The sequence below is a fragment of the Sapajus apella genome, unplaced genomic scaffold (assembly GCF_009761245.1).
Source record: "Sapajus apella isolate SASKATOON/1434 unplaced genomic scaffold, GSC_monkey_1.0 scaffold11, whole genome shotgun sequence".
NCBI classification, from domain to species: domain Eukaryota; kingdom Metazoa; phylum Chordata; class Mammalia; order Primates; family Cebidae; genus Sapajus; species Sapajus apella.
The window spans coordinates 15,150,978-15,223,066 of NW_022436951.1; the positions used below are offsets into that span (position 1 = coordinate 15,150,978).

Genomic DNA, 72,089 nt, shown 5'->3' on the forward strand with positions numbered 1-72,089 from the left:
AATGGAATGGAATTTTATTGTATTCTTTTTTTGGCTGAATAGTATTCCATGGCACATATATATAATTTATAAACACACACACACACACACACACACACTATATATATATATGTATATATGTATATATATACATATATATATATAATGTGAGTGTATATAGAAGACAATATATATATATAGTGTGTATGTGTGTGTGTATATATATATATATTCCATATATAGTGTGTGTATATATATATATATATGTGTGTGTGTGTGTGTGTGTGTCATAGAATACTATTCAGCCAAAAAATGAACACAATAATGGTATTCACAGCAACCTGGATGGAATTGGAGACCATTATTCTCAGTTAAGTGACCTAGGAATATAAAACCAAATATCATAGATTCTCACTCATAAGTTGGAGCTAAGCTCTTAGGATGCAAAAACATAAGGATTAGACAATGGACTTTGGGGAGTTGGAGAAAATGGCGGGAGGGAGGTGGAAGATGAAAGACTACAATTGGGTACAGGGTAAACTGCTTGGATGTTGGGTGAACCAAAATCTCACAAATCACTAAAGAACTTAACTCATGTAACCAAGCATCACCTGTTCCCCAAAATCCTATGGACTTTTTAAATTTCTTTTTTCAAAAAGATAAACATTTCAGTCTCAGGTCACGGAATCAGTGTTAGAATGAAAGAATAGTATTAAAGAAGTGAATTAAAAAGGTGGTGGAGAGAATTATTATTGATACTCTTTTCAACGGGAGAAAAAAAGAAGAGCAAAGGCAATGAAATATGACTTGTAAATCACATGTAAAAAATTATGTCAATTGTTAGATTTTGAAATATGAATCTGAAATGTGTTAAGAAAACAACATTATCTTGAAAAATAAAATTACCACTTTGCATAAAAGATATTATTTTTTTCCAGAGGGTGGGGGGAAAGGATCCTGTAAAACAGAAAAAAACAAGAAAATTTAAATTTAAAGCCTCTGATAATTTTACTAAGAACAGTTTAATATTTCAAGAAAACCTTATCATTCTAACATAGGGAACATTTTTTAGTTTTTTATTATGTATTTTAATATCAAATATTAATCTTAAGAAAGATTAATTTAGTAAAATAATTGTTAGCTATAGCCTAGTTGATCAAACGATTTTTTAAAATTTGCCCTTTACTAACCTTATCGTGATGTACTCAGACCTCTGACAACATACTTAGACTTTCTGATTTGTCCTGTATTTCCTCTTTACTAAATTACCTACAATTTTAGTATAATACAAAAATTTACCACTCAAGATTATTTTTCTGAGAAAATTACCTTTTTCCTAAACTTCCTTACCAAAAGAATCTTTATATTCAAAACTTTTTTCACATCTGTCTGTCCTATTTACTTTCTTTTTATTTTGTTTCTATTTCCTTCCTATATGCATGTTTCTAAACAACTTTTTAATAACCTCTGAGTTAGAAAAAAATATTATTTTTTAAATGAAGAATACATTTAAAATGCTTTTCTTATATTTTTTCTCATCAAAACCACATTTCACCTTTTAGTTACACTTTATATACACACATATATTAATTTTTAGAGAAACCTAGGAAGCGAGCAATTTTCTTATAATTTTAAAAATGCTTTGCTTATTTTTTTTCTCAATAAAAATACATTTCACCTTTTTGGTACAATTTATATACACACATATATTAATTTTTAGTGAAATCTAGGAAGCAAGCAATTTTTAAATCTCTGTCACATATCAGTATTATAGAAGTGAGAACTATTTTATAATTTTTAGAAAGTTTTTCCCATAACATAATTATTTTTATATGTTTTCATAGGCCCAAATAAACTTAATCTTTCTATACAATTTAAGAAGGCAAGAACAAGATTTATATTAATGTTCAGCAATTTTTTTTTCTGTCTTATATGGAAATGCCCAAGGAATTTAATTGGTGTTATTTAATTTAATATAACTTTATAAATTTAAATTGCATAACATGTTTGTTTTTAAATGTTTATCCCATTTATGTTTAACTAATTATTTGTTTTTAACTATTTTCCTAAATTACTTATGAAAACTTAGATATCAGATGAAGCTTGTCATTATTTCAAATTATTCCTTCATGAATCTTTCTTATAGCCTGTGAATATCAGATGTTTACAGAAATAGTAACATTAAGCTTAAATATATGGGTATTTTGCCAATAACTCAGAAGATATAGCTCTTTAAAAATTAATCCTGCAATGTTCACTTAGGCTTACTTATGACAGAATTTCACAAAGATCAATCTGTTTAGGTTGGATTTATAGTTTTATAATGTCTGTATCAAAATTTGATACTATAAAACATCTAGTGGAGACAAATACGAAGCAATCTCACGAATAAACTCAGGCAAACATTTATGCTGACCTTTTCAAAGATATTTATATTGATATCTTAACCAACATTATAAAACAAGCTTATTTATGATTTACTTAAGTCACTTCAACTAAAAGTAATTTGGACTATTTGTTACTAGCTTACTTGAACTCTTATTTATCTAAGTCAATTGGAACAGAATTTATTAAGAGCTTTCTGGCCAACTATGCGAGAATTCATCATGTAGACACAACATACAACATAATGCATGTATATAGGTGTAAACACACCTAGACATGTATACACACAAAGATCTCATAGCTTTTATATTAGAATTTATACATGAAATAGTAACATACTTTTGCCAGTTTATAAAAAGCAGCCAAATCCAAATTGTATTTTTGACAAAGTAAAACACATTCGCTTGGGTAAAACTTCAGAATCTATATCATATTGTCAATAAAACTATATTATATTTTATTTTTATTGGCTATGATTTTTTTTATGTAATTTTCTCTGCCATATTTTGGAAAAAATAATGGTAGGTAAAGTATTATAAGATTTATTATAAATATATTCTTTATTTCATGTTTATTTATTTACTTATTTATTTTTTCTCTAACACAGACTTGGTGAAGTTTTATTTAAGGAGCCAAATGTTAATAGTAAATATTTTAGACTTTTTGAACCACATATATTCTCTGTCACATATTTTTATTTATTTGCTTTTTCTTTACAATCTTTTAAAATAATATTATTTTTACCTTGTCAGTCATTATTTATTGATAACCTTAACATATCATTTCTATTTTTCTTGTGTTTACTTTAAATGTAAAGATTTTGTAAAACATTTTTATTTCAAAATCTATAATGAAAATTTATTTTCTCTTCCCCAAAATATATTAACTTTTCCTGTTTTAACCTCCCTCCATTTCTCCCTCAACCTCCTCAAACTCCATTTGAGAAGTACTTGTGGTACCAATTGTTGGAAATTATTTATTACAGAATATAATTTATTTGGCAATGTGACTATTATCTAAACATACAGAACTGCCTATATCATTGTAATAGCATCATTCTAATTGCCTTAATGATATTAATGCATTTTATTTGTATAATATTAGGTAACTAATATTAGACTCAACTTTCCAGATCTGTGGGTTTAGCACCCATGGATTCAGCCAACCACTGATTGAAATCATTTGAAGTAATAAAAGTGTGCTGACGATATACAATATTTTTTATTATTATTTTCTAAACAATGCAGTATAACAACTATGTGCATAGCACTTTATTTTATTTGTTGTTATAGGCAATCTGGATATGATTTATAATGTATAAGAGAATATGTGTTAGTTATATGCAAATATACAGTAGTTAATACAAATAATTTTAGCATCCACACATTTTGGCATACATAGCAAGCCCTGGAGCCAATCACCCACAGATACCAGAAAATAACTTTAGACAAACTTTTATTGCCATTATATAAATGAGTAAAAATTATGTACAAAGAATTTACACGATTCACTCAATATCAAACAGTTAATATTAGGTAGTGGAATCAGTCCACAAATACAATCTGGCTGGCTTCAGAATACGTGCCTTTAATCATTTAGATAGAAATACAGGTATTTTCAGTTTTTCTCTTCATTACTATCTCTATCCTTCCTTTGATGTTATCCTCTTTTTTTTTAACCATTTGCCTTAATTTATTTAGAGAGAATTTGTGGTAAATGTTTATATATTTTAAAATCTTAGACTGTCATATTAAAAGGCACTTGGCAAAGACTTCAAAATGCAAAATAAGTTTTGTTATTTGTTTTTCTTTTTCAAATTACTGAAGTTATTGTTTCTGTATCTGCTAGCATCAATTGCTTCTGTTGAGAAGATTAGTTTGATGTAATTCTCATTCCACTGCTGTAACACTTGGGTTTCCTCATGTTTTCTTCCTTTTGTGTGTAAATGTTTTGTCACTATTTCATTTCTGAAAGCATTTTAGAATTTCTTTCACATCTTGTATCAGCATGATATTGCTGTTGTGGGCCTTTTTATTTTAATACTTAACTAAGAATTTGTTTTTGTATAATTAATTTTAGAGATGTGAGGATTTTTTAATGGTTGCTCTAATTTATTTCATCCAATTTTATTATATTAATGCAATGCTTTCATCCATTTTAAAATCATAACTTTTTGTTTGTTTTTACTTTGTTTGGTTGAATATTTAACTATTTTTATTTCTTCATTTCTTTCTCTAGTTAATACGTTTAAGGTATTAATATTCTCTCTGAATAGAGATTTGGCAGCAACATACTGGCTTTGTTTTACTCTTAACTCTTACTGATAAAAAATAAAATACATAAAATTAAAAAATTGATGCAGACAAAAATAGAAATATATATTGAACCAGTATATATTCAGATGCAAATACTGTCCTAATTTTCAATATGAGATAAAAGTAAGACTCAGAAATTAGAGGCCAATTACTTTTGCCATGGCTGATGCAGCCATGGCAAAAGTAAATATAGATATATTCTCTCTATAAAAATACTTTATTTTATTATTATGCTCATTTTTATTTTTTCCTATTCTGATTCATGTCTTCTAATTCAGCCAGTTAGAAAATATTTTAATATTTGTCTGTGATAACACTATGCATAAAATATTAAAAATCAGAAGGATAAATGCAAATGTAGCAGCAGTAACAACATCTGAACTGTAGACTTATCTCAAAGTTATGCTGCGTTCTATTTTTGGTCAACTGTGTGTATTTTAACATCCTCACAATGAACAAAATAGTGTTTAATTCTATAGATCAGCATATGTGATACTTTGTTTCTCAACTGTGAAGCATAGATAAGATGATAGTCAAGAAGTTTGAGTTACTTTGTTATAGAACATAAAACTCTGGCCAGATAACATCAGTTATAAAAGTAACAGCATACAGGAACTAGAGGTATACTCAGGGGGCTGACATAAGGCAGCATTGAATTAAGGGAACACTTTAGGTTTACCTAAGTTCAAAAAAAATGGGTGAGCAATTTCAAGGCAGTCAATTTCAAGAAGTAGAATGAAGACAGGAGAAAGCAATTGAGAGCATGACACTTTCAGAGACTAAAAGTAATTCGGAGTTGCTAAAATTTACAGAGAAGTTGGAAAGAGTGAGAGATGAGATGGAATAAAATTAGTAAGTGAGCAGTTCAGGGATAGCAAGTTAAGTGAAAACAAATTAAGTCGACTTTGCATCAAAGGCATAGGAAGAGTGTTAAGCAGGAGAATGGCAGTAGTAAGATAAAAATGAAAAATAAAAATTGAAATATAATAATCCTAGTAAGCAAAATAGTATTTTTGATTATTAAAAGTCAAAATTATCCTATTATAAAAATTATCAAACCAGGATATTATCTAGAAAATTGGATGAAGTAAAATACATGTATATACATAAGATACAGACATATGAACAACAAAAAAAAAGAGGACAAGAACAGATTTTAAAATATTTATATGTGCATTAAGAGACAATTATTGTTGGGAGGTAGAATGTATCAGTCGTTCACTAACACCATTTCTCCCTGTTGATCCTTATGCAGTTAGAAATCTTGAGAGCTGAGATAATGTCTCTCTGCACAAGTGCAATGTTATTTATTTGCCATGAAGTGTAGTGGATTTTTAAGCTCAGTCTTACTTTGCATGCAACACACTGCCCTTGCAGGCTTCAACTGTTCCGTGTCCCCTTAGGAAACTTCAGGGCAAAGGAAACTTGGACAAGTTTGATGACATTGCTAGTATTGGCTGTGTGGTGGTTAATTTCATTATTTGTCTCTGACCCAGAAATCTCATGTCTTCTGTCAGCATCTATAGAACTGTAACAGGCTGATTCGTTAGCTCGTAAGTGAAGTAAAATCAGTCTTCCTACAATTTTGTATTGTGATTGATTAATTTTGAGAGGGTAAATAAAATGTTTAATATTCTAGAATATTTCAAATAAATAAATTCCCAAAAAATATTTTGAAAAATATCTCGGACACCAAATAATTTTGGAGAGCTTTTCCAAATTATTGAAACTCTTAAGGATAAATTCTACCCACTGAGGAAAGTAAGATATTTTTTAAAGTATGCCAATTTATTGTATTAGACTAACAAAAGTGTGCAGAGTAATAAACGACAATAAACTCTGAAGATCAATCTTATCTGTGAACATCACTGGGGAAAGATACAATTATCGGTTAACAATAAGAATCAAATAATAGCCGGGCTCGGTGGCTCACACTTGTAATCCCAGCACTTTGGGAGGCCAAGGCGGGTGGATCACAAGGTCAAGAGATCGAGACCATCCTGGTCAATATGGTGAAACCCTGTCTCTACTAAAACTACAAAAAATTATCTGGGCATGGTGGCGCGTGCCTGTAATCCCAGCTACTCAGGAGGCTGAGGCAGGAGAATTGCTTGAACCTAGGAGGTGGAGGTTGCGGTGAGCCGAGATTGTGCCATTGCACTCCAGCCTGGGTAACAAGAGCGAAACCCCGTCTCAAAAAAAAAAAAAAAAAAAAAGAATCAAATAATAATGTATAATGCAGTATGGCACATGTGCTTTCAGCTATCACTTTACCAAAATCTAACAATGCTAAAACAACTTCTCCTGGTCTTTGTATCTGATTTTATTAGCAACATAACAGACAAAATGCTGAATTGGGATATATGAATACCAATTACTACTTCTTGTTTATATTAACTAGTTGAAACATTTTGTTCTAGACTTTACTAAAAATGAATTAGCTGACTGGCTTCTTAAAGTAGAATCATTTACCTTATTTTGATAGCACCTAGTATAATGTCAGGTATTTGGAAAATTATCAATAAGCATTTAATGTTAGCAATAGTATCCTTTATGAAAGTCAGCCATGAAGTCTTTATTTCACTCGGTGCATTAGGTATATGTATTCCATATTCCCAGCAGCAGACATGGAAAGTTAGGGGAAGAGAGGAGATGTAAACATGACTTTCTCATTTGCAAGAATAAGAAAAATACTTCACACTGTTTCTTTCAATATTGCAAGACAAAACTTATAAATGTTGGTTAAGTGAGGCATAATTTTTTGCCACTGTAAAAAATTAGCACAACATTGATGGCTTCAAACAACCCAAATTAACTATTTTACTATTTCGCATGTCAGAAGTCCAACATGAGTCTTTCTGGTTAAAATCAAGGCATCAACACAACTGTGTTTCTCCATGCTCCAGGAAAAACACTGTTTCCTTGGTTCTTCAGGTTGTTGGAAGAATTTCATTGCTGTGGTTGGTTGTAGGACTGAAGTCCTCGTTGCCCTTCAAACCTGTGAACACTGATACATGTCATTATTACCTGTTATTTTTCCTTATTACCTCTTTTTACCCATCTGTGGATTCTTCTTTTATAATTTTGATCTCTCCTATTCCTCTCGTTTTTTTTTTTAAGTTTCTAGGACACATGTAATTATATTGACCCAACAAATACTCAAGGATAATCTTCCTGCTTTAAAATCTGTAACCTGAATTCCATCTTCAATGTCTTTGTTTTCTTTTTTGCCAAATAATGTAACATACTCACAGATTCTGGGGATTAGGACATGTACATCTGTAGGGAATTTTCTTATGTTGCTACCACATTAATTAATAAATAGAATTACTAAAATGATTACCTTAACATATTTATGTTTTTACATAAATCATTTAACTTATATACTAGGTAATGTAATTCAGATTTATTTTCCAGAAAATATGTATCTCTCAGTAAAAGAACACATAATGATATTAAAATAATCATAATTATAATAAAGTTTAAGCATTTGTTCTATTGGAAATATTAACAAAAGTATTATTTCTGACCCATACTAAATTCCTTAACAAGAGATGTTTTTAAATTTACATCTTAATCAGCAAAATGAGTAAGAAATTTACTTCGCATTTCAAATAGAAATACATTGAGAATTTTAACTAAAGACATGTGAACTTGGGCTAGGCATGGTGGCTCATGTGTACAATTCCAGCACCTTGAGAGGTCAAAGCGGGTGGATCACCTGAGATCAGGAGTTCAAGACCAGCCTGGCCAGCATGGCAAAACCTCATCTCTACTGAAAATACAAAGAAAAAAAATATCTGGGTGATGAGTGCCTGTAATCCCAGCTACTTAGGAGGCTGAGGCAGGAGAATCACTTGCACTCCAGATTGGGTGATGAGAGCAAAGCTATGTTTCAAAAAAAAAAAAAAAAAGAAAGAAAGAAAGACATATGAAGTCATAAATGTTGATATGAATTCCTATAAATTATTGAAACTAGCACATTTTCAATAAAATCAGTTAGCTATTTTCTATATATTATTTTATTGATATATTATTCTTTATGTGCTTCTGTTGGGTCATTTTGTATTTTTCTCATTTCATTATAATTTTATCTTAAATAATCACCTTCTTTTTAATAGGCTTCTGTACAATAGAAAAATAAAATAGACCCTCACCCATCACTGGGGTCTTGTCTGAGATGCATATATATATATATACACACACATATATATATATATATATAGTTACTCATATATATAGTTACTCATATATATAGTTACATACATATATATATATATATATATGACTAACTAGAGAAAATCTTGCAAATTTATTTAATTAATTTTATGTGACACAGAATCCTTCATTAGGAAATGAGGCCCCTAGGACCCAGGTAAAATGGTATTTTTGTAAACAATTAACAGAGCCATGATTAGAGGGAAAAAGAGTATGATGTAATGGTTATGAAGCGAGAGGAACTTAGGGAACTCTGTTCACATACTTCTTGGCGTCTGTGTGACATTCTTTCTGTGCAGGTATAAGGAATACACCTGACAGATGAGGTTAATTAGGAACTCAGGGAGGGAGAAGGCCAGAGAGCGAGCTTCCTGAATTTTATGGCTTGCTTCAGGGGAGACTGAAGCAAGGTGGGGAGAAGATGAGAGCGACTTTCCTGATTCTACTGTTTTCTGAAATTCTCTGGTGTCATATTTTGGAGTAGCATTTCCTGCACTCAATAACTCCCCAACACCATTTCAAGTTTTGGAAACAAAACTGCAGTAAATTATTTTCTATATCTTCCTAAGAATATTTTTAAGTTGGTAGAATATTTATAGATTAATAGAAGAGCTATTTGAACAACCTTTTGAATTTGTAGGTGCGTTTTTGAATTCATAGTTGTACTTTTATGCCAACAATTAAAAGGTAAAAATGAAAATTAACATCATTGATATTCACAAAGTATTTTTGAAAATATAAGCAATGTTTTTCAAATGGAATAATACTTTTGTCTATCTCTAAGTATTTAAATATTTACATTTCACATATAAAAGGATTGTTTCAAGTATTAAAAAGATAATACTTAAGACCTAGAGTACTTTCAAAACGTAGTAAACAATTAGTATTTGTTTAATAGATTTTTCTGTGATAAAACTTTTGTAAAACATAATATTAATGAATAAACCTGAAAATATGTTATGTTTTCATATAGGAAAAGTAAATCATTTAAAGATATTAATTCATCTGAAGAAAATTTGTGAATCAAAAACAAATTCTATACAAATGTCCAAAACAATTTTGAAAAGAAAAAGAAAGTAGAGGAAAAGAAGATGTAAAAAGAAGAGGAAAGGAGTAGGGAGAATTAGAGACTGGCCTTTCCTGACATAAAAATTTGAAATAAAATCAAGTTCAACAAATTGGTTAAAATGTTTTTATTGCATTAACTCAGAGCTCATCTTTTTTCCTGGAAAATGAGTAATACCAGATGTAAACAAATACTTAAATGTATAGGCGATCTTAAGTAGGCTATTGTTCTTTGTGTAATGAGAAAAATATTGGGTTTCATATGGAAGTTAATTTGACATTATAAAATATACATTTTTGCAACAGTCACTGTCTATACGTAAGACAGTCGGTTAAAGAGAGGGAAACACACTTTGGAGAGGCCAATTAAAGAGCTATTGTGGTAGCATGAAAAATAATTAACAAATTGTTTTCAAATTCATTTTTGAGTCCAGTGCCATTATTCTATTCAATGGTATATAAATGTTGGTACATCATATAATGAAATATTATTCAGTGATTAAAAAAAGTATACTATTAAGCTACAAAAAGACATAAAAAAAACTTGAGTACATATTGCTCAGTGAGATATACCAGTATGAAAGGCTATATACTATATAATTTCAACTATGTGACATTTTGGAAATGCAGAACTGTAGAGACTATAAAATAATCAATAATTGTCAAGGGTTTGAGATGGGGAGGGGAGATAAATACTTGGGCATAATAGGTTTACTGGACAGTGAAACTATCCTGTATGATATTTTAATTGTTGGATTCATGATATTGTGCATTTAAGATCCATAAAAATATACAACATAAACAGTGAGCCTTATTGTAATGTATTATCTTAGTCCATTTTTTTGCTGCTGTAATAGAACACCACAGACACAGTAACTTAGAATACACAAAATTTATTGGCTCAGACTTCTGGAAAATTGAAGTCCAGTATCAAGGTGCCAGGATCCTGTGAGATCCTTGTTGTTGTGCCATCACATGGCAGAATATGAGAGGGCAAGACAGAGCAAGAGGGAGGTAAACTCACCTTTCTTGCTCACAGCATCAATCCCACCTTTATAAGTCCTCATAATTTAAGTAACTTAACTGTTCCACCTCCTGATACTGTTATAATGGCAATTAAATTTCAACGTGAGATTTGGAGGAGACAGAGATTCAAACTGTATCAACTTTGGACTTTAATAATAATAATATAACAATCACACTTAACACAATGTTAATAGTAGGAAAAATTGTTGGGACAGAGGTGATACAGAAACTCTCTAGGAACTACTCAATTTTCCGCCATTCTAAAACTGTTCTTAAAAAATAAAGTATATTAGTTAAAATTAAATGAAATATGAGAGGCTAAGGCAGATCAACCTGAGGTCAGGAGTTTGAGACCAGTCTGGCCAAAATGGTGAAACTCCATCTCTACTAAAAATACAAAAATTAGCTGGGCATGGTGGCACACACTTGTAGTCCCAGCTGCTCAAGAGGTTGAGGCAGGAGAATCACTTGAACCCAGGAGGGGGAGGTTGCAGTGAGCTGAGATCACTCCACGGCAGTCCAGCCTGGGTGACAATACTAGACTCTGTATCAACAATAACAATGATAGTAAATAATATGAATTTTTAAAAATTATTTAAGCAGATAATTAGTCCCATAATATTGATAGGAGTTCAAGCTGAGAAAAGTAACACTTATTCACAGATGAGAAATTCAGAGACAAGAATTTAAGTGGCCCATGTCTATTTTTTCTTTCTTTGTGCCCTGCAACTGAAAACAGTTGCCTGACTAAAAAATAAGCACATTTAGTGAATGATCAAATAATTTTTATTTATGAGGAAATACTGTAATTACATGTTTTATATGTGTGTGTATGTGTCTACACATGAGTGTGCTTCGCTGTGTGTACAGTACAACAGATGTTTAAATATACATTATATAGATAATAGTATAGATTCAATGTTTATTATATTCTTAATTATTAATGTATAAATGGTAGTACAAAGTACGTATGTTTTTCCCTTTGGCTTTTATAGCATTTAAGAAGTAGGGGTTTGTTGTATGTTCTGTATCTTACTTTTATACAAACTCACCTCCCTTAAGATTCAATAACTAAGATATAACATAAATGTACACACAGACACACATACAAACAGACAGACACACACACACACATACGCACAGTATTTGTACTCTGGCAAATATTTTTTTATTTTTAAATTTTTTTTAGTAGAGACAGGGTTTCACCATGATGGTCAGGCTGGTCTCGAACTCCTGACCTCGTGATCTGCCCATCTCAGCCTCCCAAAGATTACAGGTGTGAGCCACCGCACCAGGCCCGCAAAGGTTTTTTTCAAAAAATTATTTTCTGTCTTAGTCCACAAGTTTGTTACAAAAAGGGAAATTACTTTTTTTGGGACAATTTATCAAGATCTAATGGTCACATACCTTATTTTTTCCCATCGATTTTTTTTCATGCTCAACCATTCTCTCAAAAAAGTCTAACCCAAAGGGTGAACAATTTTGTTGCTTAGGGATAGAGGCTATTTATTGCTCCAGTGTGTTTAATTATAGGAGTGAAGACATAAACAATATGACAACTTGTGAAGCCAAATGGATGGAGGAGACAGATAAAATGTTTTCAGCTAAATTTTCTAATCCCTGTGGTTACAAGTAATGAAGGAACACATCATGCTACCACCAATGTCATTCACTTACATTTACCTCTGAGCCAGGCTTTAGAATAGGTCTTTTTCTAACATAGGAATAAAAAATAAACAAAACACCAATATTTGTTTTTGTTCCCACAGCTTCACAAAACAAATCTGCGTATTTTCTTAAATATTATTTCCAATTTCAGGGCATTCTTTCTCTTCTTCCTGAATATCCTCAGGTTTTTGATATGGGTTGGTTCTGTGTCCCCGTCTGATATGGTTTGGCTATGTCCCCACCCAAATCTCACCTTGAATTGTATCTCCCACAATTCATATGTGTTGTTGGAGGAACCCAGTGTGAGGTGATTGAATTACTGGGGTGGGCCTTGCCTGCACTTTTCTCATGATAGTGAATGAGTCTCACAAGACCTGGTCCTTCCAACTCCTGGCACTACAGATCCTTGAATTTATTTCCCTAAAGTTCTGTTCTTTATCTCTGCCATAATCTATTTAGCCTGTATGTCTAGATCTTGTGGTACTAATGAATACATCACCTCCATGATCTCAGTTTATTGAATTCTATACTTTGACCACCAACTCTTTTAATTCACTTTATCAACCTGACTTAACATAACTCAAAGTCTCTTAAAACTTCCATTACATTGATCTTACTAACATTTATTTGTCACTCTTCTACTTGATGTATCCTATTTCTCATTCCTCCGGTTTAATTCCATGGACATTAATTCTTATAATAGATATCCACTAAGTAATTATTATGTGCTTTCAGTATTTTAAGTCTTTCACATTTATTAGCACATGAAGATGAAAAGATTCCTCTGTATTCATTCCTGAAACAATAGATGAAATATATTTGCTTCTATCAAACGTCAGTCACTTCCTTCTAATCTATTCAAAGGTGTCATTTCTGCAATTCTTCTCTCTTCCTTCTGTGTAATCAAATGTTCCCCCTCTATTACAATATTTCCATTACTACATAGTTTCTCCTAAAGAAAGGTAATAATTTTGTTTTGCTTACTTTATCAAATATAATACTATTTATTTGCTCATATTTGCAGAACAACTGTTTGAGATTATTGACAATTACCATTGTTTCTCTCTGACTTTCTAAAAATTTGTTCAAATTATCCCTTCTCACCTATGGCTCCACCAAAACCACTCTCATTGTGGACAGAAAATAGGTGAAACTTCATGATTCCTGCCCACATATACTTATGCTTTTGTGTTTATCACTACTTTCTCCTCATTTCCTTGGCTTCTTGGATTCATCCCTTCTTTGCTTTTCCTCCTAACTTGCTGGATGGCTGGATGATACCACTCATCTCTTTTCTGGATTCCCATTTGCTCCCCGCATCTTGAATCTACGAATTTCCTAGGACTCTAGATTCAGGCAATGGGCTATGTTTCTGTTAAAGCCGTTTGTCTTCAAAAAATTGAAATACAACTCTGTCTTTGGCAAGGAAAAATTTATTGTCTCACATTTTAAAAATGGAAAGTATAGAGGTAGAGCTGGGTGTCAGGAAGAACTGGATTCTGGTATCCAATGTTGCAGTCACTCTTTCTGTCCTTCCCTATCTCTCTCTGGTCTCTGTAAGCTGGCTTACTCTGTCATTACATTTTATCCCGAACTCTAAGATTACTTTTTGTTCTGGACCTATGTGGAAGATATGCATAATTTCTTCTCCTAAGATCTGTGTAATAAAGCCTCAGATAGTCTCACAAGGACTCAGAGAATCTTATCTTGAACTCTGGCATAAAAGGGGTCACTTGGAAAACGTGACTAAAAGACTAAAGTTTCATAAAGTAGGAGTTTCGTTTTTGGAGAGTTAGAAACAACAAAACAGTTGAGAAAAGGTTTAAGAATTGTACAACAGTAAACAATATTAAACATTAACATTTTTCATCAATAAATTGTTTACATTGTTTTCAAATGTGCTTCCTGAGTAATGATAATAATAATAAATTGATAATAATAATTAGCTTATTTTACCTGTATCATATGCTCTGCTAAATATTTTACAAGCATCTTGTGATCTTAAAGAATTTCTAAAGTAGAGATACTATTATTATTCTCATTAGCACATGAGGAAATCCAGACAGCTTAAGGAATGTTTCAAAGATTCCACAGGAGTTCAAAGGTAGACTGGCCGATTCCAAACTCATGTGTTATACATTAAATCTCGCTGAAGATGTGCATCTGCTGATGCCTGTTCCTTTGTTCATGGGAGCAGGTGCTTCCTGATCATTAAAGCAGAGGCTTTGATGTGAAACAGTCCTGAGATTTGACAGGAGTCTGATGATTCTTAACCATGGTAACCTAGTCAACTTTTTTAACCTGTTCTCTGTACCTCATTTTTCAACAGGAGAATTGGGTTAGTGAAAATTGGAATTAGAATAATAATACTATCTACATTTAATGAATTAAATAAATTATGCACTCGTATGCTTTCTTGCCACATATAGTGTTCACTATTAACTATTATTATTGTGAAAAATAAGATGTCAGAGTCTCTTTCTCTGAAGCAGGTGCATTTCACTCTGTCTTTCTTTGTTTTTAGTAAGTTTGTTTGTTTGTTTCGTTTGTTTGTCTGTTTGGTTTTGAGAGGGAGTCTTGCTCTATTGCCCAGGATGGAGTGCCGTGGTGTGATCTTGGCTCACTGCAACCTCTACCTCCTGGGTTCAAGCCATTCTCATGCTGCAGCCTCCCCAGTAGCTGGGATTACAGGCACTCACCATCACGACCAGCTAATTTTTTTTTTTTTTTTGTATTTTTAGTAGAGACAGGGTTTCACCATATTGCCAAGACTGGCCTTAAACTCCTGACCTCGTACCCCACCTCAGCCTCCCAAGGTGCTGGGATTACAGGTGTGAACCACCATGCCTGGCCTCTGTTTTTTTTAAAAATCAAAACTAATTTTTTAGCTCAGTTATAAGAATGGGAAAATTATAGGGTAATTACAGCTAAATTAACACAGGCTGATAAAGTAAGAAATCTGAAGAAGGTGAAAGAATAAAACACTTGGATTTTTATATTTACTTATCAGAAAACTGGAGACCAGTTATTTCAAGCCAGTCATATTGTATTCTACACCTCAATTCTTCAGCCACTTGGATCTGTTTCCCAAGCCCTTTGACTAAGTGATAAATGACTCTTATTCCACTTGACTTTGATTCAACCATATGACGTACCTTGGAAATCAAAATAAGACAGAAATAATGGCAGGCCATTTCTGAATTTTCACCTTACACTTTACCTTTTCTGTCTTATGCTTCTGCTGCTTCTATGACAAAAACATGTCAGATCAAGTTCACTTGACCCAGAAGGGGGAAGAAAGACACATGCAACAAATAACATCCGATTTATGTAGAGCAAACAATCATAGGTAAGATCAATACGGCTCCCAGCTAATGTCCTTCTACTGTAGTTAATATTCAGCCTATCTGCAGATCCATCACAATAAATTTAATATAAATAATATATTAAACCTTTGATCTAGAAATTCATTACATAGAAAATTTAGTTTAAATGTTTTAACTGATGTTTTCAGGAACATTCTGTTAAGCCTTTTAAAACTCTTTCATTCTCTGCATGTTTTAGTATGACTGAACTAAGCAACCACATTAAAAAGGTTCATACAAGTTCGAGGCCATCTTTATCCTTGAAGGGCTGTGTGGGAGGATGAGATGATTTGACTAATTCAGCTTATTTACAAATCAGTGATGAAGGAGTGAATATAGATTGATGATCATGTGTTTAAGCAAAACCCATTTTAGTTAATTTTTTTCCTCAATTTGTACTGGCTAATTATGTGTGAAGAGTCTTATTCTTTTATTTCAAAGTCTTGTCAACATGTGAAATGACAGTAAAGAGGAAGATAGTAGTTCTTATTAATTGTTCTGAGCTCTGAACACTCTTTGGTGCATACTTCGGATGTGAAATTATTTGATTCTTATTGCTTCTATTTGAACAAACTTAGGCAACAAACAAAAATATATAAACAAAAAAATAAAAAATGTAGAAAAATAGCCAATGTTTCTACATAGTTCTCATTAATCCAGTGAGATTGAAACTGGATAAAAGCACAAGTACCAGTGAGTCCTTTTTTATGTTGTTAGAGAACAGACTAGAAAGTTTTTCCAATTTTTTAATTCATATAAACATAGTGACTTAGATGCAAAAGTGTGTTTCATAGTTAAGATCTAGTTAATTTGGCATTCTATAAATACTTTCAAGGATTTAGACAGACATAGGTGTTTATATACCCAGTAAATGCTTCATGATGTGATGAATTTTAGCATCCTCCAACTGTATTTTCTGATTATTAATTTTTAATTGAAAAGTCTTCTAAAATTCAAACCACTCAAATTATTCAATGGCTAATTTTTAAAAATAAAATTGCAGTGAATAAAATAAAATATGTAGGAAAAGTATATATATATATATAATACATATTTTCAATCATGTGTTGAAGTCATACAATAAATATGCTGTGAAATAACTAAATCTTAATTTAAGACTACTGTAATTTCTCAGACATCAGTGTACTGATGCAAAATAAAAGGTACTCTGAAACTCATATTTTATTGAAACTGTTTCTCCAATATTCATATATAACAGTACATCTATGTATTTTTAAGAGTTTAACATGCTCTCAAGTATTACATATGTCACTTTTCACTCTAAAGTAAAAAGAAGAAAAACTATATTTGCTTCATTTTATCCCTTGCCAGCTGCTTACCGCTGGGTACAGTTTTTGTGTCATTCTCATTTTTCTGCCTTATTAGCATGAGTTTACTTAAGTGTTTGGTGACTAGTTCTATTTTTCACAGTAATTTTATCCTTGAAGCTCTTGAGTTCTTAGAAATCGAACTGTTGTTGTCAATTCCAGGCTGATGCCAGATCTAATGTTAGCATCATGAGTAACAGAATAAATAGCCCTCCACTTGACACAGCTATTTGTCTATGACTCTTAACCTATTCTGGTTGGATGTATTCTTCTATTGAATAAATTAAAAACTAATCCATTTGATAGTAAACAAGTTGTTTGAAATTTCATTTATGGCATAACATTACAAATAAAATTGTATATGTAAATCTCTATTTGTATATACTTAAAAAAAAAGAATCTAAATCTTTAAAGCTTGTGCACCAAATTATATCCTGTAAAATTTGTCTGGTTTGTGAATTTTTAAAAAATTGTTTACTTTCTTCTGTGTTACTTTAATAATCATGTGGGATCATGTGCACATGTCCATGCTTTTTAAAATTGATAATACTTATGAAAAAGACTATTCTCACTAATATCTTTGGGTATATAATTTTGAGTTTTGATTGTCACACCAAAAACTCGAATATTTTAAAGTTATTGATTCATCCTTTAAAGCTATTATTTTATATAAGCTATGCTTTGGTTTTAAGCCCGTAGATTATATTTAGGACAAAACCATTAAATTCTTATTGTTTTGCTTAGGATTATTTTACATACAAGTGGACATAAAACTTAGCACAAAATGGCTCAATCTGTATGGAAATTTACTGAGTCATCTTAATATTTTAGGATGGAATTCACAGCTGTTTTGAGGTGGTATTAATGTCAAAGCCTTGACATCTTTGCATCTTTCTTCTTTGCATCTTTCTTCTTTGCTTTTAGCTTGGAACTGCATTTTTGTGCAAGATAATAATATACAAGTTCAGGACAATAAGATAAATCATCTAAGTTTAGAAGAAAATAAAATCTCCAATCAGAAAGTGACATAGGGGTCATCACTTGCTGACTTGTTTACATACAGTACATCCCCTTGAAGCTGTCTGGGTGATGTAGCTAGGATTATGCTGATTGGCTATTCTAAGCAGACTCATTGCTTAAACCTCTGAATGCCACACATCACAAGCCCATGAGGTAGAGTGGTAGGATAGTACCAAATTCTGTAAGTGTATTACTCTTAGAATTAATAATAATTAACTGTAGCTAAAACATTGTAAGTGTTTCACTATCAGCTTAGTGCGGGACACTAAAAATATACCCTCAATTCCATTTTATAAAAAATTTATTGAAAAAAGTATATAAATAAAAAGAATTTCTCTAGAGATTGTTTTCACTGTGTCACTCAATATAAACTGTATAAAATGTACGCAAGACATTTATTTTCAGATTAGGTGCTGTAAAGCTGCATTTTTCCTCTTAGGTATAAAATGGATTATGTTTCCTGATAAACAGCAAAACTATTTTAACTGAATAAATTTTATATTGCAAGAAACCCAAGACCAAATTTAGTACTAAACATTAATAACCATGTAGAATCCTAGTGCTTATATATTAATTTTATAATTTTCCTACAGTTTTAATCATCCATTAAAATGATATGTTTTCTGTTTGTAGACACCTAGGCTTGGATAGCAATGGTAATATCTCCCTTATTCTCCTGAAATGATAAAACACCAACAAGGGCAAAAAATAGCACCCTATGGGACCCACACTTATAATCTCACTAGGAGACAGAGAACACTGTAACTCTAGATAATCTTTAAATAAGAGAAATGGGAAAAGCAATAGCAACTGAACACCCACCATAATCTCATATTTGCTCTAAGGTTGTGGGTACAGAGACATTGAAAGGGGAGACCTGAAAATACTCCATGACTAAGAACAGCCATCAGCAGAGGACTTAGAGGAGGCACATTACATCATACTCAGAAAGAGAAGGTGAAATAAGAATTGAACACAGGTTAAGCCTTAGAAATTCATAGACGTCACTATGAAGTAAGCTTAAAAATGTGTGAAATTGTAAGTGGCAGCTTGGAAAAGTGGTGCTTCTTGGAAAGAACCAGATATAGAAGAGATAGCATACTTTGGAGACGACGTCATGAAGGAAATAAAATAGAGAGGAAATGTAAGTTTCCTACTGAAGTAAGTATTCTGCAGTTGATGGAAGAGATAGCACCACAAATTTCTTTTCTCTCTTCTTGCAACCATAAAAGAAAATATGCAGAAGAGAGCAGAAATAGTAAAAGGAGGAATTCACAAAGTCGGAGGCCTTGCTGCTGACAAAGAGTAGAAAAGGGTAGATATCACGAAAGATCTGTGTAAAGTTAGATATTGCAAAATAAATATTTTCCGCTATTAAAAAGTTTCAATAATACACAAACTACACAAATGAAAAAATCAACATTGCAAGAAACTTACATCAAAACAAAATAAAAACATGAAATATTACCTTGACTCAAAATACAAAACATACAAAGAAAAATAAAAAATGACTAAAGAAAAGTTCACTAAAATTGTAAAATTAAGATCAAATGATATCATTAATAAAGGCATCATCAGAAAATGTCCTTGAGATAATAGATTTGAATGAACCCTTATTAAAGCATACTGAATCAAAGCAGGAAAATAATCAACAGAATAAACTTGAAATGTTTAAAAATTATAAAGGACCAGAACAAAAGTGATTGAGATGGAAGAAAGACAAGTGAGGTTGAACTTTTGCATTATTATTTTCCCTGATGAAGAAAATTAAACTATATACCAAAACTAATATTTCAAATTATATACTAGAAAACTTTCCAGACATAAAAGTAGGCCAGATATGTGCACACTGTCTTTAATATTTAAGTGGAGTCATACGACTGCTAACCAATGGACTGTGCAGGGAGACATTTTATCAAAATTTGAGAATCAGTTACTTAAAATATTTGTAAATTTCCATAACACCTCCTCCACTAATGAGCCTGAAAGTCCATTTAGAGAAAAATGTAGACAGATCAATGCTGTTTGGAATACCAAATCATTACATAAAGAACAGTTAACTGAAGATTTGCTTGGACTTATTTTGAATTTTGAGAAAGAGAAATAAACCCTATTTTGATATATCACTGAAATATTTGTGGTTATTATGGCAGTAAAAACTAACCTATTATGCCTGATGCAATTAGTCATAGTAAAAATATGAAACCAAAATATAATTTTGTGCAGTACTATATGTAAGTAATAAATTATAAACTAATATAAAACTCTAAAACTGATGAACCCTGTTCTGTTATATCAGAATACCTTTGGCTACAGCCCAGGAATTGCTATTTTTAAAATGTTCTCCAAGTATACAGCCATGGCTAATGACCTCTACTTGATTGAAATGGAGTCTGTACATAATTATGAAAATGTTTCAGTGAAAATGTATTTCAAAAACAAAATATGCAGAAAATTTATCATTACAAAAATCATTATTTTTCCTCTCTAGAAGATAATTTATTATTTCAATGTGATTCCATATCATCATGCATGATTTGCACCTGTTGATGTTTTGCAAAATCCTTCATTTCTAAGATGATTGCTTTGTGTAGTTTGCACTTCTTCTATTTTAATTTGCATCATCCTCTGAAAAACTACTTGTTTTCTGAACTAGAGTTCTCATTAAAGTTTTGAGGGCTGATTGCAGCTGATGTGCACTGTATAATCATAAAGCTTAGTCACATAGCTTGGAACAAGTATGGCATCTAGTCTTTCTTAGAAAGTAATTAGGTAAAATTTAACATCTTATGACCAGCATCACTTTCTCCTAAAAAAATAAAAAAATTTGCTCCACCTGTCCTCAATTTTATTTTGTGTCACATTTCAGCTTTTTAAATCCTTATCATGATTCTTCTTTCTATGCATTTTTTTAATTTTTATTTTGACTCAGCACACTCAATAACTTTGGCATTTTTTTCTTATTTTTTAACATTTTCCTCTAGAACGATACTTTTAATGGCTTATGATCTGAAATATGTCCTTAGCACTCCTTATCACTTTTTCTCTCACATCCATGTGATAGATAGATAATAGATAGATATAGGAACAGATACATAGATATAATTTATCTCATTGAAAATACTGTCATTTTTCTGTATATAATCTCCCTGTGTAATGACTATGAATGATGTTATTTTTTAGCCGTCATCACATTCCACATAAGAGCTAATTGTTCCTTTAGAAAGGATCTCTTTTTGATCCATTTATAAACAGAAAAGCAGTATCTCCAATAAGTTTTATATTTTGACAAGCAATTCAAAAATTAGCTATGTTGCTCTACAGAGGTAGTATTTATAAATGGTTGAGTGCGTATGGGAAGGTTGAGGACCTGGACAGACTACTTAAGTGTGGTAACGAAGAAATTATTTCCAAGAGTAATTCACATCTTATGTCATCCAGCATACAAATCCAGATCATTATTCAAATTTTCTCAATGCAGTCTTAAAAATATATCAAATTCAAAATTTCACATGGTGAGTTGATAATATTCTGAATATGTCCTGTGATGTTTAAAACCTATCATTTCTTCAAGATCTTATTGGTAGGTCAATAAAACCTTGAAAAATTTTATTGATTACTTGTGACCCCAAATGATACAATAAACTCCCAACCCTCAGTCCCTCATAATGTGACCTAATTTGGAACTAGAGCCATTGTAGATGTAGTTAGTCAAGTTAAAATAAAGTTATTCTGATTGGGGGGGTTTTAATCTGATACAAGGACATGAGGAGAGATATCAAGATGGCGAGACCCAGGGAGTATATCATGTGATGTCACAGGCTGAGATTGGAGTTATGCCGCAGCAAACCAAGGAATGCCAAGGGTTTTCACAACAGACTGGAGAAAGAAATCAGAAACACATTCTTTCAGAGAGGGCACTGCCATGCTGACACATTGATTTTTAAACTTCTTGCTTTCAGAACTGTGAGAAAATAAATTGCTGTTGTTTCAGCCACACATTGCATAGTACTTTGTTTTAGGAGCTCCGGAAACTAATACACTAGATAACATTGCAGCTAGTTTGAGTCACATAATAATACGTTAACATTGCAGCTAGTTTGAGTCACATTTTCCTTGGCGTTTACGAGGATGTAACCCTTAAAATATCAATAAACTCCTATACATTACAGTTTGCCTTATTTTGTTTTATACTTTTGTTTCAGAAATATCATTAGAATTTGTTGATAATGTATAATACCTGACTTTATCTCCATAAGCATCAATATTGTAAAATGAAACTGCAGTTTTGAAAACTTAGCCAATGGGTATCAACACAGTTGTTCAGGCAATCCTCATTATGTTTTCTTGAATCTTTTTTCTTATTAGTCAATGCTCATTTCACCTGTAATTACCTATTTTGGATAATACTCACGGAAAGTATCATTAAATTTGCCATAGTAAAAACTAAAGAACAATGTTAGGTAGTAAATTGACCATGAAATATTCAAGAAAATGTGGACTTTACGAAACCTCACACCAAACAGTAACCTGAAAAGCAATCTTCTTGCATGGAATTTCAAGTAATGAAAGACTAACCTGGATCATGATTTTAACTGCAATGTGGCTATGCTGAAAATTTCACTTGTATTTATATTAGTACATGTTTAAATATCTGTGAAATGTTATAAACGTGTATCAACAAAACAGCCCTAAAATTTGCTACGAAGGAGTTTGTAACGTACACAATTATGAATTGTTGAATAAATTCGTTCCATCCACACCTTAATTAAAAGCGCAAGTTCACCATGACAGAATAGTCAACTGACAGTCAAAATATTTTCTCAACATGAGAGGAATAAAAAAAATTTTGCACAATCTGTTTGATTTTATTAAAATAGTCACCTTCAGAACTCTTAAATTAATTTAAAGTTGTTTGAGGTCATTAGTTTGTATTTCCTAGAAATGTTCAGAACAGTGAGTTTTCTTATAACAATATAAAAAAGTTTGGATTCTTTATTTTAAATGTCAGAAAAATCTTTTTCGAGTTTTCTCAACCCTGTTATTTTCTTCACGATTATGGCAGTTAGCTGTGTTCTAGACCGACTACCCTGCTGTGGTGTTAATCAGAGGAGAGAAGACCCTGCTGGGAGTTGTGGTAATTACACTGGGATAGTTCATCTCTTTCTGAACTCTCTCTAGGTCTTCATTTCTCCTAAGAGCCGCAATGATACCAATTAAAAATGGATGTTAATTATAAAAGTTTAAAATATTCTCTTTACAAGTGAATGTAATCTTTTCTACCAATGAAATAGATAGGTTTTTCTATTTCTGGAGCTCTTTTGTCCAGTTCTCTGAAGTTAAAAAATAATATGTTTCAGTATAACTATTTTTATAAAGGATAAATAAATGTTCCTTCATCCTGGGACATATTTTTCATTCTCATTTAGGCATATTTTAGACCCTAAAGCCGTTTCAGTTATTAATAAATATACCTCCTATTAAACTTTATGGCTTATAAAATTGGCATCCTGCTTACAAAAAGAGTGGGGTGTTTATTGAAGCTTTGAAAGCCAATCTTTATTTATAGAGAGTTACTAAACATCAACTAGCTGATGTTTTCCCAAGAATGACAAGTGCAAATATATTCTGATGTTAATGCATTTATGTAGTTATTGAAGTATTTCATCTAAACCTCTTTTTCATTGATATTAAAATTATAAAGTATATGGTATTGCAAATAAATGTGAAAAATATTTATTAATAAAACTGTCTCCAAAAATAATAAAATCAGCTTTAAAATCACAAATGTATTAGTAACATATGCTGGTCATAGATAATAGAGAAAATTGGCAGTAAAATTGTGCCTAGAGGATGTGAATAGGAACATTATAAGAAAATCTTGTGAATTTTATATGCTTAATTTAAATGTAAAGTAGTAATTCTAAAATTGGAACTACAATTTTTATTAGTTGTGTTCCCATTTAAATTTCATATTTTACTTTGCATAGAAAGTATTAAAATATCCAGAAAACATTCTCTAAAAGAATAAACACTTGTGACTTATAAGCACCAGATAAAATTCTAGCAATTATTCCATGAAATCTGGGACAAAGAAGCTAATTGAGTGTATTATTATAAAATTCTAGGGGGAGAAACAACAAGTTAAGCAGTACTGTCAAAGGTTTAGAATATCTCTACCCTTTTTAGGATTAATCTCTCTGGAAGCAGAAGATCTGAAGCAAAACATGAAAGAAGCAATCATATTTTAAGTGTTAGTGCATCGAAAGAGGTTGTCATTTCTCTAGTAACCATAGCATCTTTAAATATTAGACGATGAAAAACGTGAGGGTTTTAAATTTAGTCCTCCATCAAATTCTTCTAAAACACAGTTACATATTTTAAATATAATAGGTTAAAACATGACTCTATTGTTTAAAAATAATCTTATTTTACAAATTTCATATAATTGGTATAAATAAATAATGCCAAGTGTGGTATAATTTCTTAAAAATTTCTGATGTCCACATCTATTTAACTCTATGATGCCGTTTTGTTGATTCTGAGATTCTGCAGTTTTGAAATTCAGATTACTTAGTTCAGGTTTCTGAATGCATAGTTCAGATTTAGTTAAAACTGGATGAGTCATTGTCAATTTTTGAGTCATTTGAGTCCATTTGGCTAATTTTTACAATTTTTTTTTGGTAGAAATTGGGTCTTACCATATTGCCCAACCTGATCTCAAACTGCTGACCTCAAGTAATCCTCCTGCTCAGCCTTCCAACGCTCTAGGATTAAAAGTGTGAGCTTTTAGGAAGTTAGTTAATGTATTTGAGTCATAATTTTATCATCTAATATGTTATGGAAAAAAAATGATATGGCCAGATGTGGTGGCTCATGCCTGTAGTTACAGCCACTTGGAAGGCTGAGGTAAGAGGACCTCTTGAGCCTCGGAGGCGGAGGTTGCAGTGAGCTGATATTGCACCACTGCACTGGAACCTGAACAACAGAGTGAGACCCTGTCTCAAAAAAAGAAATAAAACAGGACAAGGCATGGTGGCTCATGCTTGTAATTCCAGCACTTTGGGAAGTTGAGGTGGACAGATCACCTGAGGTCAGGAGTTTGAGACCAGCCTGGCTAACATGACAAAACTCTGTCTCTATTAAAAATACAAAATAATAATAATAATAATCATAATAATAGCAGGGTGGGGTGGTACACACCTGTAATCCCAGCTACTTGGGAGGCTGAAACATGACAATTGCTTGAAGCCTAGAGGCAGTGAGCCTATATTGTACCACTGTAGTCAAGCCTGGGTGACAGGCAAGACCCTGTCTCAATAATAATAATAATATTTAGAGAAAGAAAAGAAAACATTTAAAATGATATAATTTAATTTAGGAATATAAATACATTTTTGTAATATATAATAACATTTAGAAGCCCTATAGATGCTTGTAATCTTGAATTTACTACATATTTTAGTGTTTGGTATCCTCAAGGGAAATTGAAAGTGTCTGTAAACAAACAAAGAAATCAATTATGTTATTTCATTGGAAAATAACTTGGAGAAATTATTTGGTAATCTGTGAACAAAACCTACATGGCAAGTTATGATCTAACTTTTACGCTTTGCAATATATGGCAAGATTTCCTATAGTGCCTTTTGACAAACTGCATGTTTAATTTCTAATCAGCTGCTATTTTCAAAATTCTAGTAATCAAAATCATACCATTTTGTGAAAGTGAATTTAGATTTATGAATTGTATCTTTACAAAGTGGTAATGTATAATTACAAATCTATTTTCTATAAATCTGTAAACTAAGCAAATGTATACTGTAATATTGATGAAGCTGTTCAATGTGCATTCTGCTCATATTAATAAGAAACAGTGAAGCATTTTCCCTGCAGATATGGTAATGGATAGGGAAAATTTTGCTAGAGAAAAGTTCCATTCAATGTGAATTGTAATCAATATGTGTTATAAATCCTGGAACTTTTCCAGGAAAGTATATGGTTGATCTTCATTGTTCAGAGATTCTATGTTTATGAAACAGTTGATCTTCATTATTCAGAGATTCTATGGTTATGAAATGAACGACTTTCTAAAGTTTATTTGTAATCTCAAAATGAATACTCTGCAACTTCTGTGGTCATTTTCAGATATATGCGGAAAGGTGAAAACCTTTGAGTCCCCCAATGCACGTATTCCCAGCTGAGGTCACACATGGAGATGCTCCAAATTCACATATTACCTCTTATCCTGCAAACAGTATGAGAGCTCTTATACTGCAAAGTCCTTAAGTGTTCTTTGTGTAGCCATATTGTTAGCATTTTTGTGCTTTTGTTGCTGATTTTATAGTTTAAAATAGCCCCCAAACATAATGCTGAAGTAATATCTAGTGCCTAACCACAAGCAGACTAATTCACCTTATAGAAACAAATATATGTTAGATGAGCTTTGTTAAGACATGAGTTATAGTAGAGTTGGCTTTGACTTTAATGCTATTTAATCAACAATCTATAGCAAATAAGGTGAGTTTATAGAGAGACACACATAAACAAGATTATTTATTGATAAGTTGACAAAAATGGGACTGGAGAAACCTAATCCTGTATTTTTCTTTGGAGCAATGGTTTGGTATTCATTAATTTACTGTTCTTGAAGACTATAAAATATACAAACTGAGAATAGTAATAATTGACTTCATTTTTCTCTCTGGATTATTTTTCACTCACAGAAAGACATTAGATTATTTTCTGGTATAAAATGAATTAATTCCATCTATTGTGCTTCTTAGTATTTACTCAAATAAGTTGAAAATGTATGTATGTACACACAAAAACATGCACATGAATACTATATAAGTACTATTTATAATTGCCAAAGTTTGGAATGAGCTAATATGTCCCTCAATAGTGAATGAATGAGCAAACTATGGTACCTCAAAACAATGAAATATTCATCAATATAACGAAATAAGCTGGCCAGGTGCAACGGCTCATGCTTGTAATACCAACATTTTGGGAGACCAAGGCAGAAGGATTGCTTAAGCCCAGGAGCTCGAAACCAGCCTGGGAAACAAAGTGAGACGCTATCTCTACAAAACATTAAAAAGGTAGCTGGGTATGGTGGCTGGGACCTGTAGTCCCAGCGACCCAGGAGGCTATGGCAGGACAATGTCTTGAGCCCAGGAGATTGAGGTTGCAGTGAGCCATGATCATGCCACTACATTTCAGCCTGTGGTACAGAGTGAAACCCTGCCTCAAAAAAAAGGAAGGAAAGAAGGAAATGAGGAAGGAAGGAAGGAAGGAAGGAAGGAGGGAGGGAGGGAAGGGAGAGAGGGAGGGAGGGAGGGAGGGAGGGAGAGAGGGAGGGAGGGAGGGAGGGAAAGAAAGAGAAAGAAAGAAAAAGAAAGAAAGAGAAAGAAAGAAAGAAAAAGAAAGAAAAAGAGAAAGAAAAAGAAAGGAAGGAAGGAAGAAGAAAGGGGGAGGGAGGGAGAAAAACAAAAAAAGAAAAAGAAAGAAAAAGAAAAAAGAAAGAAAAAGAAAGAAAGAAAGAAAGAAAGAAAGAAAAAGAAAGAGAAAGAAAGAAAGAAAGAAAAGAAAAGAAAAGAAAAGAAAAGAAAAGAAAAGAAAGAAAGGAGGAGGGAGGGAGTCTGTATGACGCTGTCAAGGCAGTGTCATATAGACTGATATATGACATAGAATACATGTCATTATACATCTGTCAAACCCACAGAATGTACAACACCAACAGTGACTCATAATGTAAACTACGAGCTTTAATTAAAAATAGCGGATCAACATTGGTTCATTAATTATAATTATACCACAGTAACTCAACATGTTAATAACAGGAGTAACTGGGGGTACTAGTCAGAAGTTTTAACTTTCTGTTCAATCTTTCCATGAAACCAAAACTTCAAAAAAATAGCCTACTATTTAAAATTTGATTAGTTAAGCTTTTTAAGCTCAAATCAAATAAACTAAGTTTACCTAGTTTAGCAAAAATAAAATAGATAATTTAGAGAAATAAGTATTCATAAGAAACAAACTTTGAGGCACCCTAAAATGATACCCAAAACTGTAATACAGAATTGTCCCAACATTCATAGGTACAAACACTGTACTTTTTATACCCAACAGAGTTGCCTTTTGATATTGAATGCTATAACAAATGCCAACCCTCATACAAACTCTGCAAACTTCAAGTTGATGCTACAGTCACTACCCACAAATAGGGGTTTCTGCCTGGACTACTTTTTTGTGTTCTTACCCCCTGACTGAAAGTTTATGACCTGCTAATAAAATCAATTGTGACATGGTTGGGTTCCTGTACCCTTGCCTTTAAGGGGACTTTGCCTCCAACAAAAGATGTTTAAGACAAGAATTGTCCATGCAAAAGGTGGTTCAGATTCTGACAAACCAAAAAAAAAAAAAAAAAAAATTAAAAAAAGAAAGTGTTAATAGAAGAGAAAAGATTATTAAGATATTGGCAAAACCACATTTTATCCAATGTAAAAAATAGTAATTGTTGAGCAAGTAAAAATCGTCATGCTTTGGAAAACTCAGATCCAAATTAGGATTTGATACCAATTTATTTTTTAGATGACACCATAAAGCCTGATTGATGCTTAGGAGATTACTATTTTATTAATACTGATCTGGACAATTTCCTCTTTTACCCTCTATTTTAACAAGCAGGCTACTTTAAAGAGTATTTCATCAGTGCTAGGCTGCATCCAACTACAACTTGCATTTAGGTTTATTGCAATCGCTCTTTTTTGTTAAATATATATTTTATTGCATTTTAGGTTTTGGGGTACATGTGAAGAACTTGCAAGACTGCTGCATAGGTACATACATGGCAGTCGTTCTTATGTTACCAATGCCTTCTTCATTTTTTTCTATTTTAAATTTTATTTCAGCTTCTGACAAAACTGCAATTACTTACAATGTTGAGAATTCCTACCTTGAAACTCTCTACCTCTTTTCTTCCATGAAATCATTATCTATTTTCACCAGTTACTTTGACTGTTCCTGAGCAATTTAAGAAGCTCTGAAATTTAGATGATCATGAGTGTTTTTAAAATCTGTATCCACTCCTCTATGTGAACTCATCTAAACCCATTGCTTCAAAAGTGACTCATAGACTCCTAATTCTCTGTATTTCATCTTGCTGGGGTACAGACCTAAATTTGGGTAATGCGTATAGAAGTATCTGCTAGTACCCATGTTCCTCCTTAGTTAACACATTCTACAGGTTAAGTCTATTTTTCCACTTAAACTTCTTTTCTAAATTAAAGACGTTGTGACCCCAGGGATAGGTTAAAACGTGGACATCGTCCTAAAATTCGCATTTGCATTTGCTCATCACAGCCAACCTGTTTCCCAGTTCTATACATTCTGCCCCCAAATGGTATGCCATTACCCTCTTTTTAAGACTCCCAATATTTTAGTTAGACCCTATTTTTTTCACCAAAACAATTGCATTTTAATACATTCCTTACTCTTTTGCTCTCGCCAGTGGCTTCCCTCACAAATAGTGTCTCAACTGTTTGTATTTCCCTACAGGTGCCATCTTTCTTTACAATTCAGTAACAAGTCAATAAGTAGGGCGATGGATAAAAAAGATATATGACTGGAATTAGATGAATTTGAGGATGAATCCTATCTCTCCATGTTATCTTTAGTTGGAGCAAGGTTATTTCTCTGTGTTTCAGTTTCCTAATTTGTAAAATGGGCATATATCTAATGATGTTATGATGTGTTATAGTCAAAGAGTTTGGTACACACTGTTCAATAAGTTTATTTTTATCTGGGCCCTCCACCGACCTCTTACAGGCCACTCTTATTCATTCGATTATAAATTCATGAGTACGCACTATGTGTCAGACTTCACTAAAAAGGGGAAGTGTGCACGTTTCTATATGTCCTTTGATTGTTTTTTTCTCTTTATCTTTCTACTTTTGACACATCTGGTTCAAATGTTTTTGCCATCCGATCTGTCTGAAAGCTTACATTTGCAGGCTTATTGAGGAATGTCACACACATTGTCTTCCTCCCAAAGTTAAGAAAAGTTATTCAGATTAGTTTTAGTCCAGCTTGTATGTACATTAAGTATGATATGCATTACTTAATTTCAATTTATTTATTTGTTCTTACTATTAGATAATGAACTCTTGGAATACAGAGCCCATAACTCATCACTTTTTAGCTACCCACCAAAAAAAGGATATAATAAACAATTTAATAAGAAAATATTCTCTCAGATCTTTTAAATCATATACTTATATTTCTCTACCCATATCTACTAAAACCATTTTTAAAATATTGAAGATAAAAAACTATAAAAATCATTCTTAAAATTTCTTTGAGCAGAAAAGGCATTTGCATGAAAAAATTAAATTGCAAATAAATAGAGTCCCTGCAAAGGATATGAACTCATTCCTTTGTATGGCTGCATAGTATTCCATGGTATATATGTATTACATTTTCTTTATTCAGTTCATCATTGATTCACATTTGGGTTGGTTCCATGTCTTTGCTATTGTGAATAGTGCTTTAATAAACATACATATGCACATATCTTTATAAAAGAATGATGTATATTCCTTTGGATATATACCCAGTAATGGGATTGCTGGATCAAATGGTATTTCTTGTTCTAGATCCTTGAAGAAAGGCCACACTGTCTTCCACAATGGTTGAACTAATTTACATTTCAACCAACAGTGTAAAAGCATTCCTATTTCTCCATAGCCCTCCAGCATCCCTTGTTTTTTGACTTTTTAATAATCGCCATTCTGAATGGCATAAGATGGTATCTAATTGTGGTTTTTATTTGCATTTCTCTAGTTATCAGTGCTGTTGAGCTTTCTTTATATGCTTGTTGGCTACATATATGTCTGTTTTTGAAGTGGATCTGTTCATATCCATTGCCCACTTTTTGATAGGGTTGCTTATTTTTTTCTTGTAAATTTGTTTAAGTTCCTTGTAAATACTGGATATTAGGCGTTTGTCAGATGGTGAGATCACAAAAATTTTCTCTCATTCTGTAGGTTATATGTTCACTTTGATGATAGTTTCTTTTGCTGTGCAGAAGCTCTTCCATTTAATTAAATCCCATTTGTCAATTTTAGATTTTGTTATAATTGCTTTTGGTGTTTTAGTCATGAAGTCTTTGTCTATGCCTATGTCCTGAATGGCATCACCTCAATTCTTCTAGGGTTTTTTTTTTATGGTATGGGGTTTTACATTTAAGTCTATCATTCACCTTGAGTTAATGTTTTTAAAAGGTGTAAGGAAGGAATGTAGTTTCACTTTTCTCCATATGGCTAGCCAGTTTTCTTAGCATCGTTTATTAAATAGGGAATCCTTTCCTCGTTGCTTGTTTTTGTCATGTTTGTTGAAGATCAGATGGTTGTAGTTGTAGATTTATGATCTTATTTCTGAGTTCTCTGTTTTGTTCCATTGGTATATGTGTCTGTTTTTGTACCAGTACCATGTTGTTTTGGTTACTGTAGTCTTGTGGTATAGTTTGAAGTCTGGTAGCATGATGCATCCATCTTTGTTCTTTTTGCTTAACATTGTTTGGTTATACAAAGTCTTTCTTGGTTTCATATGAATTTTAAAGTAGTTTTTTCTAATTTCATGAAGAATATCAATGGTAGTTTGATGGGAATAGCATTGAATCTATAAATTACTTTGGGCAGTATAGTCATTCTCATGATACTGATTCCTCCTATCCATGAGGATGGAATTCTTTTCCATGTGTGTGTCCTCTCATATTCCCTTGAGAAGTGGTTTGTAGTTCTCCTTGAAAGTCTCTACATGTCCCTTGTTAGCTGTAATCCTAGTAATTTGATTCTCTTTGTAGCAATTGTGAATGAGAGTTCATTCATTATGTGGCTCTCTGCTTGTCTATCGTTGGTGTATAGGAATGTTTGTGATTTTTTTTTTACATTAATTTTGTATTTGAGACTTTGCTGAAGTTGCTTACCAGCTTAGAAAATCTTTGGGCTGAGACTATTGGGTTTTACAAATATAGGATCATGTCTTTTGCAAACAGAGATAATCTGATTTTCTCTCTTCCTATTTAAATTTCTTTCTTTCTTTCACTTGACTGATTGCCCTGGCCAGAACTTCCAATAATATGTTGAATAGGAGTGGTGAGAGGGAACACCCTTGTCTTGTGCCAGCTTTCAAAAGGAATTCTTCCAGCTTTTGCCCCTTCAGTATGATAGTGGCTGTGGGTTTGTCATAAATAGCTCTTATTATTTTGAGATATTTTCCATCAATACCTAGTTTATTGTGAGTTTTTATTATGAAGGGATGTTGAATTTTATCAGAGGCCTTTTCAGCATCTGTTCAGAATATAATGTGATTTTTGTCATTGGTTCCGTTTATGTGATGGATTATGCTTATTGATTTGTGTATGTTGAACCAGTCTTGTATCTTGGGAATGAAGTCAACTTGATCATGGTGGATAAGCTTTTTGATGTAGTGCTGGATTTGGTTTGCCAGTATTTTATTGAGGATTTTCACATCCATGTTCATCAGGGGTATTGGCTTGAAGTTTCCTTTATTTGTTGTGTCTCTGCCAGGTTTTGGTATCAGGGTGATCCTGGCCAAAAATATGTAATGCTTCATGAATTTGCATGTCATCTTTACACAGGGGTTATACTAATCTTCTCTGTATCATCTCAATTTTAGTATATGTACTGCTGAAGGAAGCACTCAAATTTTATTTTTTTAGTTGTTTTATCTTTGAGAAAAAAATTATTTCACTTCTCCCAATGAATAGTTCTTTATTTCAAGATACACTGCAGTCCATTATTGTCAACACTTCAATCTTACCAGCCATTGCTTTCTTCAAGTGGCATAATTTGTTATCCTGTAAGTGCAAGGTCACTTATGTTCATCCAGTTGTATATATGTTTCCATATATGGATTCAATAATTGTTAAATTAAGTTTAACCTAAAGCTACCTCCTTGTAAGTTCAGCTTAAAAGTTCCTTCATACATAGTGAACTGTGACCTTAAGTGAATGTTTAAACAGCCTGTAACCTATTCTTGTACAAATCACCAAGTTTCAGCCAAGGTGATGAACTGTTCAGAGTTAGCATAAGACAAGTGCCAGGCTGTAACCAATCCAACTGTTTCTCTCCTCACTTCCATCATCTGTAAGAGTGGTGTGGCCTTGGTGCACAATTCATAAATTGTACTTTCCTCAGTTAAACTCTGTTAAGTTTAATCTGTCCAAAAATTCTCTTTCATATAACACATTCCCTAAAAGGAAAAATTCTATGTCTAGATTTATATTTCAAATTTACAAGAATAATTTTACTCATTAACACCACTGAAATTTATTTTTGTTTCTATTATCTTTATGGTATGTTGCACTCATATTTTGCTGAATGTATGTGGCATCATCAATCTGAAAATGATACTTTTGACTCCCTTTCACTGCTTATGTCAGAGGCATTTGAACCAGAGCAACTCCATCTTGAATAGGAGCTGGGTAAAATATGGCTGAACCTAAGGGCTGCATTCCCAGATAGTTAGACATTCTAAGTCACAGGATAAGACAGGAGATTGGCACAAGATACAGGTCATAAAGACCTTGCTGATAAAACAGTTTGCACTAAAGAAGCCGGGTAAAACTCATCAAAACCAAGATGTCCACAAGAGTGACCTTAGGTCATCCTCACAGCTACACTCCCACCATCACCATGACAGTTTATAAATATCATGGTAGCATCAAGCAGTTACCCTATATGGTCTAAAAAGGAGAAGCATGAATATGCATACATCGTTTAGCATGTAATCAAGAAATAACCAGAAAAATAGGCAACCAGCAGCCCTTGCGGCTTCTCTGCCTATGGAGCAGTCATTCTTTGGTTTTTACTTTCTTAATAAACTTGCTTTCACTTTACTTGGACTCACCCTGGATCCTTTCTTGTGCGAGATCCAAGAGCCCTCTCTTGGGGTCTGGAGCGCGACCCCTTTCCTGTAACACATGTATCAAAACAATTTCCTATTCATTAAGTTTTAACGTTTGGTTGTAGTAATTTTAGTACAAATATCCAGGAACAAATTCTCAGTTGAATATATCTGAGAGAAAAATTGTCCAATGATCAAATATCTTAAAGCTCTTAGAAGATGAAGTATCACTGTAGTTCAAACACATATAAAGTTTTAGTATTTCTTGTAAGGATATGTTCTTCCAGTGTAACTATAACTCGAGTTGGTAATATATGATTTATACTTTAACTGGAAAATATGAGAATTGTATTTTTTATTATATAAATTTCAATAATTTTACATTTTGAGTATATTCAAATATTAAAAGAATTAAATTGGAATTCTGTTTGCACATTAAAAGTGGAGATAGCTGGGTACGGTGGCTTATGCCTGTAATCCCAGCACATGGGTGAGGCCGAGGTGGGCAGATCACCTGAGGTCAGGAGTTCAAGAGCAACCTGACCAGCATAGAGAAATCCCATCTCTACTAAAAATACAAAATTAGCCAGGCAAAGTGGTCCATGCCTCTAATCCAAGCTACTTGGGAGGCTGAGGCAGGAGAATTGCTTGAACCCAGGAGACGGAGGTTGCGGTGAGCTGAGATTACGCCATTGCACTCCAGCCTGGGTAACAAGAGCAAAACTCTGTCTCAAAAAAAAAAAAAAAATTAAAAAATAAAATAAAAGTGGAGATAATTTTATAAATAATATATGTCATTATTTATAAGTGAGACTGGACTATACAGAGTGGGGTTCCAAACACATCACTCAAAATATGACTGTTGGTGTCCAGAATATGTCACCCTAAAAATTGCTTCTCAGACATATTGATTATTTTGAGCTGGTTACTCTCAGAAACAGACACAGAAGTAGCTCTGAAAATCTGTCCTTCTGTAAGAGAAATTTACATCTATAAAGAAAATTTCTGTTTGTGTGTCTTCCTCTCTGCACCAGGAATTGAGAGAGGACTTGAAGAAAGCATGGACTTAAATCTGCATAACAAACCATGCCTTCCTTAAGGTGATTTTCCTTATCATTTCATCTTAACCACACCTTTCCCTGCACACTTTTTTTTTTCTTTGAGATAATGATGATATGTAAGTCTGAAGTGTAAAAGTATTTTTTGAGATATACTTTGAAAAATTACTCACGTTCTGGTGTCTCCCATATATATATACAAAACTATAAATGTTAATAAATGTCTGTTTGTTTTTGCATGTTAATTTTTGTGTGTGTGGTTCTTTTTTTTTTTTTTTTTTTTCAGAAAGCCCAGTATAAAACTATGAAAGGTAAAGAAAAAATAATTTTTCCCGTGTACAGACATGAGTTGCAATATCCCTTAGCTATCTGCTACTGTTAGTGATGATAATATTTGGGCTATTTGTCTAAATAACATACCCATGCCACTTGTTTAACTGATGCCAGAACCAGAAATAGATCCTCAGATTTAACTTTTATTCTATTTTTTGTTCACGACATCATTGCGCTCTCTTATGTTTTAAAGTACCATAATACAACCTATCATTTAGTTGCTAGTATGTACTTTGCTTTGATTTACAGAATTACTAAATTCTAAAACAATGCTTTTTTCAGTTTTTCTCGTTAGAAATAGTATGATGATACTGCTTGTTTTATAAGAATGTAGTCTTAGTCTTAATTGTATTAAGATAACATTTTAATTAGAAAAGTTTATTTTATCAAATCTTAATCTAAAAGAGTAAAATGTTTATATAAAGAGCATAGCTTTAATTTTTGTTATTTCACTAAATCAAATTATTATTGTAGGTAGCTGGTGAGATATGAACAGGGCAGGAGAGGGCTCCCCTGCTCCACACACACCCAGCATGTTAGGTCCTCAGGCAGTTAACTGTCTCTCTAAAATAATAATTTGTCACAGCCAGCACTAGGGAAAGGCAGCCTCCCAATAGATGGAAAACACCTGAAACTGGTGATCAGCACTTCCTGATAAGATCCCAGGAGTTGGGTAAGCGGGCTCAAGCATGTGCATTAAGATGCAAAATGACGGAATTCAACTTGTATATGAACTCCCAGGGATATCTGATAGGTGAGGGAAGAATGCCTCAGGTAAGCATACCGAAAATTCCAGTAAACCTTACACTGCCTCCCTTCCCCCGTGCTCATGGGCCACTGTGCATGGGTGCATCCCATCCAAAGGGAAGAATCAGGGCACAGGGGATGCAAGACCCTGAAATATGCCAACATAGAAAACCCCAAGTCAAAGGGCAAGTTGTGCACTTGTCTTTTAACGCATCTGCTTAGCCCTCTTCCAAGTGTGCTTTGCTTTCTTTTGTTCCTGCTCTAAAGCTTTTAAATAAACTTTCACTTTTGCTCTAAAACTGGCCTCAGTCTCTGCTTCTGCCTTAGGCCCCTCAGTCATAAGGGGCTGAGGTTGCTGCAGACCCATATGGATTTGCCACCAGTAGCATACTTTGGTGCCATGTGACTCAGATATGTTCTGCTACTAACAAAATGTTGTCAAATGATACTCAAAAATCTTTTCTTTGCCATCGATTAGTTAGTCATCTGGTTTTGATTGCCTTATAAGAAATTTCAGATATTTTAGTTTTCTTCACATTAAAAATGATTTCAATTGAGAGGCCATTAGTCTGAGGCAGTTCCCATGCCTTGAATGCCTACATAAGCAAGCTGAAGCCCAATGTGAAGATTGAAATGAAACGTAAGCTAAACCTGTCAAAACTGCCAGTTATCCTCTAAGGACATTTCACAGAATTGTACCTAAAATAAACAAATGCCTGGCTGTAGCCAATCAAGTAATTTCTTTACTTCGTGTCTACATTCAGCCTATAAAACGTCACTGCTCATGCTGCTAAAGTGGAGCTTTCTTAACCGCCTCTGGTCATGAGGACTGTCTGATCCATAAATTGTTCTTTGCTCAGTTAAACCCTGTTAAATTAATATGTCTAACTTTTTTTTTTAACGTATTTGTTCCTTCCTATAAATAAATTAGAGAGTTTTAAAAATATATTTTAATGATATGCTTTGCAACCAGTACTTATGATTTTTCCATACTTAGAATGGGAAGAACAAAAAACTCGCATACATTTTATCCTTGTTCAAGGAAACTTCAGTAATATACCAAATAATACTGTATTTTCTCTGTGTGACATGTATATAGGGACTTATAGGCCGGGACGTTTTCAGGAATACTGTAAAAATAACTCCTATATTTTTCTTCTTTAATTTTAGCTGTTGATCATTTTTTAAAATAATATGCATTGACCGAATAACTCTGAGTTAGATATGCTGACTGAAATTCCACTAAAATATTTGTACAAGTTTGATTAACTAGGTAACTAATGAGTAGCTGCTTCCATGTCTTCTCCGAGTTATAAAGATATTAAATACATTGTGAATTTAAAGTTCCCAAAGGAATATGGTAAAATTTGGAATCTCAAAATCAGTTTGAAAGCTAATATCTTTGTCCTGAACAGCTTGTGTTTAAAATTGTATTCTGGTTTTTCAATGCCTTTTAAACTGGTTTTAGAGTTCATATGTCATTTGTGTACTTTGTATTTTGGAACTTTTCTGTCCTCATTATTAAGAATATTCTCTTTTATCTCTCTCATCCTACTTTCCTACTGGAAATTTTTATTTTTAAACAAAGCTTTTGTGGTCTTTATGGTGGTCACTTTCCATCCTCTCCTAACCCCAATCCCTATAATTTTCTTTGGAAAATAGTATAACCAGTAAATAAATTATAACTTGTTTTATATCTTCAAAGTCTTGAAAGTCTTACCTAATATAAAGAGAGAGAAACAAATTGATTACTACAGTTAAATTGGTAATTAACAGGATCTCAAGAATGTTGTTTCATATTTTTATACTATTAACAGAAAAGCTCAGTTTCAACAGTCTTTGAATTAAAGGATGCAATAGATCAAGGGCATTGATCTATTTTATTCTTTAACACTAGGTTGAGGCTCTGGGTGGGGTATGGTTAATTTCAGGAGATGGCAACATGCCAGCTCCATTCACTAACCTGAGGTTGTTGGTCCAGGGGCCACATAACCAGCTCATCTGAACCAGTATCACTCTATATAATGAGACAAATAAGTAGGAAATGACAAAATATTTTTAAATTCTGGAGGCTTGAACTGTGATATATATATATTTAAAACATTTATATACATCTATACAGACACAGACATAGGTGTATTCCACATATATTTCATTATATATCTATATATTCCATTATGTGTGTGTATATATTTATATAAAGGAAATTATCTGAGTATAATTACCTTCTTATACTATTTAACGATATCTTTTCTACTTCCTAGATCAGAAGGTGTATTCATTTGCTAGGGCTCCCATGACAAAATACAACAGTAAGAGTGGCTTAAGCAATATATACTGGAAGCTAGAAGTCCAAGTTCAAGGCAGTTTTATTCTGATGCCTCTCTTCTGGGCTTCCAGATAACTATCTTTTTGAATGTTCACACAGGCTCTTCCCTCTATGTCTGTGCATCCTTGATGATCCTTTGTGTGCTCAAATTTCCTCTTATAAAGGGCACCAGTCAGATTGGACAAGCATCCTAAATGGCCTCATTTTAATCTAATCACCCCATGAAAGACCTTCTCACGAAATAGAGTAAAACAGAGAGGTACCTCGGGTTAGCCCTGAAATACAAGAATTTCTGGGGTAATTCAAAAAGCATTGAGGTTGAAACCGGAATGTCTGAAGAAAATAACTTCATTGCATGTATTAAATAAGACAACAGGCCCCTGCTTCCTCACCTATTATATGGAAATAATAATATCTATCTTAAGGTAATTATTATATGATGATATCTATATATCTATACATAGAATCTACCAAACTACCTTATCTGTGTTAATAATACATTTATTGAATGTGCATATTATATCATAGTCAATGTATATAATTTTTACACCCTAAGTTTAAGGAAATAATTTGATAGAAAATACAAAATTTAAGAAAAGTGTCTTCACTTTGCCCTTGCAAGTAACACATTTTTTGTGAAGAACATATTTGAGCATAATATATTAAATGTGTTCTAAAATTCTGATAGCATTTTTAAACTGCTCCAATGTAAACACTCCAGTTTTATTTAGCCCTCCATAAAGCTTTTGTTCATGCATCATTGATTTATGGACACTTGTCACAAACAGGATAGGCCCATATGTTAAAAGCACTTGCCATTTTTTGTGACTGCCCTCAATCAGTTTTAGCAGATTAATGATTGTAGTAATCTGCCATCCTGATTTTTGACTACAAGGTTTTAACTATCCCACTATTTCAGCTTTGTCTCTTAATCCAAATCATTAATCTCTTTAGGACTGATTACAGCCTCTTTTTACACATATTGATCTGCATTCAAGTTGTATGTCTTCTATAACATTCATTTTCTATAATGTATATTCAGAGCAAAGTATTTCTATTAATTGATGTGTTGATGTATTGTTATATTGCTTCACTTCAAATATCTCACCCCCGCCCTGCACATTTCAATTTCACTATTTTAAATGTTTTAAGCTCTTATAGGTCTTTGTAATGTCCTTCCGTATAAGATCAAGTACAGCCAGTTGACTGTATTTTCTAGTTCAAATTAAAACACCATTTGTTCAGCTTGACTTATGCTTAGTGACAGCTCTGTGCATTTTTCACTGTGATGTGAATACATGAAGGACACAACCTAGAAACTTAGTGCATTATACTCCATCTGCACGGTGAGGTAAATGTGACTGGGGTAATATTGCCACCTAAGTTTTTATTTCTTTTTTCATCAAAGCTGTTATCATGCCAGGGACAAAATAAATAATACCCAATATCTGGCTTTTATTAGTTTCTGTCTTTGTTAAATGTGAATGACGTGAATGGCAATAAGGAAGGCTATAAAGAAGTCATAAATAAAACATTAGCACATTTTTGTAATAACGCAGGTGTAAATGTCACTAATGAAGTAAGAATAAATATGTGATGTTAATTACTCTGGTTTGCCTAACTATGAAATGTGAAAGGAAATGTAGTGCTTGACAAGAATGAAAACAGGAAAATGGAATATATTGTTTTTATTTCCCTAGGAAATACTAAATTTTTGTTTACTTGCAAAACAAAGAGTTTATACTGCAGAGTGAGTCATAGATTGAATCTGTTTTATAGAGTAGTATTCTAAACACATGAAGTTACATATGGCTGTTACACCAGCTGGCCCTAAACAGAGACATATGTGTGTGTGTGTGTGTGTGTGTGTTCTCATGCATGCACGCTTTCATATACTTGCATATGTACGTGTATATATGTATATGCTGTTTTTATGTATGCATATACTGTCTACATATACACACATTGCTTTTGCATATACATAAATGCACACACATATACATTTACACATAAGGGCTATATCATAAAGTACATTTTTCTATCATCTATTTCTTCAGGGTAAGATCGTCAGCACATCATACTTCACGAGTGCTTCATCATCCCTTGTTCTACAAACTCTTTCTGCTGTGGACCAATTGCCGTTTTATAATGTGCCAAGAAACGGAAAAGCTAAGTGTGTTAGAATTATATTTAGCCAAGTGTAAGAAAGCCAGAAATTAAGATAAAAAATGAACTTATAAGTTCATAAACTTTAACAATAATTTTTAAAAGTTCATTGTTTTGAAATGATTTGTTTCTTCATTTTTTATGTCCTAAAACAGGAAAAAAATGTGTTGTTGAAGTTCATGGCTCAGTTTTGGACATCTCATTACTTTTGTTCGTATGAGTTGAAGAGATAGATTGTTATACTAATCACCTCACCATTGGATAGAATCAACAAGACAGAGCTCAGATTTTCATGATTTCTGCAAGAATTAGCTCTAATAATCATTCACTCTTCTCTGCTTATTGAATGCCATTGCATGCAGAAAAAAAAATTCATACATCTCACTCTGCATGCTTTACACTTATGCTCTGTCTTATATACAAAAGTAGCAATGATTAAACTGGTTTAGCCTATATGTAATTGAAAGTCCTCATTTTACAGACAACTAATCTTTGTATCAGAGAGAATAATTGACTCTCCAATTTCACATAGCCATAAATTTCAAAATCAGAATTCAAATTGGAATTCAACAGTTCATTTTGCACCTAAGCTTCAATACTGTTTTGTTCCAAAAGCTTCTGTCCAGCTTACTCTGATGTGATTTGTCAACACATCTATTTGGATGGTATAAACACATTTTACCTTAAATTAATCTGTCTTTAAGAGCATCTAGAACATTAGCACAGGTCACCTTAACTGAGTGGCAATATTTATTGTTTCCTTTTTTGAAATGTTTATTTGCCATATTTCAGAAAAAACAAATCTTATTTTTAAAAATAAATGTTTGCCATAATTGAACTGAGAACAAATTATGCTTTCTTTTTTCTTTCTTTCTTTTTTTCTTTTTCTAAGATGGTGTCTCACTCTGTCACCAAGGCTGGATGCAATGGCACAATCTCAGCTCACTGCAACCTCCACCTCCCAGGTTTAAGCAAGTAGTCTGCCTCAACCTCCGGAGTAGCTGTCACTACAGGTGCACGCCACCACACCTGACTAATTTTTGTATTTTTAGTAGAGATAGAGTTTCACTGTCTTGGCAGGCTGGTCTTAAACTTCTGACCTCATGATCCACCTGCTTAGGCCTACCAAAGTGCTGGGATTACAGGTGTGAGTCACTGCAACCAGCCAAATTATGCTTTCTAAAGTAAATCTTTGTTAGAGTAAATGAAATGTGTTTCTTCATTATTTATTAATTTTTTGTGCTGAAAAATTTAAATCATACTGCCTATATGTCTAATTAAATTATTTTAAACATTAAGCAAGATTAACATCATTGGGAATAATAAAATAGCTATTATGAAAACCAGCATGACTCACATAAAAACTACTAAGATTAGAGGATTTGATTAACTTACTGAAAAAAGAGCAAGATATATGGCCCATAGTTAGCTGGAAATTATTTTGAAAATCCTATGCACAATTGTAACAGAAATCCATGAAATTACTTAGAAGTACAATTCACAAGAGGGAAGAACTATATAAATGAAACTGTTAAAATACAATGAAATGGCTGGGCATGGTGGTTAGCACCTGTAATCTCAGCACTGTGGGAGGCTGAGGCAGGCAGATCACAAGGTCAGGATTCAGACCAGCCTGGAACATGGTGAAATCCCGTCTCTACTAAGAATACAAAAAAATTAGCTGTAATGGTGGCAGGCACCTGTAATCCCAGCTACTTGGGAGGCTGACCCAGGAGAATCCTTTGAACCCAGGAGGCTGAGGTTGCAGTGAGCCAAGATTGCACCATTGCACTCCAGTCTGGGCAATAGTGTGAGACCCCATCTCAAAAAAAAAAAAAAAGAATAAAATAAAAATTCATAATGGAGGGAAATAATTACTATTCCTTGAGATTTGAATATCCAAATGTTAGTAACAGCAAAAAAGTAATTTATAAACACAATGAATAACAAAATTCAAGGTTCAAGTTTCTCTTTTCTTTCCTCTCCCGAGAGAACAGAAAAGGCAGCTCTCAAAAAGAGGAAATGGTTTTATCATAGACAGAGACTTTAGAAATTATCTGCAATAAATGGTTTTGAGATTTTATTTTATTTTTTCTAAAAAAAAGAAAGAAAGAAAGAAAGAAAAAAAGAATAATTAAAAGAAAAAAAAAAAGAATGAAGGAGAGGAAGAAACAGAAAGAGGAAGAGGGAGAGAGAACGGGGCTTTATTGCCCGGGCTAGAATGTAGTCTAAAAATGGGTTTGCCTATAATTGTGCTTAATAATAGAGACATGAAAAAAAAATGAGGGAAGAAACTAACAAACAAGCAGCCAACCAATATTTCATTTAAACCTGTAAATAGATGTGATGTGGTACTGATAAGAGTGTATATTTTGTGTATTTAAAGTGGAGAGTTCTATAAATGTTAATTAAGTTTACTTGTTCTGGATCTGAGTTCAAATCCTGGATATCGTTGTTAATTTTCTGTCTCATTGGTCTGTCTAATATTGATGTTAAAGTCTCCCATTATTATTGTGTGGGAGTCTAAGTCTCTTTATAAGTCTTATATATCTGGGTACTACTGTATTGGGTGTGTATATATTTAGGATCTTTAGCTCTTCTTGTTGCATTGATCCCTTTATCATTATGTAATATCCTTCTTTGCTTCTTTTGATCTTTGTTGCTTTAAAGCAACTCCTGCTTTTTATTTATTTATTTATTTTTGCTCTCCATTTGGTTGGTAAATCTTTCTCCATCCCTTTGTTTTGAGTCTTTGTGTATCCTTGCATGTGAGATGGGTCTGGATGCGGCATACCGAAGGGTTTTGGCTTTTTTTGCCTGTCTGTGTCTTTGGATTGGGGGATTTAGTCGATTTAAATTTAGAATTAATAATAATATATGTGAGTTTAATACTGCTATTTAATACTAGCTGGCTGTTTTGCCTATTGGTTGATGTAAATTCTTGATTATGTTGATGCTTTTTACTTTTTGGTATTTTTTAGAAAGGCTGATACTGGTTGTTCCTTTCTATGTGTAGCGGTTCTTTCAGAAGCTCTTGTAAAGCAGGCCTGGTGGTGATGAAATCTCTGAGTGCTTGCTTGTTCACAAAAGATTTTATTTTACCTTCACTTATGAATCTTAGTTTGGCTGGATGGTAAAATTCTGGGTTGAAAGTTCTTTTCTTTAAGGATGTTGAATATTGGCCCCCACTCTCTTCTAGCTTGTAGGGTTTCTGCTGAGAGATCTGCTGTGAATCTGATAGTCTTCCCTTTATGGGTAACCTGACCTTTCTCTCTGGCTGCCCTCAGTATTTTTCTCCTTCATTTCAACCCTGGTGAATCTGGCGATTATGTGCCTTGAGGTTGGTCTTCTTGAGGAATATCTTTGTGGTGTTCTTTGTATTACCTGGAGTTGAATATTGTCCTGCCTTGCTAGGTTGGGAAAGTTTTCCTGAATAATATCCTGAAGCGTATTTTCCAGCTTGGGTTGATTCTCTTCGTCGCATTCAGGTATACCTATCAAGCGTAGATTAGGTCTTTTCACATAGTCCCATATTTCTTGAATACTTTGCTCGTTCCTTTTTATCCTTTTTTCTCTAATCTTGTCATCTTGTTTTATTTCATTAAGGTGGTCTTCGACTTCTGATATCTTTTATTCTGCTTGATCGATTCGGCTGTTAAAACTTGTGCATAGTTCACGAAGTTCTCGTGTTGTGTTTTTCAGCTCCATTAATTCACTTATATTCCTCTCTAAATTGTGTATTTTTGTTAACATTTCATCAAACATTTTTTCAAAGTTCTTAGTTTCTTTGCATTGGGTTAGAACAAGTTCTTTTAATTCACAGAAGTTTCTTATCATCCACCTTTTGAAGCTTGCTTCTGTTAATGGAACACAGTCTTTCTTCATCAGGCCTTGTTCCGTTGCTGATGAGGAACTGTGATCCCCAGTAGAGGGAGAGGCATTCTGATTTTGGGTATTCTCAGCCTTTTTAGGCTGTTTTCTTCCCTTCGTTATAAATGTATCCATCTGTGGTCTTTATAATTACCATCTTTATAATTGGGTTTCTGAGTGGACGTCCAACTTGTTGATTCCCAGCGCTAAAATCTGAGCAACCCACTGCGCCGGCCAAAACAGCGGCATTATGATTGATGGTGCTTTTCTGACTCTGCATCAAGTACCACCGCATCAAGGCAGCGGCAAAAACTGCTTCGTTGGCCACAAGAGTTGCGCTGGCAACCCGTGGGGCTCCTCTGCTGGGAATCTCCTGGTGCATGAGCAACAAAAATTCATCTGAAAGTGTGGCATCTTCTTGTTCTCTGCGCTTTCACTGGTAGCTACAACCCCGAGCTGCTAGTGATCAGCCATCTTGGATCTCTCTCCTAGTTTTAATTTTTATGTGATAGAATACATTTCTAAGACATTGGTATATTATTTTGAAACTAACAATTGCACTCATGAAAAATATTTTGCAATATATAGTAGAGTTTGGATGTTTACAGTCTACAATCCAGCAACTCCACCTGTAGTCTATAATGCAAAGGAATTCTCACACATTTGCAAGAATTAAAAAATAAAAAAATGTTTAATACATGAGTAACAACGTAGTTTACTAAAGCAGTATCTTGCAAACAAACTCTATGTCAATCAAAAACAAAACGGGCAAATAAATGATGGGTATATCCATAGAATAAAATACTACTCATAGAGTAAACTAGATTACATTGGTGAATATATTAAAGCTAGTATTGAGAAATAGAAACAAATTCCAGAAGAGCACATAAAACAGCAGTCCCCAGTCTTTTTGGCACCAGAGACCAGTTTCATGAAAGACAATTTTTCCACAGATGTTAAGGGGATAGTTTTGGGGAAAAATGGTTCCACCTCAGATCATCAGGCATTAGTTTCTCATAAGAAGTGAGCAACCTAGATCCTTCCACATGCAGTTCACAATAGGGTTCCAGCTCCTATGAGAATCTGATACCACAGCTGACCTTATAGGAAGTGGTGCTCAGGCTGTAAGCTCACTTGCCCACCACCCACCTCCTGCTGTGCAGCCTGGTTCTTAACAGCCCATAGATCAGTACCAGTCTGTGGCCTGGGGGTTGGGGATCCCTGACATAGTGTATTACTATTTTATTTTTAAAGTTAAAACACATGTAAAGAATGCAGTACTATATATTATTTGATTAAATATTTAATAATGTATATTACAAAATATTCAGAAATGAATGAAAATAAGAAACAGCAATTTCAAGATACTGGTTATCTCTATCAAAAAGAGTTTATGCAATTGATAAAGAGTACACATGTGACTTCAACTGACTTGATAAGGTTTTATTTACTTATTTGTATACTGGATGGTGCACATGCAGATATTCCTGGAAATAGTTTTACACAACTCTATAGATCTTAAATATTTTATAACAAATTACTAAAGAAAACACCTCTTAGGATACATTATACATTGATTAGTATTGTTAATAAAACAATACTTATTTAATTGTAAGTATTATTGCTAGTAAGAAAATTGCACCATGACTTCCATGGATTTTTTTTAATACATATTCACTTAGTTTACATTCTATAAGTAGGAATATGATGTTAAGAACATTTATCATTAAAAATTATCAAATATAAAGATGCGTCCTCTTTAGCTAGAAGTATACATAACTATATAGCTAGCAACCACTTTGATAAAAATAAGTTAATTTGACGTTATTAATTATAAATTAAAATATCAATGAGTTATTTGCCTTCAACAAAGAATTGTAATCTCGGGAACACTGAGTAAGCTCAGGATACTGACAATTACAATTAAAATTTATTCAGAAAAAAAAAATGGGATAATCTATTAAGATATGTACATGATTTTTTAAAATAGAAGTTCAGCCCTGAACCTGTGGAAATCAAAACTTTTAAAAAGCCTAAATAAAAAAAAAAAAACTACAGGTGGATTACTATCTAGGGAAAAAGTTTTCAATTGCAAAATGTATATAACAACTTAAAGGTTTATAAGTAGAAGACTGACAATAAATAATCATGGGGCATTCATCATAAGAAATACATCTATTTAAAAAATATTTGAATTGTAAACTATTGGCAAGAATATAGGTAAAAGATATTAAGTAGGAAAAATAAAATATATCTATTATGTTTATTATTTACCACATATATTTGCTTATACATTATATATCTCAGGATATCACTGAAAGTAAAACAAAATAACTGCATGTGAGTCCATATGAATAATTACAGAGAAGAGTGTGAAAAGGTTCACATAAAACTGTGATAAATAAAAAACCCAGAACCTTGCACTGGAAGGATAAATCAATATATAAGTGTGTCAACATCTTATCATTTCTTTTGTTACCAAGACTATTATTTACGTGAGAATATTTTTTAAAGTCAAACAGCTTACAAAGTAGAAAATGAATTGTGATTGTAATACACTTTTTAAGAGAACATAAGTCAAACATCCTGAAGGAAATTCATATCATTCAGAAGCAAGATATAAATATAAAATAAAATCTCTTCTACTTTATTAGTATGCAATTTTTATCTCTGTAGAATATACATATACTCCTCTTCAGACAGTAAATGAGGATATTTTTTCTTTCATTTCTTAATCTGATGCTATATGATGGTGATTAACATCTGGGAGTGGAGATGACTGAATTGGCAACTGGAAAACCAAAAGAAGCTTCCATTCATGTGTACAAATCAAGTCTCTTGATAATGATTGCAGACATGATGTGAAGTGCTTATTGCTAGTGAATCATAGTTGGTCCAAAGATTTTGCTGTAAAAGGCTTCTTGATTCCCAAACTTTTAATAGGAAATGGTTGTAAAAGGGCTCTGCCAAATCAGAAATTTGTATTAAAGCAACGTCATGACATTCTTGATTGCTTTTGCCCAGGCTGAGCCCATCCAGCAGTGCACTCACTAAAAATGCACCTGGTACAAAATGGGCAAAGGACATTTTTGTTGTGCAAACTTGAAAAAACAGAATACCATCCTTCTTTTTGTAAGTCTTTCAACACAGATGTAGATTTAAAAATAACTGATACAAGGAGAAGGAAGCGTTTAGCTTTGCAAGCCAGTGGAGTCTTTGCTGGAGGGTGAGACGAGCCCTTCATAGAAAGGCTTTCACTCTGGTAGATGTGTTCACCACCTCATCTACTTCAGTGTCCACTTGTGCAGACAGTTTAAGTAAGCTCCTGTTTACATTTGTAAGCAAAATCATTGAAAGCCTTTTTGAAATTGTTGAGTTGGAGGTCCACGAAAGATGGGACTATAAAGAAGATTTATAGAATAAAAAGATAACACTTTGGGAGGCCGAGGCAGGCAGCTCATTAGGTCAGGAGATCCAGACCAGCCTAACACAGTGAAATCCCATCTCTACTAAAAATACAAAATATTAGCTGGGTGTGGTAATATGCTCCTTTAATACCAGCTACTCAGGAGGCTGAGGCAGGAGAATCACTTGAAGCCAGGAAGCAGAGGTTGCAGTGAGCGGATACCAACCTGGGTGACAGAGCAAGCCTCTTAAAAAAAAAAAAAGAATAAAAAGATAAAAGTAACTTCAGAATTCTAATGGCAGGGATGATTTTAAACATCAATATGTCTAGGAAACTGCAGAAATGAAAAGATCTAAAAGAAAAACAGAGAATGAAAGCCACAAGCACTACATTTCTACTTTGTCTAGGTGTGAATTTCCTCACACTTTCCAAGGCAACGAGATTCTGTGCTATATCTTAATCTTAGGAGAAGATATGAAATGAAATATAAAATAAATGTAATGCTATAGTTTATAGACTCCTTTGCTTATTGAAATAGAATCATAGAAAAGGAGCTTAGATGTGATTTAGTCCAATCCCTCAGGAAAATTGGGGCACAGAGAAGTGAAGAGATTTAGGCACATTTATGGGAGAAAAGCCAGCCATTAATGGAGCAGGGATTAACATGTAGGACTGCTAAACTGTCTTCGGTGATTTTTATTTTTGTATAAAGAGAGAAATAATAAAACAATTCATCTATATAGTTGAAAAATAAATATTTATTAGGCACATCTTAGTAATCTGATATTCTCTTATGTCTCAGGATAGAGCTGAGAACAAGGCACGTTTTTTATTGGGATACTGTTCAGATTCTAATGGGGAGACAGGCAATAAAAAAGTGAAAGAAGGAAAAAAAAACAGTGCAAAATGATAATTAATGTTGCATAATAAATAGAATAAAATGTGTGAATGTAATATTACCTGAGACGGTGATATTTGAGCTGGTTTCTAAAGGACAAGGGTCTGTCACTGTGGGAAATATGTTAAGAGAATATCTGGTAGAGGGTCTTGAGACTCCCAAATCTAAAAATGTGAAATGAATTTGAGATGCTTATGCGTCAGAAGGAAAGATGTGTTTGGAGAATAGTAACCATAAAGGCAGGTGTTAATCAAAATTGTGTGGAACCATTCAGGAGTTAGAAGAAGTAAGACATTGAAAGCATATAAATAAGTCTGGATTTTATTTTAATGATTGAAAAAGCCATTGGCATATTTTAATACAGAAGCTATTACATTAACATGCTATGAATAAATTGATTTATATAGAGGCAATAGCAGAATCAAAGAAATCAATTAGAAGATTATTAATTTAGTTCCCGAGGTAAACAATCCTTTGATTAAAGTGCCAGCAGTAAAAAACGGGAATCATTGATTACCTATCTTTTATTTTTTGAGGATAAGACTGATAATTCTTCAAAATAACACATTATGAGAAATTAGATGAAAAGAAGAATTAAGTGTATTCCACCTGGTTTGAGCAATCGGGTGAGCTGTGGCATCCTTAAGATGAGAAAAAAACAAGACTGTTGTGCAGTAAAGTCAGGAATCAAACTTGGACTTTTTACTTTAAAAAATGTATGAGACAACAACATGGAGTTATCAAGAAAACCATGGGATTTATGAATCTGGAGCTCAAGACACCTAAATGGGTAAAGATACAAATGTGAAGTCATCTACATATAGATGTTAGAGTCATGTGACTCGAGAAGATTCCTCTATGAGAGTAAAACTAATGTGACAGTATAACATCAACTCTAGGGATCTCTAGCTCAGTGAACTAGAAGTAGCACATGTGACTGAGAGGAAATGTACTATGAGGGGGGAAGAAAATGATACAATTATGGTGTCATGGTGAAGCCATGTTTGCAAGATTGTGACTGAGACAATGAGAGAGATCTAACTTAACTGACTCAATCTTGCTTGTAAGCTTCAGATGGTCCTTGTTCATTCCTGGGTATAGGCTGAAATAACTTCAAGATAAACATCGTTTATAGTTTGTGGTTTAAGGCAAAGTTGATAGGGGCCCTTTCCCAGGGCAGACCTCCTTCTTTCCTGGGAACTAGATTACCTTGGTAGGACTAACATTAATCACAATATTAGAAAATATGGTTTAGGAGTCATGCCACAGGAGGCTACAAGATTGTGACCCTCCCTAAACTGCTACTAAGATCAGTGCATGAGATATTTTGTGGACACTGCACTTGATGGATCAACTATCACTGCCTTGATAGTGAATTGGCTCATCAGACCCTGTGGCCCCAGTCCAGGAGCTGATTCAGCACAAGAAGACAGCTTTTTGTCTTTGACTAATTAACACTCCCAGCTCACTGCCTTCTCCCACCCACCAAGTTGTCTTTGAAAACTCTGCTCCCCGAATTCTTGGTGTGACTATCTGAGCAATAATAAAACTATGGTCTCTCTCACAGCCAGCTCTGGGTGAATTATGCTTTCTCTACTGCAATTCTCTTGTTTTTATAAATTGGCTCTGTCTAGGTGTTGTATTGGACCGAGCGTAGAAAGTTAGCACCAAGACAAAAGTATGCCAGATTGCAGGGTCATTTATTATGCCAGCGACCACAGAGGACTCACGTCTCTCCAACCTGTGGTGTCAAAAGGAGGGTGCCACGACTTTTTATACCCGAAAAATCATCTTGGGAGTGGGGGTGAGGAGCGGGGATGGGGATGAAAAGGTTTCGGACATTCCAAGGTCCAGGGGATTCTGTAATTCACCTCCTGGGTGGAGACAAGGGCGGGGGTCTCTGGACATTCCAAGGGCCAGGGGACTTTTGTCATTCTGTTTGTTACTTCAGTGGTTTACAGAAGTCAAGATATACATTTGTTTACACATTGTCTGGGTGGTGATAGAAGTCACAGATTTTAGCAGTTACTGATAAGAAAAGGTAAGCAGCTTTACATAGTTTTGCAGAACAAACTAGCAGTTCTAGTTACAGAGGCCAAGGACAGTAGTTATTGTGAGGAGAATGGGGCAGCCATTTCAACTTATTTAAAAAACAGTTTTGCATTTTATAAAATAGTGTTGCTCAGGTTCTGGCTCTAGGCTAGCACAATATCACATTCCCCCCTGTTCTTTAACATGTATTAAATCTTTAATAGGTTTCCTCTTCTTGACACAAGGGCCCATAGTTGGATCTCAGAACCATCAATTTTACTGAGTCTATTCTTTCCTGAATAAATTTGAGGAGCATGTTTAGAAGGCATGGTCCAAATGTTAATCCTAGTACTATTAAGACCAAGGGTCCTGCTAATCCAGTGAGCAGGGATGTTAGCCAGGGGGACCAAGAGAACAGTTTTTGGTACCAACTTTCTGAGGTTTCTCTAAGGTGCCTTCTTGTTTCTATATTTTGTCTAACCATTGCAAGGCTGTTTCGGATGATTCCAGAATTATTTGCATAGAAGCAACATTGTTCGCAGAGAGCTGCACACAGTCCTCCTTCCTTCAAGAACAATAAGTCTAACCCCCTTCTATTTTGTAATACCATTTCAGCCAATGAGTCCACTTGTTCAGCTAATTTGGTGATGGAATTTTCCAGATGAGTAATATCTGCATCTATTTGGGACAGAGTTTTGAAATTTTGGTCCCCAGTGACTAGGGGAGATATTCCTATAACAGTGGACCCTGCTATTCCAAGCCCCACTAATAGGGGTATAATTACGGGGGCCCGTTTCCAACGCCTGTCTGTATCAGGCGCTATGAGAATTTCACCTTGGGGTCCACTATAAACATTTACCAGCGGTAGTATACATATGGGCGTACAAAGAATGGGTTTTGAGGAGTTGCTGAACTGGTAGGTGGAAATACAGCTCGTGAGGCCAAAAGTACAGGCGAACCAAACAGAGTCTGGTGCAATGTAGTAAAAACTTGTCCGGTTATAACTTAACATGAGGGTGTTTTTGCAAAAACGTCGGTATGGGGAGCTGGCGAGATTATAGTTAGGGATATGGAAACATCTGCCTTCTCCTTCCAGATCCCCTAGGGTTATGTGGAATTGCTTTTCAGTACATGAGGCACTCGAAGGGGCTATATCGAGTTGTGCTGCTAGGCCTGTGTAAAACGGTGGCTGTGGATTTAGGCATAGCCAGCAATCTTTGCCTAGGTCTGGGTTTGTCTGGTTGAGTAGGTGATGTGTGGAGGACAACATGTTTAGAAGGTTCAGGCCTTCTATGTCTGGGGGGCTTCTGTGGACAGGTTAGGAATGGAGGTAGTGGAGCTCGAAGTGGAGGATAGGTTGGGAATAGGGGTAGCTATTTGGACCTTAGGGGAGGTTTTTGGGGGTTTTAGGACCTTGGCTATGGATCCCATTGGGCGGTCGGGTCTGGGCAACGGTATACGCTGATGGTAAAGATGTTTCCCATGTCCCATCCACTCATATATACTCTGAGGCCCCACGTGCGTCCTGTAGCCCACCTCCCATCTGGATACAGGACTATTATTTTAAGTGGGTTACAAGAACCGGAGGGGCAAGGGTCTGGGGGAGGGTCTTGGGTGAATGAGATGAAAGAGTCTCTGTTTGCAGTATATCCTGTTATAGTGGAGACAGTTTCACAACCCCAATAGGGGCAAAAGAATTCATTTAAGTCTCCACAGTTCCATCTTTTTTGTGGGGTGGATCCTGGGCACAGATATAACCCCATGGTCTGAAGTTGTTGCTCTGACCCTAAACTGCCTCACCCAGCTATACCTCCACTTGTCCTGAAATTTAAGTGGGGGCCCAGAAGGGCAAAGAGGTCCAGGGAGAAGGTAATGGGGGTCTCCGGAGAGTACTCCAGGGTTAGGTTGACTAGGGTGGATCCCTTTCTGGTTAAGGAACTAACATATGCTCCAGTAGAGCCCTCAGTGATGACCCATCGATAGTAGGTGGGTGCCAAGGAGGGTCCCTTTCGGAGGGTGGTTGCAGGAATCAGGGAGATTAGGATAATGACCGAGAACGCCGCAATAGTCTTAGCTTTAGGGGGTTCGTTGAGGATGGAACCACTTCCCGTCTTGACGTGTGAGTGGTGAATCCAGGCAGTCAGTCCGTCCACCTTGATTGCCGTGGGGGTGACCAGGATTACCGTGCAGGGTCCTTTCCAGCGAGAAGTTAGGCTGGAGGCAGTGAATCTCTTCACCAGGACTTCATCCCCTGGCTGGAAGGGGTGTACCAGCTGGTCAATGAGGTCTACTGGGGTAGGTTGAGTCTCCCTGATGAGCGAGTGCACCTGGGACTGAACAGACTGGAGTGCCTGCAAGGACTTAAGGAGTGTATGGTTATGGACTTCAGCATGTATGACATTCGAAAGTTTGGGGAGTAAGGGAGGGGGACTTCCAAACATAATCTCAAAAGGAGTGAAGCCTTTTTTATAGGGAGTACATGGGGTACGGAGGAGAAAAAAAGGAAGCAGGTTGACCCAGTTTTCACCGGTTTCCAGAATGAATTTTGTCAAAGCTTCCTTTATGGTCCGGTTCATCCTTTCAACCTGCCCTGAACTTTGGGGGCGATAGGCACAGTGCAGTTTCCAGGATATGCCCAGGGCCTTTGCCAGGCCCTGTGAAACCTGAGCTGTAAATGCATGGCCATTATCTGATCCCAGTGTCAGGGGCAAGCCGAACCGAGGAACCAGGTCCTGTAACAATTTTTTCGCTACTACCAGTGTGGTTTCTGACCTAGTAGGAAAAGCCTCGACCCATCCAGAGAAAGTGTCTACAAACACAGGGACGTACTTATAGCCGCACGCTGGGGGCTTTATTTCAGTAAAATCTACCTCTCAGTGTTCCCCTGGGCTAGTACCCCTGAGCCTCCTGGGTTAACCCTGGCACATACATCACAACGAGTAGTAGTTTCCCTAACAATCTCATGTAAGTGTGGAATGTAATATCTGGCCCTCAGCAGCTCGGTGAGTTTTGTTTGTCCTAAGTGAGTGGCCTGGTGTGTGTCCTTAACTAGAGCCCGTCCTAGAGCCTCGGGGAGCACAATCCTTGTGTCCGGTAGAATCCACCATCCTGTGGAATCTTGCCGTCCCCCCTGTTCTTTGGCAAAGTTTTCTTCCTCAGGCAAATACGTTGGGGTAGGAGGCAGGGTTGGGGCCGGCAGAGTCACAAGAAGAGTCAGAGGTTTTACTGGCCCCAAGGCTGCCTGTCTGGCCTGTAGGTCAGCTGCCCTATTTCCCCTTGCCTCTGGTGAATCTCCCTTCTGATGTCCTTCACAGTGCATCAATGCCACTGCCTCAGGATTCCATATGGCTTCTAGTAGAGCTAGGATTTCCTCTTTGTTTTTGATGATTTTTCCCTCTGAGGTAAGCAACCCTCTTTCTTTATAAATGGCACCGTGCACATGGGCCGTAGCAAAGGCATACCAGCTATCCGTGTAGATGTTAACAATTTTTCCCTCCGCCCAGTCCAAGGCCTTTATTAAAGCTATAAGTTCAGCCTTTTGGGCTGAGGTTCCGTGTGGAAGAGCCTGGGCCCAGATAACCCGCTCTAGAGTGACTACAGCTGCCCCAGCGTACCTGACTCCGTCGACCATGAAACTGCTGCCATCTGTATACAGTACCTCCTCTGGGTTCCACAGGGGAACGTCGGTGAGATCCGGTCGTGCAGCGTGGAGGACATCTATTGTCTGTTGGCAGTCATGTATGGGCTTCTCTGGCTTGCTGTCGGGTAGCAGTGTGGCGGGGTTTAAATCTGTGGTTTTTGAAAATTTTATGCGGAGCTGGTCCAAAAGTAAGGCCTGATATTGAGCTATGTGGGCATTAGACATCCATTTTCCCGGAGCTCCACGGAGTAGTGACTCCACCGCATGGTGTGCCCTAAGTTCAAATCTTGCCCCAAAGTCAGTTTGTCTGCCTCTTTGACTAACAGGGCCATAGCTGCCACCGACCTCAAACAAGCTGGCCACCCAGAGGCTAAGAGATCAAGTCTTTTTGAAAGGTAGGCAACTGGTCGGGACCAGGGTCCCAATGTCTGGGTGAGCACCCCCTTAGCGACTCTCTGTTTCTCATGCACAAACAACTGGAAAGGTTTAGAGATGTCTGGCAAGGCCAAGGCTGGGGCTGCAGTCAGGGCAGTCTTGAGCTTGTCAAAAGCCTGTTGCTCCACCTCTGTCCATGTCGAGGGCTGATTTCCTCCAGCACAGGCATACAGGGGCTTGGCTATCTCAGCAAATCCCAAAATCCATAGCCTGCAGTACCCTGCTGCCCCAAGGAGGGAATTCTCGAACTTGGCGTTTCATGGTGGGCATGGGTATTTGCAGCACTGCTTGGATTTGGCTGGGTGCCAGTGCCCGGTTGCCCTTCTCTATAACATAGCCCAGGTAAGTCACTTTTGGCTGGCAGAGTTGGGCCTTTTTAGCTGAGACCCAGTACCCCAAAGTCTGCAGGGTTTTTAATAATGACTGAGTGGTCTCTTTACAGGCCTCCTGGGCTTTTGTAGCCAAGAGTAAATCATCCACATATTGGAGTAGGGTACATTCTGGGAACTCAGCTCAGAAGGAAGCTAGGTCTTGGCTAAGTGCCTCATCAAACAGAGTGGGGGAGTTTTTGAACCCCTGAGGCAGTCTTGTCCAAGTGAGTTGCCCCGAGACTCCAGTATCAGAGTCGGTCCGTTCAAAAGCAAATATAGGCTGGCTAACAGGGGCTAGTGGGATGCAAAAGAATGCATCCTTAAGGTCCAAGAAAGTGTAATGGTGGTGTTCTGGTCCAAGAGACTTAGGAGGGTGTACAGATTTGGAACTGTAGGATGAACAGTTTCTACGTGTTTATTCACCTCCCTCAAGTCCTGCACAGGCCGATAGTCCTGTGTGCCTGGTTTTAGCACGGGGAGCAAGGGGGTGTTCCAGGGAGACTTACAAGTGGTGAGGATTCCTCCCTTCAAGAGTCTGGTGATGTGAGGAGCAATTCCTCGCCTGGCTTCCCGGCTCATAGGGTATTCCTTCACCTGGACTGGAGTTGTCATTGCTAATAACTGGACCACGACTGGGGTGCGGTGACTTGCCAGCCCTGGGAGACTTGTTTCAGCCCATACTCCTGGTACACTCTCTTGAAATTTGCGTAGGAAGTCTGGTACAGGTGGTTGATCTGCCTCTGAGGATAAAGCTTCCTGCAAGAGATACTTGTCTGACAGAGCACAGGTGATGAGGATCTGCTGAGGTGGCCCTGTGGCTAAGGGAGGAGGAATTGAGAGGCGAGCTTGACCCTCACTGAAAGAAATATTTGCTTGCAGTTTATGGAGCAAGTCCTGTCCCAGGAGTGGATATGGACACTCAGGGATGACTAAGAATGAATGGGTGACAGTGCTGTTTCTCAGATCAACGAATCAATTTGTGGTCCAGGGGCTAGTTGTGGTTTTTCCTGTGGCCCCCTGAATAATTGTTTTTCTGCTGGATAGTGGTCCCAGAGGCTGAGTAAGGACTGAGTGGGCCGCCCCTGTGTGGACCAAAAAACTGACAGGTGTGCCCCCAACTTTCAAAGTGACACTGGGCTCCTGGGGGCTTAGTTGGTAAGAGCCCAGGGTCTGTCAGTCCTGGGTTTCTAAGCTGAAAATGGCCCTTGGCTGTCTCTCCTGTGTTACCCCTTGCCTCCTTCTCTCTGGACATTCATTTTTCCAGTGTCCCTCTCTTCGGCAGAATGCACATTGGTTAGGCCTTGGCTTGGACCTTTGTCTCCCTGGGCCTCTCTGCTGGGTTTCTGGTCCTTGGGAGAGAACTCGGGTTTCCTGGAGTGCTGCTATCACTGCCTTAGTAATTCTCTTATCTTGTTTGACCTCTAGGGTGTCTCTATTGTTAAAGACTTTTTGGGCGATCTCCAACAACTGAGTTAGATTCATTCCCTGGAACCCCTCTAATTTTTGCAATTTTCTTTTGATGTCTGGGGCAGACTGGGAAACGAAAGTCAGATTGATGGCCCGCTGGTTCTCCGGGGCCTCAGGGTCTATGGGGGTGTAGGTACGGTATGCGTCCTGTAGGCCCTCTAGGAAAGCGGCTGGGGACTCCTGCAGACCTTGGGTCACAGTCTCTACCCCGGAGAGATTGGTAGGTTTCCAGGCTGCCCCCCTAACCCCCTCTAACAAATACCAGTGAAAATTGTTCAAGGCCTGCATGCCCGCTGGGGTGTTTGTGTCCCATTGGGGCCTGGTGGAAGGGAAGAGTTCATTAATTTGCTCCTGGCAGTCTTCTACTGACCCTCCCCCCTCCCAAGTATTGCTTTATGGGCTTCTTGTCTAATTCTGCTTCTCTCCTCAGTGGTAAACAACACCATGAGTAGCTGCTGACAATCGTCCCAGGTTGGACGGTGGGTTTGTAAAACCGACTCCAGGAGTCCTGTGAGTGCCTGGGGCTTTTCAGAAAATGGAGGGTGTTGAGTCTTCCAGTTATACAAATCACTAGAGGAGAAGGGGATATGAACAAAGAAGGGGCGTCCCGGCTGCTGCCATCCGCGGGAGGTGCCTCCCTGAGGGGCAGCAGCTTCGGCGGGTGTGGGGCCCCGCTTCGAGTGTGGAGAGGAGATAAGGGCTGATCATGAGTACTGTCCAGAGAGGGGCGTCGGGATCCCGCACCCAAGGGCCGAAAATATGGTGGAGGCAATTCTTGGTCCTCTGCAGGGCTTGGAAGAACAGTCGGTGCTGAGGGGCCCCTTTTTAGGCCTGCTAGCATAACCTGAAGTCCAGCGTGTTTTATGCATTTTTCAAGCCAAGGAGGAGGATGCTGGATCAGTTTCAGCCATTGATCAACATATGGAAATTGGTCAGGGTGACCTGGGGACCCTGCCACGATGTTCCAGACAGCCTGAGTTATCTTGGGATCGTATGTCCCCGTATCTGGCCAGCCTACCCCAAAGGCTGGCCACTGTAACTCACAGAGGGTCCGAAGCCTCTGTGAGGTTAGCTTAACACCATACTGGCCAGAGAACCCTGTTTTAAAATTTGCCGCCATGCATCGGAGTGGGGTGCATGGTCGGGACTGTGATGACCCCATCTGTGGGATTTTTCCTTTTTTTTTTTTTCTTTTAAAGACTGGCTCCACTGAGGATTTGAACCAGCAAGCCCTACACCTTAACTACTATGCTAACAGACCATTCGCTATAGGGGTCAGGCAAAAAGCTTTCTTAAGTAGTTTTTTGGATTCGAATACTGTCCCCTGAAAGCTGGGCTGGGCTGACTGCTGGCAGAGAAAGGAGAAAAAAATGCTCTTAGTGTCAGTTTAAAAACTGAGCTAGCAGCCAGGGATCCTGAAAAGTATTAAATTCTTCTCTGCCTCCTCTCTTCTCCTTTCTTTCCCTTGGGCTCTTTTGTTTGCTACTCGTGTCTTTCTCTTTCTTGGTATAGCCAATTTTGGAAAGCCTCAAATTCGAATTTGGCCCTCTTCAAAGCAGATTTCAGCAGGGCTTCTGCAGCCAGGTCCTGCAAGGACCAGACAACTGAATTGGTAGGTCTGTCTCTAGTTCTGGTCAAAGGAACAGGGGGTAGGGGCCAAGGTAAGGTGGCGGTCTCTCTCTCCACAACCCGCAACTGGAGAGAATAAGCTCTATGGAGGTTTAGTGCTGCTAGAGCATAATCCTCTCGATTATAGGCTTTTGTATCCAAAGCCTGTGGAAAAGCGGGTATGTGACAAAAGAGATGAACTAATAGATCAACTGGGTGTGTATTTTGTACCCACCATAATTCGGAGGGTGAGCAAAAGAACTGCCAATCTGTCTTTAGTGGTTTATGGCACCCAAATTCCCAACAATTGGGATGATGCCAATATGCCTCCCTATGATGCACCACCGGGCACTGCCCATAACAACATTGGACACTTTCTTGGCAGAATAGACAGTTACCTATTTTCCATCCCAGCTTGAGAAAGAGCACCCATAAACTCTGATCTAGGGTTTTGCTCCCCACAGCTCCAAAGAAACTACCTCCAAGGTGTCGGGGGCACAACAGCCTTCCTGACATGGAATTAGACCCAGCACGGGCAAAAGTACTCTTTTCCCGGTGGAGGTGGCTGGGAGAATTTACAGGCCACAATGACCATAACAAGGAAAATAATAAAGACAACTAGAGTTAAGACTATTTGCCACATGGCAAAGGGAGAAAGGGTGAGGCCTCAGTGATAGAAGAAGAAGATGAGGAAAAAAGAGAAAAGAGTAATTTCTGCTGGGGTGTAATCAATAAAAGTTCCCTGCATCCCGTGGTCCCTCAACCACTGTAAGATATCTCCCACCTCAAGGGAAGATGGCCTGAACCAGTGTATGTCTGCTAGCAGGAGTCTAATGAAACTGACAAATTTACAGATGAGACAGGACCACATATAGGAGTGACAGACAAAGGGTGGGTGCCCCCCAGATGGGAGACCACTCAGACGCCTGCCCGGCCACTTTCCCAGAGGAATTTTCAGGATCGTCTTGGCTAAGGTGTACCCGTATAATCCCCGGGCCTGGTCACCTCAGGATGGAAGTCCAAGTAGGACAGCTCTGAGGTGAATCACCGTTATGCCCTACGACGCTACAGTGGAACCGCGGATGAAGGCCCACACAAGCCCCGTAGCCTTTCAGCCATGGGACTACATATATACACACTCACTCTCTCACCCACACAGAGATTACAGAAAACAACCGAACGCTGCCACCCACTATGCCAGCTACCAGAGGTGAACGCTGGTACCCTCTATGCCAGCTACCAGAAGGTGAACGCTGATACCCACTGCACCAGCTACCAGAGGGCTGCCACCCACTATGACAGCCACCAGAAGCGAACGCTGGTACCCACTGCACCAGCTACCAGAAGCCTCAAGCGACATCTCGGTGAGGCTTGCCAGGTCAGAGTTGCAATGACTCATCAGTCCCCCAACTCAGGCCCTTCCTTTGAACTAGTTCCCAGACCAGACTTACCTCCGGAGGATTTTTTCTTTTAGGACCCTGAGTAATTTCGGGTGAATGTCAGCCGAGAGGCCGCTTATCCTCCACGGTGGCTCTCCGGGGCCCTGGGAAAGAACAGGGGGCGCCTCCCCAGAGGCCCCCAAGGTGGGAGCGGCCGCCTGGGCGAGACTCTGAGATGGCTTTTGTCTGGTGATAACAAAAAGAGAATATCTCGCTGGGGACCTCCAAATGTTGTATTGGACCGAGCGTAGAAAGTTAGCACCAAGACAAAAGTATGCCAGATTGCAGGGTCATTTATTATGCCGGCGACCACAGAGGACTCACGTCTCTCCAACCTGTGGTATCAAAAGGAGGGTGCCACGACTTTTTATACCCGAAAAATCACCTTGGGAGTGGGGGTGAGGAGCGGGGATGGGGAGGAAAAGGTTTCGGGCATTCCAAGGCCTAGGGGATTCTGTGATTCACCTCCTGGGTGGAGACAAGGGCGGGGGTCTCCGGACATTCCAAGGTCCAGGGGACTTTTGTCATTCTGTTTGTCACTTCAGTGGTTTACAGAAGTCAAGATATACATTTGTTTACACATTGTCTGGGTGGTGATAGAAGTCACAGATTTTAGCAGTTACTGATAAGAAAAGGTAAGCAGCTTTACATAGTTTTGCAGAACAAACTAGCAGTTCTATTTACAGAGGCCAAGGACAGTAGTTATTGTGAGGAGAATGGGGCAGCCATTTCAACTTATTTAAAAAACAGTTTTGCATTTTATAAAATAACGTTGCCCAGGTTCTGGCTCTAGGCCAGCACAATATCACATAGGCAGCAGACAAGGTGAACCCATTGGTTGATTACAATGGAAGACAAGAAGTTAGTATGTTTCAAGAAGTAAAATGTCATCTCTATTAAATGCTGTGCAAAGCTCATGAACTCACTTTGCAAAAATCATAACCAAGAAAACATGATAGTAAGATATATTAGACTAAACTGACCCCATCTTGCTTCTAACCTCTAAACTGTCCTTGTTCATTCCTGGGCATAGGTCGAACTAGATTTGGGAGGGAATTTAGTGTATAGTTTATATAGAATAGCCCTTCCCAAAAGTCTAAGGTGTTCTTGAAAAACAAGTGAAAGGCCACCAGCCACCAAGTCAAAATGAGAGGGGCTGGAATTCCAAATATTACTAACCAGTTATTCTGGAGGTCAAAAAATTTGCAACTTCCTCAATCACTGTTGAAGCTAACATCACTATTGTAAACCTAAAATTGACCTTCTGAGGTGTCTTTTCAGTTTTTTGTATTTCCAACAACCAGATGGCCCCACCTTGACCTGCCAATCAATTCTTCAGCCCCCACCAAGGAACTAACTCAGCAGAAGAAAACCACTTCGACTCCCTATGATTTCATCCCCCAGTCAACCAATCAACATTCCCAGGTCACTGGGCCCCTACCCACCAAATTATCCTTAAAAGCTGTCATCCCTGAGATTTCAGGGAGACTAATTTGAGTAATAATAAAAGTTGATGTCTTGCACAGCTTGCTCTATGTGAATTACTCTTTCTCTGTTGCAATTGCCCTGTCCTGATAAATCAGATCTGTCTAGGCAGCGGGCATGGTGAAACCCTTGGACAGTTATATTCACATGAGATAAAAGAAGTTTTATGTTCTTTAGATTTGGCATACAGCAAGTCACCATGGACCTTGACTAGAGACATTTTACAGTAAAGGATGTAGCAATATTATTTAAAATTGTATATGAGGCCAGCACAAAATGGGAAAGAACTAAAATAATCTGAATATAAGAAGTTTGAGAAGGATTGTTAATATATTTAATTTGGCCTGTACTTTCATAATTTGAGAAATTTTAATGGCTTTTTAAAATTATAATTTGAGTTCTGGGATACAAATGCAGAACATACAGAATTGTTACATAGGTATACATGTGCCATGGTGGTTTGCTCACCCATCAACCCATCATTTACATTAGGTATTTCTTCTAATGCTATTCCACCTCTATCTTGCCCCTGCAGACAGGCCCCTCTGTGTGATATTTTCCTTTCTGTGTCCATGTGTTCTCATTGTTCAACTCCCACTTATGAGTGGGAACATGCGGTGTTTGGTTTTCTGTTTGTGTGTTGGTTTGCTAAGAATGATGGTTTCCAGCTTCATCCATGTCCCTGCAAAGGACATGAACTCATCCTTTTTTATAGCTGCATTGTATTCCTTGGTGAATATGTGCCACATGTTCTTTATACAATCTATCATTGATGACATTTAGGTTGGTTCCAAGTCTTTACTATTGTGAATAGTGCTGCAATAAACATACTTGTGCATGTGTTTTTATACTAGAATAACTTATAATTCTTTGGGTATATACCCAGTAATGGGATTGCTGGATCAAATGGTATTTCTAGTTCTAGGTCCTTGAGGAATTGCTACAGTGTCTTCCACAATGGTTGAACTAATTTGCACTCCCATCAACAGTGTAAAAGCATTTCTGTTTCTCCACATTCTCTCCAACATCTATTGTTTCCTAACTTTTTAATGATTACCATTCTAACTGTCATGAGATGGTATTTCATTGTGGTCATTAGAGATTTGCATTTCTCTAATGACCAGTAATGATGAGCTTTTTTTCATATGTTTGTTGGCCACATAAATGTCTTCTTTTGAGAAGTGTCTGTTCATACCCTTTGCCCACTTTTTGATGCGGTTGTTTGTTTATTTCTTGTAAACTTGTTTAAGTTCCTTGTAAACTTGTAAGTTCCTTGTAGATTCTGGATATTAGCCCTTTGTCAGATGGATAGATTACAAAAATTTTCTCCCATTCTGTAAGTTGCCTGTTCACACTGATGATAGTTTCTTTTGCTGTACAGAAGCTCTTTAGTTTAATTAGATTCTATTTGTCAATATTGGCTTTTGTTGCCATTGTTTTTGGTGTTTTAGTAATGAAGTCTTTGCCTATCCTACGTCCTGAATAATATTGTCTAGGTTTTCTTCTAAGGTTTTATGGCTTTAGGTCTTACATTTAAGTCTTTAATCTATCTTGAGTTAATTTCTGTATAAGGTGTAAGGAAGGGGTCAAGTTTCAATTTCTGCATATGGCCAGCCAGTTTTCCCAAAATCATTTATTAAATAAGAAATCCTTTTCCTATTGCTAGTTTTGGTCAGGGTTGTCAAAGATCAGATGGTTGTAGATGTGTGGTGTTATTTCTGAGGCCTCTGTTCTTTCCCATTGACCTATATATCTACTTTCTTACCAGTACCATGCTGTTTTGGTTACTGTAGCCTTATAGTATACTTTGAAGTCAGGTAGCATGATATCTCCAGCTTTGTTTTCTTTTGGTTAGGATTGTCTTTGCCATATGGGCTCTTTTTTGGTTCCATATAAATTTTAAATTAGTTTTTTCTAGTTCTGTGAAGAAAGTCAATGGTATCTTGATGGGGGTAGCATTCAATCTATAAATTACTTTGGACCATTTTCATGATATTGATTCTTCCTATTCATGAGCATGGAGTGTTTTTCCATTTGTTTGTGTCCTGTCTTATTTCCTTGAGCAGTGGTTGGTAGTTCTCCTTGAAGAGGTCCCTCATCCCTTGTTAAGTTGTGTTTCTAGGTATTTTATTCTCTTGGTAACAATTGTGAATGAGAGTTCGCTCATGATTTGGCTTTCTGTTTGTCTATTACTGGTGAATAAGAATGCTTGTGATTTTTGCACATTGATTTTGTATCTAGAGACTTTGCTGAAGTTGCTTATCAGCGTAAGGAGATTTTGGGCTGAGACAATGGAGTTTTCGAAATATACAATCGTGTCATCTGCCAGATGGATTCACAGCAGAATCAACCAGAGGTACAAACAGGAGCCATCACCATTCCTTCTGAAATCTTTCTAAAGAATAGAAAAAGAGATCCTTCTCCCTAACTCATTTTATGAAGCCAGCATCATCCAATAACAAAACCTGGCAGAGACACAGCAAAGAAAGAAAACTTCAGGCCAATATCCCTGATGAATGTCAATGTGAAAATCCTCAAGAAAATACTGGCAAACTGAATCCAGCAAGCATATCAAAAAGCTTATCCACCATGATCAAGTTGACTTCATCCCGGACATGCAAGTCTGGTTCAACATACACAGATCAATAAACATAATCCATCACATAAACAGAACCAATGACAAAAACCACGTGATTATCTCAATAGCTGCAGAAAAGGCCTTGGACAAATTTCAATAGCCCTTCATGCTAAAAACTCTCAATAAGCTAGGTATTGATGGACCGTATCTCAAAATAATAAGAGCTATTTATGACAAACCCACAGCCAATATCATATTGAATGGGCAAAATCTGGAAGCATTCCCTTTAAAAACCAGCAAAAGACAAGTATGCCCTCTCTCACCACTCCTATTCAACATAGTATTGGAAGTTCTGGCTAGGGCAATCAGGCAAGAGAAAGAAATAAAGGGTATTCAGTGACATTTTTAATGATAGAAATCTGGCCCTAAATAATTAGCCTGAGAAAACCCTCTAGGCAAAAAGGTTAACTCTGACAGAAATGAAGTTAAGTCATGACTATTCAAACAAAATAAATAAACAAACTTCATTATTTCAGGAAATAACGTATGTGAGTCTTACGCTATTTCCTGAGATTGACATAGAACATAACACGGTAGATTACATGATGAGTATAATTACACAGTACTTTAGAATAATAGGTAACAATCCTGCATCATTTTTATTTTTTTTATCTTTTGAAAAAGACTTTTAAATATAATGCCTTTCAATTTATTTTTATTTCGGAAATATATTACTAGATGTTTAGACAGGCATTTCCAAAGCTCAAGTCATGCTGTACATAAAATAGACTGCAGGAATTATTAATTTTTAACAATTCTAAATACTCTTTAATTAAGTAACTTTCCCTGGCTTACAGTGGAAGCAAAGCTAGTCAATTATATAATTGATTGTGTAGTTCTTTTTCGAAGGTAGTTGAATATCATTTGTTAAATCATCACGCTGATTTGACAATACAAATGGGTTAAATTCAGGTAGCTAAAAGTACCTTCAAATAATAAATAGGACTTTATTTTGCAATAATTTATTTAGTTAACAGTGTTGGATGGGTCAGGTAATATTGGACAACTCCATACAAAAAGAAGGTGGATATAACTGATGACTAAACTTACTTAAAAAATGGATCTCCAACTAATTTTAGTTGATACTTTGAGAGTAATTAATATTCCTGATGAAAAAGCTTTTTTCTTTTTTTTCCTTTCTGTGGTAGGTACTCTTCTTTTCACATCTGGAGAATATTATGTAGAAGGGATGCTCATTCAGAAACACCATGCATCGAAACCTCTGTATCCCCATATTGAATAGTGTGATACAAAAAGTTTCTTATGGATAGCAAATTGATTAATTTGAATTTCTTCTTTCTTCACTCTTGTGGAGTCTGGGAAGAGAATAACAGTACAGCTGTAATAAATGAGGTTAGGTATAAATTCAGATTTGTACTCCTTATTATTTTGAGAATACAATGCATGCACTCATTTTATATTTAATAAGAAAAGTTTGGCTTACTTCAAAACAACTGAGGGACTTTTTCAACTTTAAGGAAAGGCATATTTCCTAACATGCATTTTTACTGGAAGACAGTCAACAAGAGCTTCAAATTGGTTTGTTATCTGTAACAAATGCATGAGTTAGGGTGTATGATTTTAGAATGGAATCCTATAAAGTAAAAAGCAGAGAGTTGAAATAAACCCATCAACATGTGGAATCCAACTGTTCATAATTGCTTGTGAATGCAGAAAGTAAAAAAAGAAAAAAAAATCCTAATATTCCTGATTCATTTTCATGATCCATTGGCCAGCTGCTATGAGAAGAATCACTAATGAAGCTTGTGGTTTCATGCTGTTTGGCCCCACAGCATGAGCCATGTGTCACCTTATGGTCACATTTTGTATTCTCTATTAACACCAAAAAGGTCCATGTGTTTTGAACACATTAAAATATGATATGTACATATTATTCAGCTTCCTTTGAAAATCACTGACAGCTACCATACCATTTGTGGGAGTGACAGCGTTCAGTGGAGCATTGTTCTGTGAAATAGAGTACAGAATCACACAGTGTGAAAGGAAAAATGTAAAATCAAAAGTTTTCCAGAAGCTATTATTTAGCAGGGCTTTTGTTGAGGAGTTAATACTGTAAGAATTCACCTGTAATTTTTGTTTCTTCTTCTGGGAAGCATTGAGTTTTTGAAACTACCAGAATTTAGTGTTTGTTACCCATTTTTGATGTTCCTATCACTTATTAGGTTTGTGCTGTATTTCACAGAGCTATAAGAAACTATGTGGTCTTTGACATTACAGCTTACAATTGAGTGTTGACAGGATAGCAGTGAGATTTTCTCACTACATTACTCTTACAAGCATTAAAAATAAATTTCATAAGTGTACTTTGAATTCTTGCATGTCAGAAGTGAACAGCATTGTTTTTTCTTAAGCCATCTACTGGTTGCTGAGGTTGTTCAGTTGATTCAAGTATAAATATGAAGCTCATTTACGTCTCTGTTCTTATTTTGGAACTGAAGTTGAGATTGTGTTTCAAATGCAAATAATTTATAGAATTTCATCCATGAATACTGTTGTTATTAAAAGATGAGCATGTATCCTATATTTATCTACTAAAACATGCCCTAACTCAGAATGTTTAACCTAAGTTAGTATAGTCATTAAGTGTGCTTTCTTACATTATTTAGTTCATTATATCACGAGTTTGCACTATGAATAATACATTATGCAAAGAAAATTAAAGAAATTATAGTAACATAGAAGACCACACTGCTGGCACTAGCTGAGTTAGAATTACAGCCAAAGCACTTGCCTGGATATTGTAGATAAAATGGAAATTCACTGTAGTTACCTATTTTCATATAAAGCATAATGGTAATTTTTCAAGTGCCTAGAAATACCATATTTTTGTTTTTTCTAAGAATCATTCACCTTTGATTCCCCCAGAAAATAGGATTTGATTATCTGAGATCAATGGAGAAGCAGCTGTTTGAGGTATGATCTCGTAACTGCTTAATGGGTTCTTTTGCCCACTTCCGACATAGAGCTGATGACAAGACAGAGGAATTGCAATAGAAAAAAAAATTAATACACAGAGCTGGTTAAAAGGGTGACTGGAATCTTCTTATTACTCAAATCAGCCTTTCCCAGCATTTGGAGGTTAGGAATTTGCAGAGATGGTTCCTTAGGGAGAGGGCTGGCTAGGGAACGGGTGCTGTTGATTGGTTTTAGATGCGATCATAGGGATGTGGAAAATCGTCCCTATGCATTTAGCCCCCTTCCGAGTGGCAGCCACAGCACTAGTTCAGTCAAGCGTCATGGACTGGGTGGGGCCATCTAGTCATCAGAGATGCAAAAGCCTGAAAAGAGGTCTCAAAAGGCCAGTCTTAGGTTCTACAACAGTGATTTTATCTGCAGAAGTTATTGGGGAAGTTGCAAATTATGTGATGTGCAGAACAATGCCTGGTAATTGTGTATTGCCTATATCTTAGCATAATTCTGGCTTCTCTCATTCTCCTAACGTGGTGGGCTTTCATTAGTTTTATAAAGGTGGTTTAATGGAGAGGAAGGGCTATCATCATTTAAACTATAAACTAAAATTTTCCCAAAGATAGTGTGGGCCAAACCCAGAAATAACCAAGGGTAGCTTGCAAGATGAAGGCAAAATGGAGTTGGTTAGATCAGATCCTTTTCACTGTTAGAATTTTCTCACTGTTCTGATTTTTGCCAAGACAGTTTTATTCTCAGAAAGAATGCCTGTTTCAGGGAAGGAAGCAAGATTAGACAGAGTGGGGAGTAAGATTTGGATGTCCTTGGAATAAAGGACTTACCTTGTCCAAAGATCAGTTTTGAGTTAAGATGAGCGGATTTTGAAGCACAATGGCCAGACATTTAACCTCCATCAAGATTAGTAACTAAATACGGTCCTCCTGGGGAGGAGACAAAGCCTTGCACAAGTTGCTTTTTCATCTAAGAGTAATTTCAAGGAAGGATTTTGGTTATCCTATAAATTTATATCTATTACACTATTTTACAATTTTAAATAAACTTAAACATGTTCCAAATGTCAGTCTATTATTTAAAGTTTATCTTTGTTTTTATAATTACCAGCATATAATATTACCTTAAATATTGGGAGTGATAAAAAAAGTTCAACCATTTTAATAAAAATGATATTATTAATGCCATTTATTCATTTTTCATGCTGCTAATGACACTGATGGGTTATAAATTCATGTGTTGTTACATTTGGTATATTAATTTTTATAAAACTTTAAAAAATCAATTTTTTGTTATAAGGTATATAAAATGTTTTGTTAAAGTTTGAAGACATGATTAGCCAGAGGTAAACAGCAACATAGAACTTAGACAGCAACATAGAACTTATAAAGGAAAAACAAATGTCTGAGAAAATATAGCACTTGAAATGGCTGACTGTATTATATTATAAATATTATGCTAGATAAACTTTAAAAAGAAAAAAGCTAAAAATGTAAATCTCCCAATAAGCTGTCAAAATACCACATTGGTGCCTAGTAAGGTGATAATAGATAAAATTCAGTAAAGCCAGCCACCCTTCATATCCTTGCCAACATTTCATAAGGGTCACTATTATTATCTACTTTTAAAGATAAGAAAATTGAAGTTCAATGGGAATGAAGGAATAGGTTGTTTACCTAAAACATGAAAGATGTGATCATGTACCCATATTCTCTTTAAAAACTTACCACTTAAAATCACTGAAATTCATTGTGGAAGAGAGAGTGGTGAGAAAAAATCACAAGAATAAGAAAAATGGGAAGGAGACATTGCCTCCTCACACTAGAATACCATAATGTATATGGCAGCAAAAGAGAAACACATGAATATGCATTGACTTGATGCAGCTCTATTACCTGTATTTTGAGCTGTAACCTCTTTAGTTAAGTATTTCAACAAAAGTATCTATTAGGTTCTTGGGATCGGATATAAGGTATTTTGCCCTCACAGGAGCCAGTATTTAGAAATGAAAGTTTCCTCTCTTTTCTTTAATTATAATTTCTTTATCTTTAAGAAGTGTATTCATATAGGAATAAGGTTTTTTTTTTAAAAGGAAGCTGGGTTTTTTGGTTTTAACTCACATAAGCATTGATAGCATGAGCTATATGCGCTCTAGTTTTAGGGACATTATTCAATACACTATAAAATGCAATTATGAGTTTACGATTTTAAAATCTGCCTATAAATTAAATAGATAGTTGACAATTAGTCTTTGTCATATTCAAGTCATTCTATTTCTTGGAATCAGGTAAAACTTTGAAAGTAATTAGGCAAGTATTACTGTCCATCTTTTGAAAAAAAAAAAAAAAAACCAACACTTAGTGCCTGTCTAGAGTGTTTTTTTTTTTTTTTCTTTTTGATATTTAAACTTGATTGGATGACTTTATCTGAGGCTTAGCCTCTGGTTTCCTCATGCTCTGAAATTTAGCAAGGAAAGTTAAAGAATATCTTACTGTTTTAAAGTGAAGTTCTGAATGTAAAGTCATGTGAGAAAAGTAAACATTATTTCTGGAAATTAATGGTTGCCAAGATAGTAGAACACAGAATATAATTTAAAATAAATTTTCATATGTAATTTTTAGAAATAGAGGCATAAGGACTGGGAAAGAAAAAAGAAAGAAAACGAAGATATGTAAAAATTAGAAAATGTGTGTACAGAGAAAATCCTTCTACATTTTTTGTTCCAAAATTTTATTTAAAATGTTTAAACATTCTACAAAGGTGAAAGAAATTTACAGGGAATATCCACTACCTCCCATTTAATATTTTATTACATTTGCTTTAACATATATCTGCCCATTTATCCATCACTTTTTCATCAGTTTCTCATTTATATATTTTAAATGTAATCACGTTATGATTTTAAAATTATTATTTAAGATTCTCATGATAGTGTTCCTCAGATCTTTGCAAAATGTTTTATCAATTAATCTTGCCTTGAACATAGTATTATATTTATAATTGCAACTCTTGGTGGGGCAAAGTAGCTCTTGCCTATAATCAGCACTTTGGGTGGCCGAGGTGGGCAGATCACTTTAGGTCAGGAAATCGAGACCAGCCTAGCCAACATAGTGGAACCTCATCCCTATTAAAAATATATACATAAATAAATTAGCTGGGCATGGTGGTGTAAGCATGGAATCCGAGCTACTCAGGAGACTGAATGGAAGAATTGCTTGAACCTGAGAGGCAAAGGTGGCAGTGAGCTGAAATTAGGCCTCTGCACTCCAGCCTGGGTGACAGAGCAAGACTCCATCTCAAAACATAAAAATACAAATAAATAAATAATAAAAATGAAATAAAATTGCAACTGTCTCAACACACACAAAAACACACACATATATGCCCATGCACCCATGCACGTACTCACGTGCGCACATACACACAGCATCCAAATTCCCATTGCAACATGTATATTTTTACATAGCCTTTACCACCTTGCAGCTTATGAAGATGTACACACCTTAAAGGCAGAATTTGTTTTTTATTGTCTAATTAATTTCAAAAATCCTAGAAGAGAGTCTGGTGCACAATATACGGTAATTATATATTAGTCGTATTTTACTGTGTGCATATGTGATGGCAAATGATATTCCATTGTAAATTATGGCAAGTTTTTTGGATATATCCTGAATTTCCATATGCAATCGTATCATTTCAAGATACCCCTACAGCTCTGTAAATTGATCCAAAGCCCCTTTCCAAAAATATCTGCTATTAATTTTACATTTATTTCAGTTTCTTTTTAAAGTTACCTCTGTCCTGAATAACTCTCAAGATATAGTTTTAAATAAGAAAAATTCTACATATGCCAATTTCATCTTTGGTTTGCATTTCCACCATCAGCATCATTTCCTGTTTGTTGATACAGCACCAATATATCGCTAAATTACTGCTATTTGTTTCCATTCCTTCTTCTAATTGTTTTTACTACTTCTATGTTTATTACAGATGTCAAAATGAATAAATTATCTGAAAACTGATGTATGTTAACATTCCCCCCATCCCAAACCATCACCACAGACACAAAAGCATCTCTCTCTCTCTTTCATTATATGTAAAAGATCAACAAACCTCCAAGATTTAATGTGTCAATGGCAAAGGGGTAGGCTTGGCTTTTGAGGGCCCCTCAGATCTCTGTCATGCCCTCAGATTTACATAAAGCCAGCTTCTTATGCTTCCTATTCTAAACCGTGCACTGCTTTCCTGTTTTGACAATCTGTTTATTATGATGAGGTCTCAGCTTTGACTTAATCTTGACATCAGTTGGCTTTTAGCTGAAAATCTGCAATTGAGATGCTGAAGCTGTCACTCTTGTTGACCTTTTAACAGCCTAGTGTCAGAGACCCATTTCTTTTTGCTAGACTTAAGTTAACCAGAGATTCTGTGGGCCAGTTTATATGAGAGATTTGGAAAAGCAAGCTAACAAACTGACAAATAGGATTAAAATATTCAATGTGTGAAAACATGCTTGTTATTCTATCAGATGATAGAATTTTGGGTTTGCTTATACAAGCTGCTTTTCAAAATACAGGAGCCAAATTCGGCAGATAATTTTTCATTTCTCATTTTGACGTTGCTTGTGAATATTTCTCCTGAAACTAAAACTGATCAATTCTAGAGACTATATTATTTTACACTAAAAACTTTCCTGATAACATTCAAAAAGATGGAAATTGGATATTACAAATAAACAGTATTTATATAAATAAAGGATGCATACTATGTCTATAATATAAAATGTTTTAAAAATATTTCAAGAATAAATGTCTTCACAATGTTAAGCATAAAAAGTCCATAAAAGCCAAAAATAAAGTTTCAGAAATGCATATCAATTTCTTATATGGTAAAGTATATTTAATAGATAATTATAAATTATAATTATATCAA

The 72,089-nt window shown here is 35.6% G+C and overlaps 1 non-coding gene across 1 annotated transcript; it reads right to left on the reverse strand.

Annotated features, from left to right (window-relative positions):
• Positions 1-32,986: 32,986 nt before the first annotated feature.
• On the reverse strand, positions 32,987-33,093 carry LOC116552476. The gene has a single exon (XR_004269406.1). It is a non-coding gene; the product is annotated as a U6 spliceosomal RNA (small nuclear RNA).
• Positions 33,094-72,089: the final 38,996 nt, after the last annotated feature.